This window comes from Phacochoerus africanus, chromosome 1 (genome assembly GCF_016906955.1).
Source record: "Phacochoerus africanus isolate WHEZ1 chromosome 1, ROS_Pafr_v1, whole genome shotgun sequence".
In the NCBI taxonomy this organism is placed as follows: domain Eukaryota; kingdom Metazoa; phylum Chordata; class Mammalia; order Artiodactyla; family Suidae; genus Phacochoerus; species Phacochoerus africanus.
This window is the reverse complement of record NC_062544.1, coordinates 227,898,516-227,959,463: the sequence shown is the minus strand read 5'-3', so window position 1 is coordinate 227,959,463 and position 60,948 is coordinate 227,898,516. Positions and strand designations below refer to the sequence as shown.

Below are 60,948 nucleotides of genomic sequence, written 5' to 3'. Positions count from 1 at the left end.
TGCAGCAAGACCAACTAAAACTGGGCAAATTTGAGGGCATCATGAGGGTACCACTTTTCATAATATCCGAGTCAAATACTCAGGTTATGGTGATAACTACCGAATAATCTCTCTAGTCATGCTTTTCCAATAAGTAAATTTCCCCATACATTAGTTTCCTCTCTCTATGTATCTTTCCACCCTTCCAGTTTTGCCTTCAGGTCTTTTGCTGCACCTTTTCTATCTCCTGCGATTTTCAGGGAATTAGTGCTGCCTACCATCTTCTTTCTTAAGGGTCCACCAGTAAAAAGAGAATATGGATTTATATGTCTACTTCCTTCCTAAACTACAATCATGAGTTGTTCTTCACCTTCATCCTGCTCCTCTATAAAAATAAATAAAACACATAGCCATCAATTATGACATTAACCGGGTTAGGCTGGATCTTCCAGGAACAGAGCCTAAGAAAAGAACTCTTTTTTTTTTTTTTTTTAAGAGCAGCACCCATGGCATATGGAAGTTCCCAGGCTAAGGGTTGAATCAGAACTACAGCTGCTCACCTACGCCACAGCTATAGCAGCATGGGATCTAAGCCATGTCTTTGACCTACATCACAGCTCACAGCAACATTGGATCCTTAACCCAACCAGTGAGACCAGGGATCAAACCCACATCCTCATCGATCCTAGTCGGGTTTGTTAACCACTGAGACACGAAGGGAACTACAAGAAAGGGATTCTTATCACAAGATTTATTGAGGGAGTACTCTTCAGAATGAATTTCTAAGAGGAGTGTGGAGCAGAAGAGGGAAGTAGAAAGGGGTAAACAGGACTTCAGGTGGCTGAATCTCCGGAGTTGATGGTGCACAGAACATAAACTGCACCACAGAGTTGTTCCCTTTTGAGGTAAGGGGCTATTCTATCAGACCCGGTATCAACTAGCCAGTCATTGACTGCAGGCTGTGGTGGAGGCGTTGGTAATCTCCCCAACAGGTGATAAAGCCTTGTATAAGCCCCTGCGTCCCTGTGTGCTAAAGTAAAAGACTTTTCCTTTAGCCTCCTAGGCCTCCCCTCAGTCTCAAAAGGCTGACTCAAGAGTTAATGATTAGGAAATTTTGTTACAGCTACAAAATAAAACTAGTGAAAAGAGTCTCCATTATGTTATGCCCCGCCTTGGCCCACTAACTTAACTAATATTTACTTTCTAGTTAGAGTTATATTGCACCTAGCACTTTCTTTTGTAATTGGAACACTCCCTAACACCCCTTCCTTCTAAGCAATTTTCCTTCCTGAAAAAATGTCAAGGAATAATAACCTCAAAAACCACCAGAAACCATTGCTGACATTGGACTTGGTGACTCTGAAATGATCTACACAGTGAGAATAATGTAGACACCTTATTCAATAACCCTGTCTTGGAGTTCCCTTCATGGCTCAGCACTTAATGAACCCAAATAGGATCCATGAGGATGCTGGTTCAATCCCTCAGTGGGTTAAGGAACTGGCATTGCCTTGAGCTGTGGTGTAGGTTGCAGACTCAGCTTGGATCTGGCGTTGCTATGGCTGTAGCGTAGGCCTGCAGCTGTAGCTCCAATTTGACCCCTGGCCTGGGAACTTCCATATGCCATGGGTGCAGCCCTAAAAAGTGAATAAATAAACAAATAACCCTGTCTTTCGAGCTAAACCTATAAGACCTCTTGCTATCCCTTCTCAAATCAGGACAGAGTTTTGAGGCATAGCCTGATGTGGCCTCCTTTGCCTGGCAAAGCAATAAAGAGGGTAACTCTCCAAGCAAGTGGCTGGGTGGATAGGCAGCTGTGAGCCATTAACTGTCCACACCTATAACAGCCTGTTCTGTAACTGCTGGGAAAGGCAACTTGGGTGGGGCAGCAATAGCATCTCTATTCCATCTATTTCTCAAACACATAATTGGCTTGAGAACTCTAAAAAAGCGTTAAAGAGGAAACTGAAAATAATTTATAAATATTGTTGATGAAGTGACGAGTGTATAATATGGGAGAAGTTGGATTCACACAGATTTAGTAAGGGCAAGTGTGGGAGCTCACCAGTTAAAGCAGAATTTTTAAAGTTCTGGCAGCAAAACAAGAGTTCCCATTGTGGTGCAGCAGAAAGGAATCTGACTTGGAACCATGAGTTTGCAGGTTTGATCCCTGGTCTCACTCAGTGGGTTAAGGATCTGGCATTTCTGTGATCTGTGGTATAGGTCACAGATGTGGCTCGGATCCCACATTGCTATGGCTGTGGTGTAGGCCAGCAGCTGTAGCTGTGATTCGACCCCTGGCCTGGAAACCTCCATATGCCATGGATGCAGCCCTAAAAAGCAAAAAAAAAAAAAAAAAAAAAAGTTCTGGTGGAAAAAAAAAAAGTCACAAGAAACTTGTATTGTTTGAATGTTTTAGCAGCCATTCCTTTTGAACAATTGTTCCAAAGCCCTAATCAGAGATAACCTTGGAATAAAACCTTTGGCGGCATTTCTTTATTTCCACATTAAGATGAAAGAATTCATCTCCAATAAATACATTTGTTATATATTATGAGTGCTTCCATCACTCTACCTCTAGCACTATAATGCTAATTTGTCACCATATCTCTCCTCCTCTCTCGGAATCTAACCTCCTTAAAACTAGGTGGCCCATCTTAACATCGTCCAAGTTTAAAGTCAGTATTATTTTGTTGCATAAATGAAGAGATGAATAGTGTACTGTGGAGATGTTTGAAGGATCCTAGTTCCATTGGCAAAGAGTCATCATTACTTTGGGGATGTGTGGGATCCCAGGACATGCTTAGTTTTCTCAGAGAGTGATTGCTTCTCTTCCAGAAACTATCCATCATAATTCATGGAGGCAGTTTCTGTTTTCAAGTTTGTTTGGCTTATGTCATTTCCACTCCCTCAAGATTATCAGAGCAAGGTTGAGTTCTAACTATAGCTTAATTCTCAAATGAAAAGGGAAATATGTAAAGCCAGGAAATAAGTCAATAGGACTTAGCCCAGGCAAAAATAAATTCTTTGGACATATAAAAATATTTAATTTTTTCCTTCATGCAAAAAAATAGGAAATGAAAATGAGATTATTTATATAATTATGATAGACTAGCATTATAGTTGAATAGGCCTAAAAAATCAAGGATTTTAAACTTCCAGCTTAAGATATTAAAAAGCAATATTGAGTGGGGTTTGCTTTTTGGTCTTTTTTTTTTCTTTTCTTTTTTTAGGGCTGCACCAGAGGCATATGGAGGTTCCCAGGCTAGGGGTCAAATCAGAGTTACAGCTGCTGGCCTACGCCGCAGTCACAGCAACTTGGGATCCGAGCTGCATCTACAACCTACAGCACAGCTCAGAGCAATGCCAGATCCTTAATCCAATGAGCAAGGCCAGGGATCAAACCCAAAACATCATGGTTCCTAGTCTGATTTGTTTCTGCTGCGCCATGACAGCAACTCTTTGTTGTTGTTGTTGTTTTAAAACAACCAACTATATTTTTCCTCAAGTGAAGCAGAAACTTAATTAAAGGGGAAAAGTAATTTATTTTTGGAAATTTGCCTGTATTAGTCAGGGATCTCTAGAGAAACAGACCAATATGAGGAATACATAGATATATATCTCCTATTGGTTCTGTTAGAGAGAGACACACACACACACGGAATTGGCTCACACAGTTGGGGAGGCTGACAAGTCCAAAATCTCCAGGGTGAGCTGCCAAGCTGGAGACCTAGGGAAGAGTTGGCATTGCAGTTTTGTCCAAAGCCATCTGGTATTGGAATCCGTCTTCTGGGGAAGTCAGTCTTTTTTATTAGGGTCTTCAACTGAATGAATAAGGCCCACTCTCACATTATGGAGGGCAATCTAATTAACTCAAAGTCTACTGATTAAATATTAATCTTATCTAGAAAAGACCTTCACAGAAACTTTTTTTTTCTTTTTATGGCTGTACCTGAGGCATATGGAAGTTCCCTGGCCAGGGGTCAAATCAGAGCTATAGCTGCTGGCCTATGCCACAACAACAGCAATGCCAAATCCAAGCTGCATCTTTGACCTACATTGCAGCATGTGGCAATGCCAAATCCTTAAGGCACTGAGGCCAGGGTTTCAACCTCCATCCTCACAGAGACAACATTTTGTCCTTAACCTGCTGAGCCACAACAGGAACTCTAGAAAGTTTTAAATTAATATTTGATCAAACACCTGAGTATCATTGCCTAGACAAATTGATATATGAGATTAAAAGTAATCATTATATTGCCCCAATCCTTTACAAACCTGTCACTTATGGGTTGTTTTTTTTTTTTTTTGCATTTTATATTTCACTGTATAATTTCTTCTAATTTGAGTCACTCTCCTGGCATCTAGACTTACTAATTCTCAGGTTCTTTTTGTCTCAGTGCAAAGGAATTCAGTAGGAGGAAAAGTGATAGGCAAGAAATAGATTTTCTAAGATAGGACACTAGTGGCTAAGGGGGGAGGAAAGGGGAAATATCAAGATATAAGTCATGGAGTTCCCGTCTTGGCGCAGTGGTTAATGAATCCAACTAGGAACCATGAGGTTGCGGGTTTGATCCCTGGCCTCACTTAGTGGGTTAAGGATCCAGCATTGCCATGAGCTGTGGTGTACTTTGCAGAAGTGGCTCGGTTCCCGCATTGCTGCGGCTGTGGTGTAGGCTGGTGACTACAGCTCTGATTAGACCCCTAGCCTGGGAATCTCCATATGCCATAAGAGCAGCCCTAGAATGAGTTTAATTAGAGAAGTGAGAAAATGCAAAAGCAAAGAAAAACAGTCAACAAGAAAAAATAATAATAGTTTTGAAACTGAGCAGGACCCTGTAGGACTCCTGGCCACAAGGCTTTCGGTGTCTCCCATTTCTTGTTTTTAGTGAATAAACTTCAGCCTCCAGGACCTTCCCTGAGTTCCAAAGGGCAGGTTCAAAAAGTTGAGGGGAGATGCAGAGATCAGGGAGGAACAGACAAGAAGCAATAGTGCAGCCTTGGCGCAGGGTCAAGTTTCCTCTTCGAGGAATATTTAACAATATCTTTGAGTTTTTCTGCAAAACTAAAACTCCCAACAAATGAAAACCAGAGAGGGGGACCACTAGAACCACTCCTGGGGCCACTAAACTCCAAATTTGAAGAATGAAAGCTTACATCTACCCTGATCCTTACCTGTGGCCCTATTTTCTACTCCAAACCTGTAAAACCATTTCCTATTCTCTCCTGAAGGAAGGGCACAGTCTTTAGGGCATTAGCTTGCTGTGGCCTCCTTTGCCTGACAAAGCAATAAAGCTATTTTTTTTCTTTCCCTCCAAACTCTTTCTTCACATATCTATTCAGCACTGGTGGACAGAGGCCAAGTTTTGACAACAAATTTGGCCATTAAACAAAGTCAAGACTTTCAATTCCCCCTCAAGACCTATAGATAATATTCTGAACTATAGATAATATCTTTTGTGTTCTGTGCATGCAGGTGAGAAAAAGACTTTCCCACCATAACAAGGTGAAGAGAAAGAAAAATTTATTGAGATGAGATGCTGCTAGTACAGCAGGATGACTTCATGATGATCAGGGAGAGCTGGCCCAGGGCAGAGAGAGGAGTTTAAGATGAGAGATACTGATGGCACAGCAGATAACTTCCTGATGATCTAGGAGAGCCAACCCAGGTGCATGGTTGTGTCTGTTTTTTTAGCCCAGGGAGAAGAGGCACCTTGATACACCTGCTGACCTGTTGATTGGTTGGGGAAGAGGAATCTTACTGTTTTGTTGGAAGCATATAAGGCCCCTCTAGGTGCAGGGTGAGGAGTGGGACACATACCTTTCCTAGTAGGGGTGGGAAGGAGTAGGATAGCTTACTCAAGGTGGGAGAGGGAACTTTACACAGGAGATGGGTGGGGTGATGATAAGGGTCTGGTAATTCTTGTCATGGCCAGAGGCTTTGAGTTCTATCTCCTCAAAGAGACCTTGAAGTCCCACAATATCCTTGAGCTGTTTTTATGATACCGAAACCCCTATAGGTGGAATAAGTTAACTTAGATCCCAGACCAGTTAGAACCAGGCAGTTGATGATGTTAACTCCTGATGACCTCATCGCCAACCAATCAGAAGAATGTCCACATACTCTCATAACCATCTCCATCACCCTGTCGATAAAATCCTTTCCTGAAAGCCATATGAGAGTTCAGGCCTTTTCAACATTGACCACTCATGCTTCTTGCTTGGCCTTGTAATAAACACTGAACTTTCCTTCACTGCAACCAGTGTCAGTAGATAGGTTTTATTGCATGTGGGTTGAGAGGACCTAAGTTTGGTTTGGTAATAAATCCACATTAAATTCATACTATAAAGATGATGCTCTTAAAGATAAATAAAGCCAGACACTAGTTAAAGTGGTGAAGATAGATTTTATTCGATAACTACTGTGATAGAGAAGAGGATTCAGCATGAACTAAACTTCACTGAAACAAAAGGCTGGAGACAAGTTTAAGATATGAGGAAAGGCTCTGAAGGATATTAAGGGAGGTTGGTCCTTGCGACCCGGCCCTCTGGGTCTGTTAATTGGTGCCTACACAAAGGAGAAACAAACTTCTATCTTTGAGACAAGAGGCAGAGGTTAAAGGAAGGGCCAGGTCACCATCAAAATCAGACACTAGACAGGGACTGAGAATAAGAGTGAGTTCTCTACTTGAATGTTTGCATTTCAAATAGATGGTTCTTAGGTCTTTGACAAAAATAGTTTTAAAGATAAATTAACATATATAAAGGTCAGAGGAAGAATTTAGAATTTCAGGTTTTCTAAAGCAATTGCTCTGAGAAGAGTTTCAGAGGCATATCTACTTACCACCAAGGTTAGCATGGCACACAGAGTAAATTCTGGCAGCATTGAGCTTTCTCAGGGTGGCTGGTGTGAGGCTAAGGACATGGCCTTAAGATGTAGGAGCCATGCTACAGTTTGACCAATCTCTTAGATCAGAGGCTTGGGCAGAGTTACTATATGCCCAAAGTTCTGCAGTTCTCAGTTAAGACAAAAGGAAGAGTCAAAATTATGTTCGTAGTGAGAGCAGCTTCTCAGAAAGATATTTTGCTCTATGATGTAACTGTCCACTAAAGCTGTTTTTATTACTGTAACTAGTAAGATTACTCTTCTTTCCATGTATGCATGATTCAAAGTATAAAAGTTTATCCAACAATTTAACAATGACAAACAGCCAAAATACAGTGATGTCTTGTGAGTGTGATCAGTCAGCTGTTTTTAATGCCTGGGAAAATAAAGTTGGGGTTACTGATAACAATACCTTCCCCCAACTTTACTGAGGCATAATTGACAAACAAATTTTTTTCTTTTTCTTTTTAGGGCTGCACCTGTGGCATATGGAGGGTCCCAGGCTAGGGGTCGAATTGGAGCTGTAGCTTCCAACCTACACCACAGCCATAGCAACGCCAGATCCAAGCTGCATCTGCAATCTTCACCACAGCTCACAGCAATGCCGGATCCTTAACCCACTGAGCAAGATCAGGGATCGAACCTGCATCCTCATAGATGCTAGACAGATTTTTTTCCACTGAGCCATGATACGAACTCCTGAAAAACAAAATTGTATGAATTTAAGGGATATAATGTGTTATTTTGGTATATGTATAATTTATGAAAGAATTATCACAATCAAGTTAATTAAAACAACCGTTATCTTGTGTGGTTACTGTGTGCGTGTGTGATCAGAACACTTGGAATTTATTCTCTCAGCAAATTTCAAGTATACAATGCAGTATTATTAACTCTAGTTATAAAACTAAACAGGGCCCTGTGGTGCTCCTGGGCACAACAATACTTTCTCTGTCCCCCATTTCTTGTTTTTAGCAAATAGGTCTCATTCAGCGTCCTTGACCTTCCCTGAGTTCCAAAGGGCAAGTTCAAACAGCTGCTCATCAGGTAAAGGAGGGGATGCAGAGACAAGTGAAGAAAAGTCCAGAAACAGTAGTGCAGCCTTAGGGCAGAGTCCTGGTTCCTCCTCAAGAGATACACATAGCAACATCTCTGACCCCCAACAAATGAAAGATGTTAACTACTTGATAAAGCATTCTTTATTCCAGAAAGGAAGACCACCAGAACCAGTTCCAGGGCCACTCAACACCAACTCTGAGGAAGAATGAAAACTTGCATCTACTCTGATCCTTATCTGTGACCCCATTTTCCACTTCAAAGCTGTAAGATCACCTCCTATTCTCTCAAAGGATGGCACAGTCTATAGGGCATTAGCTTGATGCAGCCTCCTTTGCCTGGCAAAGCAATAAAGCTTTTTTTCCCCTTTCATCCAGAACTGTCTCTGCTTTTCTATTTGGCACTGTGGACAGAGGCTGAGTTTCGGCAACAGTCACCATTCTGTACCTCAGAGTCCCAGAACTTATTCATCTTATAAGTGAAATTTTGTATCCTTTCATCAATAGCTCTCCAGGTCCCCCCCCCCCTCACCCTTTGCCCCTAGCAACCACCATGCTACTCTCTGTTTCTAAGAGTTCTACTTTTTAGATTCCACATAAAAGTGATTTCACACTGTACTTGTCTTTCTCTATCTGGCTTCTTTCACTTAGCATAATGCCTTCTAGGCTCACTCATGTTGTCTGATATATTTTATACATATAATGTTTTCTTTATCTATTCACCTATTTATGCACACTTAAATTGTTTCTATCTCTTGGTTATTATGGATAATACTGTAGTGAATGTGGGAGTGCAGTTATCTATTTGAGACACTGACTTTGTTTCCTTCAATTATGTACCCAGAAGTGGACTTACTGAATCATTATCTCTCTTTGATTGCACCTGGACAAATATTTGAAAGTTAGTAGACATATTACAATGAGGATAATGATCAAAATGCACCCTTATAATACTGCCCAAAAGAGTCCTCTTATTTTTTTTTTTCCTTGTCTGTACCCAAGGCACATGGAAATTCTCAAGCCAGGGATTGAATCCTGGCCTCAGCTGCTACCTGTGCGATGGCTGTGGCAATCCCACCAATCTAGGGATTGAACCCACACCTCTGCAGCAATCCAAGCCACTGCAGTTGATCCTTTGATCAACTGCACCACAGCAGGAACTCCAAGTCCTCCTATTTTAGATAGCAACCAGGAAAATAAGTTTGGGAGTGTACATAATCCAGTAACAAAATAGCCTTTTGAATTATTCCGTATTTTGATTTTAACTCTTCCAGAAATATTAATAACAAGAGCTATACATATGCCTTCTCTCCGTCTCTCCATCTGTCTCTCTGTCTCTCTCTCTGTTAAAATTTTATTTAAAGTAATTTATCTCTCTTTCTTTTTTAGGTCTACATCTGCAGCATATGGAAATTCCCAGGCTAGGGGTTGAGAATCAGAGCTGCAGCTGCCAGCCTATGCCACAGCCACAGCAATGTCAATCAGAGCCTCATCTGTGACTGCAGCTGCGGCCACACTGGATCCTTAAACCACTGAGCAAGGTCGGGGATCTAACTCGCATCCTCATGGACACAGGGTTTCTCAACCCTCTGATCCACAGCAGGAAGTCCTAAAGTAATTTTATTGTCTAGTATTTGAGCCAAAGAATCTAGTGCCTTCTTCTTGGAGGCTATAGTGTGAGCTGTCTCATCTGCAGCTACTATTCCTAAAGTCAGAAAAGATTTCATATTTACAAGAGGAAAACTTGAAGCCATAAGGTTGTAGTTGGCAGCTGCTATCAGATACTGTTTGGGAATGGCTGTTGATGTCATTAAGTCTGATATGGATTAGAAAATCCAAGATTTTAGTAATACAAAAATATATCTAAAACAATGTTTACAATGGCCACTAGCTCTATTTTAGATATTTGAACAATAGTTACTCCATTCTATTTTTAAATGTATTTTTTTCATTTAATGGTTAGAGCAGCTGTACAATGCATGTTTAATGGGCCAAAAATAGGCTGCTTTAGTTAGCCTAAAGTATAAGCCAGAATGATTTCCCCATACTTCAATATGTGAAAATTTCCTACATTGTTTTCTCCTTTTGATTACAAATCTTTGATTGCATAAAGCATAATCAATATATTTGCCATCATTGCTAAATTCAGACTAACTTGTTTCCAAAATAAGCCTGGTTAATTGACCACATAGGCTCTTTTAACTCGGCTGTGCTGGAACTTTTCAAAGGACTCTCAGACTGAACTTTTAGAAGGCCTCTCAAGACCAGGAAAGTCATGCCAAGCACATGTCACAGATTCCATATGCAACATCTATAGATTTGGGTGAATTCCTCTCTTCTCGAGGTCCCCCAAATAACTTGAGATTCTTGCATCGATCAGGAGGGGACCTTCTTTATTTACCTGAAAATACTGCTGAAAACATAAGAGTTTTCATTTTTTGGAGGGGTCAGAGAGAAAAGATAAATATTTCAATTCTACTTACAAAAGTATAATTTACCAAGTTGTTATAAATCATAATCAGCTTAAGGGGAAAGGTTTCTTTATATCTGGAAAATACAGATTTAAAACCAGTACTATGTTATGGAAAGTGCATAAAATTATAACCATATTTATCATTTCACTCAGTCCCGTGTAATCTTTTTTGTTAACAGTTTTATGAAACCATCAGTGTTTCCACTGGAATTTTTAAATTTCTTACCCAGTTCAGCAGTCTGATCTGAAAGTTATCGGAAACCTGTACTTGTTGAAAAGTCCTTTTTATGCCTCTTCTTGAAGATGAAGCCTTTGTTGCAAAAGCATCAGAGCGAAACGCTAACAGTCTCTGAATGACGGAACACTTCTAAAGGCACAGCTACAGATATGATTACAACGTATGTCATAAATGAACTTAACCAGGTTACTGTGACAAATAACATTTCAAGATAATAACTAGAAATATAACTAATTACATAGTACCAGGAAATATTCAAGTTTCAGGAACCTATGTAATTTTTAGAACATTTATACTAATGGTATTTACCTATAGAGTATAACCTAAGAATGTTTACAATTATTATTTGATAATACTTTCTATGTAATTTAACCTACCAAATAATCCTAGTTAGTTGAACATTTTTTCTGAAATGCCCTAGGGGCTCTCTGAAACATCCTAAATTTAGCTGGATGTCAAAAGAATTTTAATTAGAATTTGATAACTGGGAAGCTAGTCAAAAATATCAAAAAGTGGTCACAGTGAAACAACACTTATTCACTTAACCAAAGTGATAAAAGATTTCAAAAACAAATACAGATTACTTAAAGGCAAAGAAACTCACACAACCTGTTGTCAGAAGCATCATCCCAAGAAAACTTTATTCTCTTAACAGAGAGAGAAAACCAAACTCGGTCTTGTACCAGATTATGGTTAGTAAAAAAATTCACTTAATTAAATTCAATCTAATCTTAGTCAATCTTGCCCAAACACAAAATTCTTTTCTTAAATTTCCTTTTCTACAAATCATCCATCACTTTCTGAATCCATCTTAGTTTGTCCCATTTATTTCCTCATCCAGAAACAACCCACTCTAGGACAAAATTACTCTCTTTCTTTTCCCCTTAAGCAAATATATTTCCATTCTTTATACTTTCTATCATTGACAACATATATCCTACTTTCTTTACACACTGAAATGCTTTCCTTATTATTTTCATAGCTTTAAGTATATATATTATAATTTTTAACCCTTAAAAATCTTAATCTACAGCATAAGAACCAAGTAATTGATGGTTTGTTATACCAGTATTTCCTGATTAATAAACTTAATAACATATTCCATAACTTCTAAAAACATACATTTTCTCAGAGCATAATTTCTCTTTTTAATGTGGTACAGGACTTGTGTCTAATAAACCCAAACATTTTTAATTTTTGTCTCATAAGAAGACAAAAGAAAGCAGACTTGTCTAGCAGCAAATGTTTTAGCATTTTATTTTAAAAATGATTCAGACATACATGAATTCTTATCATTTATCCTAATTTAAACTCTAAATTTTCAAGTTACCAAAATCTGGAAAAAGCTATCTTTAAGTCAATATTTCTAAAACATAATTATTCCTAAAAAGTTCATTCAAAAGGTTTTATCCCATTTATCTTGTGAACTGAAGATTGGCACTTGCCATCAGCCTCTACGTGGAGTAAACCATGAGCCGCCCCTGCTACGGACCCCACAGCACCCCCTGAGTGGAGCTCAGGGTGGAGACCAGGAGAGAGGCACTCTGTGCTCTGGGAAAACTGGAAGAACAGGTCTTCAGATAGTCAGATACTTTTAGAAGAATATTTTATGAGCCCATTTCTTGCATCTCCTCATATCTAGAAAAACACTAAAATCTGTCAATGTTGACTAATGTCTGTGACTAGTGGTGACCTTCATGAGACCAGCAGCAAACCTCTGAAAAATATGTGCATGGCTGCAGACACATCCCCCTTCATCTTTATGACTTTTTTTTTTTTTTTGGTCTTTTTATCTTTTTAGGGCTGCACCAGTATCATATGGAGGTTCCCAGGCTGGGGATCCAATCAAAGCTGTAGCCACCAGTCTAAGCAGGAGCCACAGCAATGTGGGATCTGAGCCTCATCTGTGACCTACACCATAGCTCACTGCAATGCCTGATCCTTAACCCACTGATAGAGGCCAGGGATTGAACCCCGACCTCAGAGATGCTAGTTAGGTTCACTAACCACTGAGCCACGATGGGAACTTCTATGACTTATATCTTGGTATTCCCTCTTTCCTCCCCTCTTAGTTCTGAAATACTGCCTCCTGGGCTGTAGTTAATGGGCAAGACGACTTTGAGAACAGCCAATCTCAAGAGCTGGGCCAGTGAGCCCTCAGGGAAGTTAGGGAAGAAACAAAGAAAACCGGCCCACAGCTGGGGTGCATATAAAAGGAATAATTCCAGTAAGCCCAGACCTTTACTTCTTCCCATAGAAACAGGCTTTCTGTAAAACCTATTATCTGTAAATCTTTTGTTCCTAGTACCTTCCCTTTGTTGCAAAAACTCATATATCCTAGCATCCTCCCTTGCCCCCTCAGAGGGGTTTCTCAGGGCTACCTGAGGTGCTGTCTCCCAGGTTTAAGTCCTAATTTCACCCTGAATAAAACTTAACGCTCAACTTTCAGGTTGTATTTTTTTAATTAATTAATTTATTTATTTTATATCTTTTTAGGGCATATGGAGTTTTCCAGGCCAGGGGTCAAATCAGAGCTATGGTCATTGTTCTACACTACAGCCACAACACCACCAAATCTGAGCAGCATCTGCAACCTACACCACAGCTCACAGCCAACACCAGATCCTTAACCCACTGAGCAAGGCCAGGGATTGAACCCTCAACTTCATGGTTCCTAGTTGGATTCGTTTCTGCTGCACCACTACGGGAATTCCATCTCTCTTTTCAATTAGAAACAACATGCAAATGGAAAGATAGAGAATCTTTACTAGTCCTGGCAATTTACCCAGCAAATGCAAAACCAAAAATAACAGTTGGAATAAGTTAAATTTACTTATTTCACTTAAGTTAAAAAAAAAAAAAAAAAGCTTCTCCCCCCTTTTTTACTTTTGGTTTAAAGTTCTGCTAATTAACTGAAGGTCATGGTCTCAGGCAATGTCGGCTGTGTTTGCATTTCAAGGACATGATAGGAGTTCCCATTGTGGCACAGCGGAAATGAACCTGACTAGTATCTAAGAGGATGCGGTTCCATCCTTGGCCTCCCACAGTGGGTCAGGGATCCAGAGTTGCCCATGAGCTGTGGCATAGGCTGACAGCTGTAGCTCTGATTAGACTCCAGGCTGGAAACTTCCACATGCTGGGGGTGCAGCCCTAAAAAAAGCAAAATAAATAAATACATTTTTTTTTAAAGGGACATGGTAAAGAGTTGTAACTTCCAATTTTTTTTCTAGGAATATTTTTGTTGTCTCAGGGTCAGAATTCTGAAAAAAAAAATATTAAGCCAGCTGTCTCTAACTGCATATGCAAAAAAAAAAAAAAAAATTGGAATTTCAAGAGTTTCATCTGAGCCAATTTACTCTGGGGTCTAAAGAATATTGTGGCCACACAGTGCTAAAAAAATAATTTTTTGGAATTTCTGCTGTGGCACAGTGGGTTAAGAATCTGGCTGCAGCACCCTGGGTTGCTGCAGAGGTGTGATTTTGACACCCAGCCCAGCACAGTAGGCTAAAGTATCTGGTGTAGGTCACAGATCTGGCTTGGACTCAATCTCTGGCCCAGGAACTTGCACATGCCACAGGTGCAGCCATTAAAAAAACAAACAAACAAAAAAAAAAAAAAACAAAACTTTTTTAAATCTTTTTTTTTTCCTCAGTCATAGGCTCATAGCTGTAATGAGAACATTTTTTCAGAATGTGCCCCAGAGGGCATGTTTCCTATCCTTTTAAAACAAAAAGGACAAAATACAAATGGCACCCCCAAAAGTGAATGCTAGCATCCTAGAAACAAAGAACTTGTTAATAAATAGGATAAAAACCCAACAACTATTCCTGTCTCCAACAGGGTACCCCACACCAATACAAAACAAATGGGCTTATTCTGGGGAGGAAAAGCCGAGGGTGGAGAGAGTCTTTTGTCGTTCATACCAAAGCAATTTACCTTCCTCCACTGAGACTGTCAACTCCCAAATGTCTGTTGTGTTGATGAGCAGAGACAGACAAAAACCAGAGCCTTGTTTCCTTCACAGAATTGAAAGCACCATGGTCCAGCTACATCTGGTCAGTGGCCAGTACTCTGGGCTGTCCCTGAGGCATAGGTGCCCAGGCAGCTGCTGTATTGGATCCAAGAGCCACCACTGGCCCGAAGCTGGTATGTCATCCTATTTGGAGTGACAAAATCATTACTGAACTAAACTTGGGTCTGCTCCCTGTGTGCAGCAAAGCCAATCTGCTGACAACAGGTTGTGGTGGAGGAAAGTACAGCATTTACTGCAGGACACCAAGCAAGGACTTCAAGCAGCTAGTGCTTAAAAGACCTAACAGCTTTCAGGGAAAGGTTTTTTTGTTTGGTTGGTTGATTTTTTTTTTTTTTTTTCCCTCACCCAGGGCATATGGAAGTTCCCGGTCCAGTGATTTAATCCAAACCTATGCCAAACAGCTGCAACCTATGCCAGATCCTTAACCTACTGTGCTGGGCCAGGGATTGAACCTGTGAGCAGTTTGTACAAAATTCTTGGATTGGTTGGCATCAAGGTGAAATTTCAAGAATCACCAATCATCTGGTTTCAATTGATCTGGGGTCTACATGATTGCAGCCAGCAGTTTTCATCTTGTGGGGGTCTACTTCCTATAAAAGCAACTTAGGAATGTGTAAAAGGCTTTATCTATAACTTTCAGGTAACTGGGAGTTCAGTGAGTCTGTTATGTATCGTGTTTATAGTCTAAATTGTCACCAGTTTCTCACCCTGTTAGCTATTCTTTGTTTCTACATCTTCACATTTCCTTCACCTTCACATTTGAGCCAGACTTTTTAAGTCTCAGGGGAGGCCTGGGAGACCAGAGGACTGGGTCATCATGCTATACAGTAGAAAACTGACAGAACACTATAAACCAGCTATAATGGAAAAAAGTAAAAATCATTATATATATTTAAAAAAGAAAGAAAAATTTGGATCTATGCTATTTGAAATTCAGAATTTCAAGGACACCAAAATAATTTCTGCAATTATCTACTGAAGAAAAAAAAAAAAAACAAATACACAAGTTACCCAAAATGAAAGAAAATCGTATTTAAACAGATTTGTTTCTGTAATGCTCAATATCAGAATAAAATTTAAAAAGTAGCTATATGCTCACTTTGGCAGCACATGTACTAAAAAAGCAGCTATGCCACTTTGAAAAAAATATCAAGAATTTTGTATTCAGTGAAGTTATATGTAACGATAGGATAAATACACTCTCAGTTACGGATGGACTAAAAAATATATGAACTTACCTTACTGGAATAAAATACTTAAAGAAATATTCCAGATGCCTAAGAAATAAAATTAAATCAACATCCATGAACAGGGAGACATCATGTAGAAGAGAAAACAGCTCTTAACTTTAAACATATACCCAGAAATTAAAAGTTAAGAGTTAAGTTTTATTTGGGGCAAAATGAGGATTTAAGCTGGGGCGGCAGCATCTCAAGTAACCTTGAGAAAAATGCTCCAAGGATGTGATGGGAGAGCTAGGATATATTGTTGTTTACCAACAAAATGCAGTTAGTGGGAATAAAATATTAGCATTAATAACAGAAAACTAGGTATCTCAAGTTAAGGAAGTTGATGCTTTTCTATTTCTGATTCCCTTACTGGAATCATTTCTGATAAGCACCCCAGCTATTTGGGGCCAGTATCCTGTGTTTTCACATTCTGAGTTTCCTATGGGTGCAGCTTGGGGAGTGGCTGCTGTCTGATGGCTGCTAGATGGCAGGTATTCTTTGTTTCCTTCCTGAGTTCCCTCAGGGCTCACTGGCTTAGAGATGGCTGCAATGCTGATAACGGTGACATCCTTAGTTTACAGATATGGCAGGCAATATTTTGTTTCTCACAACAAGCCACTAAAACAGCATCGAGTATTTTACTTTTAATATGGTTATGAATCACTCAGAGATGGTAACATTAGGCATGGAACAATATAGTATTTTCTCTGACAGAATTTCTGCGTGCTAGGCTTTCAAATAAACCTTTAGTAGCATAAACTGTAGATTATGCTACACATTCAGAGTGAGAAATCTACTAGATTGAGAATGAATCTTTGCTACTGTTGGAGTTGTGAGCCAGGAATAGACATAAGACCCTGGTACCACCTCTTGCCTGACTGCTCCGCAGTCTCTAGCTTATCTGGAAGCAAACCACATATCATGTAAACAGTGGGGTCCTTGCAGGAACCTCCAGACTGACAGGAAACCACACATTTTGCAGTAAGTGCCCTGGAAGTAAAGAAAGGTGGAAAAGGGCATGAATCTCCAGCCTCTGAATTTAACCTGTTGCTCATTATGCCCTTATTACAATAAAATTAGCCATGCAGATGAGAAGTACCCATCATGCATGGAGGCCATGACACTTCCAATCAAAGTTAAATAATGACAAAAATCCCTCCTCCCTTTGGAAATGTGGAGCTGAAATGAAAATCAGGGAATAGGAGAACCGAATCTCTCCTTCCCAGTGAATATTCCACCACCTCATTTGAATGCCCCTCATAATAGGCCTGCCAAAGAAATAGGGCAGCTGCTCGCCTCTCTGCCCACTTCTCTTTAAGAGGTATATTTCTCACTTACATAAATCTTCACTTTACTTTCTCAATTTCCATCTCGTTTCTGCATTCGTTCTGCGAGGAGACAAGAACATTCCCTTCAGGAATATTCCCAACCAAAGTGCATGTTCCTTCAAGGCAGAAATCACAAATTACCCATCTTTTATGTCCTTTCTCAGGCTTGTTATAGAATCAAAGACTTGGAATGCAAGCATTAGGAGAAAAGTAAATGAACATCCAGCCCTGCTATGGCATATGGCTTTTGTCTTGATGACAAACTCTTATCAACAGAACTGGCTTCTTAGAATGTCACATAGATTACAAATGATTGTCATGGGCACAATAAGAAGGGTAGCTCTATAAATCATTTTTTGTATATCTTGATATTCATTTTTCATCTGAAAAGTTGGTACTCAGAAAGGTTAAGGTAAATGCCTTGTTCACAAAACATCAATGGTTTCCCTAATGTCTATTAAATATATTCCAAACTGGTAGCATGGCAGTTAAGACCCACCATAGCTTTTATAGTGCTAGAGATATAGGAGGTCCAATAATACCTTAGTTTTTATTTTTAGCAGTAAGGATTTCATTTATTCTCTTAATTTTTTTTTCCAGAGTCCTTTCTAGGCACCTCATTACTCTGTCAGCCAGAGGCATAGCCCTAACATGTTGAATCAGCTTTTTCCCAACACATACCTAGATGGATAGGTTAACCTGGAGATAGGTTTGTAGGGATATAAGTCTGGAGTGTGAAACAGGACTAAGACATTAGGGAAGACAAGACTTAGGACAGAGAGTTCCCTTCGTGGCTCAGCGGTTAATGAACCCGACTAGCATCCACGAGGATTCGGATTTGATCCCTGGCCTTCCTCAGTGGGTTAAGAATCCAGCACTGCCGTGAGCTGTAGTGTAGGTTGCAGACATGGCTTGGATCTGATGTTGCTGTGGCTGTGGCGTAGGCTGGCAGCTACAGCTCTGATTCTGATTCAGCCCCTAGCCTGGGAACCTTCATATGCCAAGGGTACAGCCCTAAAAAGACAAAAAAAAAAAAAAAGAGAGAGAGAGAAAGAGAGAGCTCGCTGAAAAGCCCAATGATCTGAGAGAAACATGAAGGTTTAATGAAAAACTTTGATAAAATAGATTCCTATACATAACAACATTTATTTAGCGAGAACATCTATTAAGAACCTAGAAGAACCTATTTACCAACTAGGGCAGAGAAGACAGCCATGGCAAAGTTACTGAGAATCTTCAGTCAAATCCAGATCATTACAAAACAAACACCTCTTGTCTAGCTAGATATATTTACCCATACAGTGTGCTATGTGGGCAAGAAGAGTAGAGCTGTGGCTTTGGATATGCAAATCAGAGAGACTGAAGCTATCAGGCAGGGCAAGATAAAATAGCCATCTCCTTAACCAAGGACAAATGACAGAGCCAATGGGATTCTAAAACCCAACTGAAAGTAGGAAAAACTCTCCCATTCTGATTGCTGTTCATGGGCAGTGTGTGAATTTATCAGAGTGAGATAGTGAGATCTCAATGGAATTTTTTTTTTTTTTGTCCTTTTGCGGCCATACCCACAGCATATGGATTTTCCCACACTAGGGGTCTAATCGGAGCTTTAGCCGCCGGTCTACACCACAGCCACAGCAACGCCAGATCCAAGCCACATCTGCTACCTATACCACAGCTCATGGCCAATGCCAGATCCTTAACCCACTGAGCAAGGCCAGGGATCGAACCCTCAACCTCATCGTTCCTAGTTAGATTCGTTTCCACTGCGCCACTACAGGAACCCTGATCTCATTGGAAATGTCCGTCTGAACTGAAAGCCATTGTCCTCAGATATCATTTAAATTGGAGAATAGAACCTAATGGCGAGGAGTCTAAAAATCTACAAATTTCTGGGACTTCAGTATAAATCTTCTGGAGATACACATCTTTACTATGTCCTCAAAATTCAGTTTCCCTCAAGGCTTCTCTCATCTTTTGCTTCAAATATGCAAATGTGTACTCATTCTAATTCAGTTTTTCTCCACTTCCATTGGCAAACAGAAGGTTCAAGTTTTGGTGAAATTTATCTATTCTAATTTTATGATTAGTGCTATCTGTGTCCAATCTAAGATATCTTTGCCTACCAAAGGTCATAAAGAAGTTTTATTTTATAACCTTTTTAGTTTTATCTTTTACTTCTAGGTTTTGACCCATCTTGAATTCCTTCTTTTATGTGGGGTGGAGTAAGAATTGAGATTTATTTTATTCGTTATGCACATCCACTTTTCTAGCACCATTTATTAAAAAAATATATTCTTTTCTCCATTGAATAGCTTTGGCATCTTTGTAAAACATTTATTTTCATAAATGTATGTTTTACGTATGGGCTCTCTCCTGTTCCATTGATCGATTATCTATATTCCAAAGTTTCTCAACTGGGGTTTAAATTGTGGCTTTGTCTAATTACTCCCCATATGTATTTATCAGTTTTTCTTTCATGTATTTTGAAGCACTTTTATTAATCCATTCACATTTAGAATTGTCATTTTTTTCTTTAGTGCTTGACTCTCATATTACTAAGAAATATCCTTTAACTCTGATAAACTCCTTGAGTTCTACCCTCAATGATACTAATATACTTCTTCAGCTTTTTTTTTTTTAACTGGCACAGATGGCATAATTCAAGCTGACATTTTTTATTTAAGAGACTCTGAAATACCACACTCTAGCTTTGATTCAAACAGCACAGGAATGACAATGGTTTGAGTTTTACAAAACTACATTCAGCAGCAGTATTGTGTTCCAGAAGTTGTTTCATAAAATTAAAGACTGGGGCTTGGATGAATAAGAAAAACCCACCTAGAAAACAAAAGATGGCCCAGACTACAGTCATCAGTTGTTACTCTCTGAGAATTGTGCTTTCTGGTTTTTGAAGACCTTGCTACTCTACTAACAATTGAGGGTTGCAAAGTCCTGGCTTAAAAATACGGTGGGGAGGGAAGCTGTAAATGTGCCTAAAAAGTACTTACTCCCTGGGAACAGGAAGCTCAGAGCCAGGCCTTGTTGAAACTGTGAGCCTCAACTGGCTTGGAAGAACTCTCATTTTTGGGGAACTATGAGAATCACTGGTCTTTGATGAGCAGTCGCCACAATGAGGACTATGGTGGCAGAGGAATCCCATCTTTCAGTTTCCATCAGTGCAGAGCCCAGGGGGAGAAGCAAGAAGCCCCACATCTCGAGGAGGATGTCAGAAAGGCCCAAGGCCCTGATTTTGTAGGTTGACCAGTAATTTTCAGGGTCAACACCACAGGGGTGGCCAATGACACAACTCTCATCAGCCACAATGTGTGTTTGGAAGATTAACTTGAGCCAGTTCCTGAAGTGCCCTGGAATGCTTATTCCAGAGTAGAGACCAGTGTTTACTGAGTGGGGTGGAAACTGGGGGCAGAAGCCATGGTGACCCCAGAGAAGCAGAGATGACTACTCGTTGGAGTGTGTATGGAGTTGGCAAGTTTCTATTGAAATGGATGACAAAGGGGATTCCCTCAGACTTTGGTGATGATAGGCATCAGTAACCAAGTTTTGTTTTGTTTCGGCCATGCCCATGGCATGTGGAGTTCCTGGGGCTAGGGATGAAACTGTGCCACAACGGTGATCCTTCGGCTTCTGACACAGCTCCCCCTGAGGGGGACAATAACACCTGGAAGTCCAGATTTGGTCCTTGACTAAGATTACCTCCAAAGCCTCTGATGGGCATCAGCCCCACGAACTCCAGGTTGGGGCACTTGACTTTTACGTGTTCCACCATGGCCATTGTCTCTGAAGGGAGCAGGCCACCTTTGCTTTCTGCTCCACTGGTGTTACCTGGACCGTGACTTCTAACCTTTCAGGAGAACCTCTTTTCTGCCACCAGCTGTTCACTTTATCAGCCAGCTTCTTAGGACCAACCGTTTCCAGCATGAAAAGATTGAGGACAACTATCAATTTGTTGACATTTTGTTTCTGTAGGTGGCCAATGAAGTGCCATTTGATCTCAGGACACGAAGACAGAATTTTAGGGTTTGAGGCTTTTTTGAGCAGTTCCTGAAAGTAGTTCTCCCTGTAAGTGCGCTGGCCATGACTGTGGACCTCCATCACCATGTCTGCAGGCTTGGTCCCGCTGACCGCTACGAGCCCGGGCTGGATGGCCAGGAGTTCCGCAACCGCTGCTCCACCGCCTGCTGCACTGGCTCATTCACTGACCGCAGGTCACATCTGATTCCCGGCCAGCTCCGTAGACATGCTGCCAGCCCTCCACAGTCCACACGATTCTCTTCAGCTTTCTTATGGTTGATGTTTGTGTGATTTATCATTCTCTACCCTTTTACTTTTAATCTATCTGTGTACTTATGTTTAAACAACATAAGAGTCTTGAGTCTTGCTTTTGTTCTTCAACCTGACGATTTCTAGGAATTGAAATTTATAGTTCATTTGTTTTTAATGAAATTACTTATATGATCGAGCTTAAGATAACTTTAATATTTTTAATTTGGCTTATGGGTTTTCCATCCTATTTTCCCTCTTTCCTGATTTCTACTGTGTGTTTATTTTAACATTCCATTTTTATCTTTTTATTGGCTCTTTAGCTATAATCCTTTTAAATAAAAATTTAGTATTTGCTCCAGGGATTTCAATTTGCATCCTTAACTTACACAGTCTACCACACTTTTGTTTACTATTCTCCCATTCTCTGGGATATTATTGCCATGTATTTTACTTCTGCATATTCCTTTTTTTTTTTTTTTTTGTCTTTTTGCCTTATCTAGGGCCGCTCCTGCAGCATATGGAGGTTCCCAGGCAAGGGGTCGAATTGGAGCTGAAGCCACCGGCCTACGCCAGAACCACAGCAATGCAGGATCTGAGCCGCGTCTGCAACCTACACCACAGCTCACAGCAATGCCAGATCCTTAACCCACTGAGCACGGCCAGGGATCAAACTCGAAACCTCATGGTTCCTAGTTGGATTTGTTAACCACTGAGCCACGACGGGAACTCCTACATATTCTATAAAGTCCTTAATACATTATTATTTTTTTTCTGTAAACAGTCAATTATCTTTTAAAGAAATTAAAACTAGGATTTTAAATGTGTTTTATATTTATCCACATATTTTCTATTTTTGACACTTTTCATTCCATTGTGAGAAATCAAGTTTCCATCTGGTATCATTTTCCTTTAGTCTGAATGTTTTCTAACATTTCAGTGATGCCTTTCCTTTGGTGACAAGTTCTTTTAGCTCTTGCTTATCTGAATCTTTTTTTTTTTTTTTGTCTTTTGTCTTTTTAGGGCCACACCTGAGGCATACGCAGGTTCCCAGGATAGCGGTCTAATCGGAGCTGTTGCTGCCGGCCCACGCCAGAGCCACAGAAATGCCAAATCCAAGCTTTGTCTGCGACCTACAGCACAGCTCACTGAAACACCGATCCTTAACCCACTGATCGAGGTCAGGGATCGAACCCACAACCTCATGGTTCCTAGCTGGATTCGTTTCTGCTGTGCCACAATGGGAACTCCTAAATATAGAACTGTGAGTTGAGTTTTTTTTTCTTCCAGTACTTCAAAAACTACATTCCATCATTTTTGGTCAATAGTCAGTGGTCATTTTATTGACTCCTTGATTATAACATGACTTTTTTTTTTTTTTGCCTCTGCACAGCACATGGGGTTCCTCAACCAGGGATCAGATCCAAGTCACAGCTGCAACCTATGCCACAGCTTTGGCAACACCAGATCCTTTAACCCATCTGGCTGTGCCAAACCTGTGTCCTCGCACTGCAGAGATGCCACAGATCTTGTTTTGCTACAGCAGGATCACCTAACATGGCTTTTTTTTCCTGACTGCTTCCAGCTCACATGATTTTTACCTTTATATTTGGTTTTCAGCAATTTGGCCATGATGTGCCTAAGTGTAGTTTTTTGTTTATTTGTTTGTCTTGCTTGGGGTTTGAGAGATTATTAGACACAAGTGTTAATATATTTCATCAAATTTAGAAAAAACTGATGATTATTCAAATATATCTTTTCTGTCTCAGTCTCACTGAGACTATAAATGGAGACTAAATTCTCCATTTACTCACTGTAAGTGCTCATTTTTTTCCCTTAAATCCTCAAGTATATTATAATATAACCTCTATCTCTCTCTCACACACACATATACACAGAGAGAGAGAGAGAGAGTTTTAAAGACCTTAGCAGCTAAATCCAGCTAAAGAGAGCTCTGTATCTCTTTCTACTGTGACTTTTTTTCCCCTTTTGGTTGTTGTTCCCATTTTCTTGCTTCTTTACATGTTAGTAATTATTTATCATATGTATAATGTTGTCAATATTACATTGTTGAGTTTCAAATTTGTTTTGGCTTCCTTGAAAGAATGTTTAAGTTTGTTCTTAGCAGGGAGTTAGTTTACTGGCTGATCAGTTCGACACTTTGGGGCTGGCTTTAAAGTGTCATTGGTGTGGAACTAGGATAGCCCTTACTCTAGGTTTAAATTTTTGGCAGGATCTCAACTGAATTCTGGGGCTATTCAGCAAGCTATTTCTATTTGGTGGGTCAGAATTATTTTGTTTCAAAAATGCATGATTTCCACTCAGAACTCTCCAGGATTTGTCCTTGGCATGACCTTATGGAGCCTCATACTTAATATTCAGCCACAGAGCTGAGGAAAACTTTTTTGGATTTCTGGAGCTTGTTTTCTACACAACTCTTTCCTCTTCCAAACCTTGCCTCACAATTCCCAGCCTCTACAGATGTCCCAAATATCAATCTCTGCTGCCTTAAATCAGTGAAACCACCATGCTCAGATTGGGTTACACCACCCTGTGTTACAGACTGAAAACTACCTTAAGGTCAGAAAATCATAAGGCTCAATTATTGCTTTTTCTGTCTTTTGGGATTCATAGCTTTTTATTCTATTGACCAATATCTGCTCAGTTATAATTTTTTACTATGTAAGAGCTAGTCTAGTACAGGTTTCTCTATTGGTGCTCAAGGCAGAGGTCCTTAGAATTTTTAAGGTTGTTTGTTTTTTTGTGGAGTTTTTTTATTCTTGCTACATATTTCTTAATACATATGTGCCTAAGGCACGTTACTTATATATTAAATACTAAAAGGTGGATCTGTATTACTTTTTTTTCCCCCCCTTTTAGGACCGCACCAGTGGCATATGGAGGTTCCCAGGCTAAGGGTCAAATTGGAGCTGTAGCCACCAGCCTACATCACAGCCACAGCAACGCAGGATCCAAGCTGAGTCTGTGACCTACACCACAGCTCAGTGCAATGCTGGATCCTTGACCCACTGAGCAAGGCCAGGGATTGAACCCGCATCCTCACGGATACTAGTCAGGTTCATTAACCACTGAGCCATGACAGGAACTCCTAGGCCCTGGCTTTAAAGAATAGTTCCCCTGGAGTTCCCATCATGGTTAATGAATCCAACTAGGAACCATGAGGTTGCGGGTTTGATCCCTGGCTTTGCTCTGTGGATTAAGGATCCGGCATTGCCGTGAGCTGTGGTGTAGGTTGCAGATGCGGCTCGGATCCTGCATTGCTGTGGCTCTGGCATAGGCTAGTGGCTACAGCTCTGATTCAACCCTGAGCCTGGGAACCTCCATATGCCACAGGAGCAGCCCAAGAAATGGCAAAAAGACAATAAATAAATAAATAAATAAATAAATAAATAAATAAATAAATAAAAATACATACATAAAGAAAGAAAGAACAGTTTCCCAAACTTGCTTTTGAACCTATAACGATTTTTAGGCACAGAATTTTTTAGTTCCTGTGCTCTCAAGTTCATCACAAATGTATTAGGGTAGAGTTTTCTTTCTCACTTGCTATTTTTAATTTCTGAGCTGGGTGGAGATGTCCTTTCTGTTTAGATCTGAAAGAGAATTTTTCAAATAAGAGTCTATCTTATGAATGTGACTTGACTTCTTGCTATTCTTGGCTGCTGGTAGGGAGATGTGGGTTCATAAAAGCTAAGTGATCACAAGCTTCATAAACCACCTGAGTGATTTTGCAAAAACGCAGATTCTTATTTAGTAGGTTAAGCTTGAGATTCTTCATTTCTAATGACTCCCAGGAGGTGCCTATCTTGCTGACTTGAAGGCTATCTTTTGAATAGCAAAGGAATAGCTGACACTTCAAAGACACAATCATTCATTCCTTAAACATTCTACCGTGTACCAGACACTCAGCTAAGAAACTAAAAAAGAATGAGGCATAATTCTCATCCATAAGACAGCAAACATATTAACATATAAATGCTATAAATGATATGACCTTTAACAGAATGAGAAGGCAATCCACAGACTGGGAGAAAATATTTGCAAAAGCCATATTTGTTAAGAAATTGTTATCCAAGCTAAACAAAAAACTCTTAAAACTCAGCAATAAGAAATGAGACATATCAATTAAAAAATGGGCCAAAGACCTTAGAAGATACATTACCTAGGAAGACACACAGATAGAAAATGAGCAGGTGAAAAGATGATCAACATCATGTCGTCAGGAAACTGCAAATTAAGACAATGAGATGCCACTGCTGACGTATTAGAATGGAGAAAATCCAGAACACTGAAGACACCAAATGCTGGCAAGGATGTAGAGCAATAGGAATTCCCATTCACTGCTGATGGGAAAACAGCCATCTTCAAAGACAGTTAGGCAGTTTCTTATAAAACTAAACATAGTCTTACAGTACAATCCAGTAATCACATTCTTTGGTATTTGCTCAACAGAGTTGAAAACTGATTTCTGCACAGAAACCTGCACACAGAGGACTAGAGCAACCTTATTCATAATCGCCAACATTTGGAAATATCCAAGAAGTCCTCCAATAGGTGACTAGGTAAACAAACTGTGGCACATCTAGATAACACAATGTTATTCAGTGCTAAAAGGAAATGAGCTATCAAGACACACACACACACACACACACACACACACACACAAAACTTTAAATGCTTGTTATTAGGAGTATCCATTGTGGCTCAGTGGTAACAAACCTGACTAGTAACATGAGGATGTGGGTTCAATCCTGAGCCTCAATGAGTGGGTTAAGGATTCGACATCACTGTGAGCTGTGGTATAAGCTGGTGGCTACAGCTCCAATTTGACCCCTAGTCTGGGAACTTCCACATGCCTCGGGTGTGGCCCTAAAAAGCAAAAAAAAAAAAAAAAAAAAAAGCTTGTTAAGTGAAAGAATCTGGTCTGAAAAGGCTACACGCACTCTGTGCTTCCAACTATATGACATTCTGGAAAAAGCAAAATTATGGAAACAGTGACAGTGTCAGCAGTTGCCAGGAATTTGGGGGGAGAGAAGGACAAAGAGGAAGAACACAGGAGATTTTTAGGACAGTGAAACTATTTTGTATATTATAGTAAATGATACATGTCACTATACCTTTGTCAGACACATAGAATTATGACACCAAGAACAGAACCTAAAGTAACTGTAAATTTTGGTTGTATAAAAGTTAGTTTGTTTATAACAAACACACTGCTCTGGTGCAGGATGTTGATGTGGGAGGCTCTGCCTGCGTGGGGCAGCGGGGATATGGGAGTTTTCTGCACTTTCCTCTCAACTTTGCTGAACCTAAAACTACTCTTTTTAAAAGATTATGTATAAGCTTATACATACATATTTTAAACAGAGAATCAGGCCAGAGAATCAATTCTGGGGCCTAGAAAGTCTTTATTGGTGGGAAAAACTGATCAAATTAACTACATATAACAAACTAGCTTCTGCACTGGGAAACTCACATCAAAATTACCTGGAGTACTTTTTAATGGTGAAGATTATAGAACCATAACCTGGATCTCCTGAATCAGAACTTTTCTTTTCTTTCTCTCTCTCTCTCTCTCTCTCTCTCTCTCTCTCTCTCTCTCTCTCTCTCTTTTTTTTGTCTTTTTTTAGGGCCCTACCCACCACATACAGAGGTTTCAGACTAGGGGTCGAATCGGAGCTGTAGCCTCCCGCCTACACCACATTCACAGCAATGCGGGATCCCAGCCACATCTGCAAACTACACCACAGCTCACAGAAACGCCAGATCTTTAACCCACTGAGCAAGGCTAGGGATTGAACCCGTGCCCTCATGGATGCTAGTCAGGTTCGTTAACCGCTGAGCCATGATGGGAACTCCCTGCATCAGAATTTCTTAGTGCTGGTAGTTAGTAATTTGCAGTTTAGAAAGTTCAAGTTATTTTTATATTCCATAAGATTTGAGAAATATCTCTTCTGTTTCCTGTCCATACATTTTTGGTACAAAAGCCAATACTAAATGGTTTCCAAATTAATTTTAATAACTTTGTAATAGGGGCAGGGTGGGTGCATAGCTGTGGGTGTATGGGTGGCGGTTAGTGCAAGATCATTAGCACATTATAGTGACTGCATTAGTGTGGTACTTTTAGAGGTCACACTTGGCCAACAGTGGGTCAGGCAGTGTCCTTGTGGCAGAGTGCAGTGAGAAGCAGGGAGCCTCCCCACCCTCTAGCCTCAGGTCAGTAGGTGAGGTAGGGGGCCCAGGAACAGGTTGAGGTCGGTGTCCTGCTGAGCTCAAGAGCACTGGCCACAGCCACCCACTGGCTGGGCCCAGGCTGCACCTCTGTGCCCTAATGGCAGTGGCAGTCTCCCTGCATCCCAGTCCATGAGACCCAGCTGTGGTTTGCTTGGCCTAAGGAGCCTAAGAGCTGGCAGGGTCCTGGCACCTTGCTCCCTCGGTGATGACATCTGGGTAGGGTCTGGGGACCTGGCCTAGAGAGCACCCCTCGTTGAGATATCTCTTCGGCTGGGCCTGGGAATTGGTGGGAGGACCCAGACTAGGTGCTGGATGATCACTCCTGGGCAGGGCAACCAGCTCGCACCTCTTAGCCAGGGCCTAGCACTTGGAGGGTGAAAGTTGATGCTTGGACCTTGGACAAGTAAGATGAAGGGTTAATGATACTGCTTGCCTCAGAACAGAGAATAACATTTGTTGTGAAGGAGTTTTATAGGAACCTTTTGACCTGACTATGACTTGACCTACATGGACACCTGAAAGAAAAAAGCATCCTACGCCAAGAAGTTTGCAACAGCTAGGGCCCCTCCCTCACCTTTTATATAAAAGGGCCTTGCTGAAAGCCTTTGAAGAGTTGGGGGTTTTAAGGCATGAATCACATGTCTTCTTGAATGGTGCTGTAACAACGCCTATCCTTGCTCCAAACTCCAACATTTTGGTATTGTTTGGCCTCACTGTGCATCAGGCACATGGACTTGCAATCTGTAACAACTTTACCTTTTATTAGGAATAATCAACGAGCTTAATAGTTGTGGAAAATTATTATTTACATTTTTTCCATATTTTATGAATGAAATAAGCCATGTGGATAATACTGAAATAGATTCATTTGATATATACATATATTACACTCCTTTCATTAAGGTGGAATAAAAACATAAGTGATTTGTGACATTGGCAGCACAGTGCAAATACAGTATAAATAATTTACACAGTTGAAGTCATTATCTTTACTGTAAGACATGCCAAAAATATTCTCAACAGTTTATTTTGCTTAAATTCCAGAAAACCATGAAGTAACTGTTCGGCTTTGTGTGTTCATTTGATAAGACAACTAAATGTATCCTCCCCCTACTTCCTGTTTCTTTAAAAATAGCACAGTGGTGGAGAAGATGTGGAAAAAAGGGAACCATCCTACATTATCAGTGGGCATGTAAATTCGTAGGTGGAGTTTTCTCAGAAAACTAAATATAGAATGACCATATGCCCCAGCAATCCCACTCCTGGGCATACATCCAGACAAAACTATAATTCAAAAAGATACATGCACCCCTGTGTTCATTACAGCAATATTCACAATAGCCAAGACATGGAAACAACATAAATGTCCATCTTCAGAGGAATGGATAAAGAAGATGTGGTACAAATTTACCATGGAATACTACTCAGCCATAAAAAAGACAATCTAATGCCATTTTCAGCAACATGAATGGAATTAGAGATTCTCATACTAAGTGAAGTAAGCCAGAAAGAAAAATACAAATACCATATGATATCATTTATCTATGGAATCTAAAATATGGCACAGGCGATCCTATCTACAAAACAGAAACAAAGAGGAGGAGTGGGATGGACTGGGAGTTTGGGGTCAGTAGATACAAACTTTACATTTAGAATGGATAAGTAATGAGGTCCTATTGTATAGCAACAGGGAACTATATCCAATCTCTTGTGATAGACATGGTGGAAAGGGTTCCCAGTGTGGCTCGGCAGGTTAAGAAGAGCACAGCAGTGAGTTCCCATGTGGTGCAGCAGGTTAAGGATCTGGCATTGTCAGTACAGTAGCTCCGGTCACTGCTGTGGCTCAGGTTCCGTCCCTGGCCTGGGAATTTCTGCATGCTGCAGGGAAGGCCAAAGAAAAAAAAAAGAGAGAGAAAAAATAGAACAGCTATTCTAATATATTTTTTGTATGTTAGTTGCCCATAAATTCATCTTGGCTGAAAGAGCCTAACTAGAATTGCTGCAATCTCATTATTTTAAAATAAATTATCAAACTGCACTACTAAACTATGTATTATTTATTTCCCTGCTCTCTAGAAGAAGAGCAAGCTACAGATGCAGTGAATGAAAGGTATGTTGACCCATACTGGCCAGCTAAATATTCTGGAATTTCCTCCATTCATTGTGCTTTTAATTTGTCATGTCAACAATGAATCAGTTTAAGCCATTAATCTGCATTTGCTTGATGATACCTATTGTCATTGATTTTTACATTTATTCAGACGCCTACGGGTATATTACTGCAGGAGCATTATGTCACATTCATATGTGTTAGTCTATGTTGCCCAAACACTGTTGCCACTTTGTTTATAAATGTACCATACATTAATTGCTCTATTACTTACTACCTCTATTTGCTTATCAGTGTAACAGAGTAGATATAAGCATTTGTTTGTCAGTCCTGGAGAACACTGATCTTTTATCCAGTTGGTATATTCCACATACTTTTTGCATGATTTATTCTTTCCATTCTTTTCTTATATCATCAAGTATAAAATTATTTCTCCTTTACATTTAAGAAGCTCCAATATTATATTGATAAAGGCAAATTTCTTATTATCAAGATTATTTGGAAATAAACACACTACCATTACTGTATTTATGGTTCATTAGTTGAATGAGACATTATTTTTCAAAAGTATGTAGTTAATTGATTGGATAATCCAAACCCCTCTTCCTTATGTGTCTGAGAGCCGCAGAGAAAATACTGAGTTTGTGTATTAGAAAAAAATGTAGCTGAGTCTAAATGTTTTACAGTTTTGCTATTCATGACATCATTTGGTTTTGGAGAGAAGATTTTGTTGTTCAAGGATATAATATAAAATATTCCAAATGGAGTTCTCCCTGTGGCATAGTGGGTTAAAGATCCAGCGTTGTCATAGCTGTGCTGTAGGTCACAGGTGTAGCCTCAATTCAATCCCTGGCCCAGGAACTTTCAGATGCCTATACTGAGGGTATAGCAATTAAAAATAAATAAATAAATAAAAAGCTCCTGAAGAAGTTTTTGAGAGGAATTTTAGTCATTTGTCCTTTGGACCCTAAAGACCCAATTATTAACCAGACCCTCCTTGAAGTGAAACTTCTCAGGTCAAGGAATAGTGTGTGACATTTTGTTAGGCTCAGATAATGGTGCTGATTGGCGGATGATTCATTGATCACTGGTGGGAGATCAGGACCGGATTTAACTCTTCAAGCACATAACTGCATACTCCAAAGGTGCTTCTTACACATTTCTTTCCTGTCTTGGGTTCATTGCAATGATGGAATGGCTCAAGGAAGCATAAACAATGCCCTGTTTTTGTCCAGACATGGGTTAGAATAAACCCATGGAACCCAGGGTTTTTCTGGACCCTAAACCAGGGGCTATTATCATATTCCAGTTTCTGATGGCAGTGTTTGGGAATTTTGCCTGGTAGCGACTTCAATTTGCTCACTCCTAAAAGGCTGTGGAACATCAACCGTAAAGAGAAAAAAAGATTGCTTTAATTACCACTTAAGGATAATAAGGATAAATAAGGATAATAAGGATTTAATTAGCACTTAAGGATAGTGCATATCCATTTGCAAGCTACGACTTAGACTAAATTGACTCATTATACTTGGAGAAAAACATACGCTATTTACATCTACTTCAGTTTTTTAAGCCGATTCACACTTCCTTAAAAAGTGAAAGACTCTTTAATAAAGACCATTTTATTTGGGACAGCTATGTCCTTCCCAAAGGGTTACCTTGTGCTTTATTATTGGTCATTTTTGAGGTTAAAGGACACTTTGTGATCCCTGTTCAAGATGAAAACCTCAGCCCAAATTAATGACAAAAAGCATAAAATATCCCTTGGAGTTTCTTTTGTGACTTACCGGTAATGAAACCGATTAGTATCCATGAGGATGTGGGTTCAATCTCAGTAGGTTAAGAATCCAGCATTGCTATGAGCTGTGGTGTAGGTCGCAGACATGGCTCAGATCTGGCATTGCTGTGGCTGCGGCATAGGCTGGCAGCTGTAGCTCCAGTTTGACCCCTAGCCTGGGAACTTCCATATGCTGCTGCAGGTGTGGCCCTAAAAGGCAAAAAAAAAAAAAAAAATCATGAAATATCCCATAAGAACTTCAGGAGACATGTCATGTAATGGATAGCATTAACACAGTTTAGAAAAAAGCAATTAAATATAAAGCAGAACAGAAACCCTCCAAAGGAACAGAAAGAATAAATATTATGAATTATCCAGCATATATTATCATTGATACCAAGCCCAAGTTTTCTCTTCTCACCACAAGACAGGCCAATAAAGGAGGAGATGACTTGTTGGGGCAAGAAATAGTGACTTAACTGGAAAGCTAGCAGACCAAGAAGATGGCAGACTAGTGTCTCAAAGAACCATCTTGCCTCAGTCTGAATTGAGGCTCCTTTTATACAGAGGAAGGGAAGTCGGTTTATACAGAGGAAGGGGAGTCGGAGGGGCCAGTGGTCCCTCACTAATTGTCACTTACTTGGGGGAAGGGTCCACTGCAATGCTGACCAGTGGCTGAGCAGGACCACTAAAGAGTGGTCCCTTACTGAAACCTGAAACTTCCCTTACTTGAAACCTGGAACAGGAAATTGCTGTCAGTTTGATGTGTGTGGGCAAAGCTTAGAAAAAGTTCTAAGAATATTCTGGTTATTATTTCTGTCATAAGAAAATATTTACACTTTCAGACAGAGTCAAATATCTTAAAGCTTCTGAGAAAGAGGTCAATTTATAGAAAACAAAAGTAATGGGTCTTGATGTTTCTCACTCTTAAGTTATTTTGTTAGCTATTCCTAGCTATACAAGGGACAAGGTAAAGAATGAAGATACTGTGTTAATGCTGAGGGCTGTTATTTCAATTTTTTAAATCCTAATTTTGCCATGCAATTTATGTTCTGGAAGTTTGGCATAATTTCTTTGAGGTATCAGGTCCACAGGCTTTGGCAGCCCTCATGCCTACCCTGGTCCTGTGTCACCCTCACTGTGATATGAGTAGAGTTCCATTACGCAAGCATGCCAGCCCTGTCCTGACAAGCTAAGTGTTAACTGACAAGTACACTGCCTCTGTCTGATGAAGTAGCTGCCCAGGCAATAATGCCAAGGCTGAATGATTAAAAGAGGCAAAGATTGCTTTAACCTTCCCCATCTCTTGGCTCAGATGGAAAGTGCCTCAAAGGAGCTTGGTTAAAGTCTCCAGAGGAACACTGGAGGAGGAGGTGGTCGTGTGACCCAATTAAGAGCCAGGTCTTTAAGAGATCAACAAGGTCCCTGCTGTACTTTTCAATCTATGTAGTCTGTCAACTCAGTTACCTGTGTCCCTTCCCCAGAGGCACCTGGTTTCCATGGAAAACTTTGTTAGAGAAAAGTGGGTAAAAGAAAACATGGGGGCCTGTGGCTGGACCTATTCTGTGGCATCTTATCAAAGTGGATGGGTGCCACAAGGCTGCTGTGCCATGGTGTGGTGGGGAGAGATGACAGACACTGAAATAGCTGTCCTACCCCACATAAAATGTAATGGTACTTTACACTTTACAACACCCTTTTTTAAAAAATATGCAATTCACTCATTTAGAGCATACAAGCACTCTTATACCCTCAAAGGACATTCTGGAATAGGATTAGAATTTTGGCTTTTATGCGTACCTGCCATATTTTCCACCAGTTCCTTTCTCTACTTTGGATTTCTCGTCCACTAGTTCACATACAAGTTCCTTCTTAAGACATCTTCGGGCTCAAAGGTCTAATACGGCATCTCTTTGATTATTTCCTGAAATGTTTGACAACTCAAATGGGACAAAACTGTGAACTCCTGTGACAGACAGGAGCACCATAAAACAAAATTCCCAAACAACAGCAACACAGAAAACCCTTTCTTCAATTCAACTTCAAATCGCAAATAATTCATCCACCTTACGCAAGAAGAAATATGACTATATTTTAACCAACCTGGGCTTCACTTGTCCAGTAAATTATTTAGATTATTGTTTTCAATGTGTCATAGCTCTTAGGCCTGATTGTAACAGCATGTAGCTTGTTGTTGTTGTTCACTATAGGAAGAAAGGAAATCGTATTTAAGAAAATTTCCCTAAATTGAAGAAACAAAACCTTAGTACCCAATACAATGATGACTACTAGTGCTTACTAAAAATTTAATATAAGTTTATCGAGTTGAATATATTCGGTTTGATTTAAAATTAGGCAACCTGGGAGTTCCCTTCATGGCTCAGTGGTTAAAGAATCTGACTAGCATCCATGAGGACGCAGGTTCAACACCTCTCTCACTCAGTGGGTTAAGGATCCGGCATTGACATGAGCTATGGTGTAGACTGCAGACGTGGCTGGGATCTGAGGTCACTGTGGCTGTGGCATAGGCCAGCGGCTACAGCTCCAATTCAATTCCTAGCCTGGGAACCTTCATATGCTGCCGGTGCAGCCCTAAAAAGCAAAAAATAAATAAGTTAATAAATAAAATTAGGCAACCTGGTAGAGAATGTTGAGTGCCATTAATATTGCATGTGGAACTATTGGCTATTTCTGCCTCCGGCATTTCTGGAAGTTTCAAGAAGTTTACTACATCTTTATTTCTACTCTTCTGAATGGAAGAACATAGACACAAGTTCTTTTGCAATACCTTATTGATGACTATTTTTTTGGCCAGGCCTATGGCATGTAGAAGTTCCTGGGCCAGGGATCGAACCTGTGCCATAGGAGTGACAAGGCCAGATCCTTAACCTACTGCACCACAAAAGAACTCCTATGATTATTTGCTTTTAATCGGAGCTTCCTAAAAATTTTATCTGAGAAATATATCGCCTCAGCTTGCACTCTGCTTTGAGTTCCAATATTTGTAGAACAATGAACCCAAAGAAAGGCCTAGGTTTGTATTCTAAGAACTTCTGTAAAAGCTTTGCACTGCCTCCAAAATACCTCTGCTTTGTCCGAGAGGTCTCTTCCTTGATGAGCCCACACACATTATGAAGGACTTTTGCATAGTAAGTAGACCGGTGCTCATGCTTCTTTATCTGCTGGTCCGATTTATGAAGAAATCACACTCATTTTATGATGTTTATTTATGATTCATTCTTCTATTTTTTTTTATTTTATTTTTTTCCTTTTTAGGGCCATACCTGCGGCATATGGAGGTTCCCAGGCTAGGGGTCTAATCGGAGCTACAGCTGCTGGCCTACGCCAGAGCCACAGTAACACCAGATCCGAGCCACATCTCTGACCTACAACCACAGCTTATGGCAATGCCAGATCCTTAACCCACAGAGCGAGGCCAGGGATCGAACCCTCAACCTCATGGTTCCTAGTCGGATTTGTTTCCACTGCGCCATGACAGAACTCCTGATTAATTCTTTTATTAACTCCCAACTCTCTTCTGGACAGACTTTAAGGCATTTTTGTGAGAATAGGTGAATAGCTTGAAGTCACATACCAGGCCAAGAACAGAGCCAAGGTTATACAGTTCAGCCTCTCACTTTTCTGCTTAGGCTCTGCACTGCCATCCATGCCCTTCCAAAGAACTACTTATTATGTGATTTGTTAATCCTGAAGACTCGTTACTTCAGATCAAGATAAAGGTTAGAAAAAAAAAACCCACATTTTAAAAGTAAGTCAATACATACAGCGTTTAGAACAGTGCAGGGCACATGGTAAGTGTTACATAGACTCATTAAATTTTTAAAAATACATGAATATTGGAGTTCCCATCATGGCTCAGTGGAAATGAATCTGACTAGCATCTGTGAGGATGGATTAATGATCCTCAGTGGGTTAATGATACAGCATTGCCTGGAGCTGGGGTATAGGTCACAGATGGGGCTCAGATCTAAGGTTGCTGTGGCTATGGTGTAGGCCAGTGGGTACATCTCCAATTTGACCCCTAGCCTGGGAACCTCCATATGCCAAGGTACGGCCCTAAAAAGACAAAAACAAAACAAAACAAAAAAAACACATGAATATTAGCAAGTTGTAACATAGATTGCATTAGTTTTAACAGGTACATTGAACATACCAGGTAAATTTCACTTCCTGTTGTATCAGAAGGCTTCAGTTGTTCCCCTGGAATTCAAAAAGAAAAATAAGAATCTAAAAAGTGTAAAGGACAGCACAAAATAGAATTCTTCATCAGTCCCCTGTAAGTTAGTGCTCTGTAAGAATAGGGGCTCTGAAATCAGATTGTTAGGTTGAAATTCAGTCACTAGAGCAGAGGTGGGATGCCTCCCTACTCATACTCACCTACTTGCATGCCATTGACAGAGTTATTGTCTGGGCTTATGTATTTGCTGTGATTAGCATGGTACACACAGTTGTATTTATGGAAATTAGAGACGCCAATTTTGTTCATTGTTTTTTCACATCTCACTCCAGAAAGGCCACCAAGAGGCCTATCCAAGAGGAAGGAGCAGGAGCTAGTACATCACTTAAAAAGCCTGGATATCCTTGTTCTGGGGACATTCTATACCTAATGCCACACACACTGCTGTCTCATCACCTGCATAAGCAAGATCTCCTACTGCCTAGATCACTTGGGATGTGGTAAATCAAAGGATTTATCCTTACCTTTTTTTTTGTGAAGTTCCAGCTGCCTCAAGAAAAGTGGTGAAAACAGGAGGGCGACCGTGGAAAGAGACTTGGAGTTACATAGGCTTCTCTCAGTATCCTGGGAAGGTTCTGGAATCTAGAAGTCCTCACCACAAAACACTGGAAGCACTTTTGCTTGGACAAACTTCTCCTTAGGGTAGAAATAAGGATTGCTCTGTCCAGCTTAGTTTCTATAGCTACACTGGCTATTATTGTGGGAAAGGGGATTAGATGAGATGGCAGAAGGGTAAAAGGAAAGAGAATTGAGATGGTTTGGGATCAAGCTAGACCAGAATTCACCCTACATCTCTCTCTTACCATGTTTAAGTGTTCACTAGTGACATCAAGCAATTTCTTACAAAAGCAGAAAGAAATTGTTCTGAAAATATCACGCCTCTCCCCTATAGCCAAAGCCATATTTTTCAAATGCATTATTATTGGCAAGGGTTCAGTTCAAGCATGTATTTATCATGATGACAGAAAGTATATACATATGAATTTCCTCTGAGGATATTTCATGTTCATTTAGACAGGGGTATGGCTGACTGGCCAATGTGAAATGACTATGAAAAACAGAACAAGACGAATCAAATCAGACATGTTGATTCAAGGGATGATTTCAACCTCCCTTTCAAAACGCTTAAAGTTTAGAAGTGATCTTCCTAAGTTTGACACAAGTCCTAGCAACACGCCTTCCTCATCACAACCCTTGGCTGGAGCACTGTGCTGTAGTGAAAATGACTCAACACAATAACAGATAAATCCATGTGGTTTTCGGTGGAAAGATGAGTTGTCCCCTAGGAAATCACTCCATAGGTTATCATTTATCTTTTGAAAGAGTGTTTTATTCTCCTAGGGTTAATCCCCTGTGAAGCAGTATCCATAACAGTTCTCAGAAAGCACTTCACACAAGCCCTTTCATTGATATTGCCTCCTTTAACTTTCATATTCATCACTTGAGAAAAGTAAGGAATATTTTTTATCTAGTACCAATCCCTTGAGAAGCATAATTATCCCAAGACTTGTCCAAGTTCAGATAGCTAGTGAGTAGACGTCGGGACTCAAGCCAATATCTTTCTGAAACTGAACTGAAGTTCCTCTAACACAATGTTTTTTGTCGTCCCTTAGTAACCCTGATATCTCTACATACTAAATATCTTTAGTATCTCCAGATATTTTTCTCTGGGCATTCGGCTGGTGCTCATTATTACTGATCAATGTTGATGTGTACCAAGGCCCTAATTGTTCATGGTAGGTTGCAACTTACTAGTGAGTTATGAAACAGTTTAATAGATAACAAACAGCATCCAAAAAATGAACCGTAACAGAATAGAAAATATTAGAACTCGTCACATTTCTTTTAATTGTGTATTTGTGTTAAATTTTTTGTGCAGGAAAGCTTTATTTCTAAATATAATAACCTGGTTACATATTCCTTCCCCGTATACTTGGGTTTTGGACAAAAGGTAGTCAGGAGCTGCTGGAACTGGGCATAAAGTGGTTTGGTAATTCAGAGTCATAACAAATGCTGTATTGTTCATGATGCAGCTGCTGTCTAAGTTGGGCGACCAGCCAAGTCATTGCTAAGAGTGATAGACTCAGCCGTCTGGGGGAGGGGATCAGGGATGAAGGTTCCCACAACAGATGACCTAATACGAACAAATCCACTCAGTTAAGAAGGTGCAACGTGTATTATTTCTCCAACCACCTAACAATCCAGTTTCCTTAATTTTACTTGACAAGCTTGATACTTACTTACAAGAGGGTGCTCTGAATTATTTTGAGTCCGGTCTGAAATAGAAAAACAAGATAAAGAATCAAAATTGGTTGTGAAAATAGTGAGGGTTATACTCAGGTATGTCCACAATCGAGCTGGTCTCTGAGAGGACTCCTGCATTTACATACCAACAGAAAATCTAATAATCCAGCTCAAAAACACTTTTGGAAATTTGTAGATCATCACCTAAAGATCATAGACACAAAATAAATCCCTGGGTTTATTCTGAGTCCCAAAGAAAGACTGCATAAATACAACAAAACCTTCCTCTGTCTACTTTTATGCCCTCCTCCCCATTCCTTAGGTATAAGGGCACAGTTCAGTCTGTGTGACATGCTTTGAAACTTGTAATAACAAGCTGCACATTCAACAGGTGCTCCAAGTGAGTGTGGAAGGCCGTAAGGCCATCACACTTTGATGACACGGTGAGAACTGATTCGGAAACATAGATTGTGCTTCTCACTTCCTGCCTCCTCGTAAACCCCCACTTTCCTGCTGGAATGCTCACTATCAGCCTTTGCAAAGCTCCTACTCAAGGACTGACCAAAGGCAGCTTGGAGAGGACAGAGTTACAGAACAGTATGTTTCAGTGACAGTTCTATCGACTTTCTCCTGGGACTTTGCTCTGCAAAGTATGTTTCTTCCTTCTGAGAGGTCATTGCTTTCCCACTCTGTCACATCCTTGTTTTCACACTGCCCAATTCTTTTTTCTTTTTCTTTTTTCTTTCTTTCTTTTTTTGTTTTTTGTTTTTTTGTTTTGTTTTGTTTTGTTTTTTGCCTCTTTGGGCCGCACCAGCAGCATATGGAGGTTCCCAGGCTAGGGGTGGAATCGGAGTTGTAGCTGCTGGTCTACACCACAGCTGCAGCAACGAGGGTTTCAAGCCATGTCTGCAACCTACACCACAGCTCACGGCAATGCCGGATCCTTAACCCAGTGAGCAAGGCCAGGGATGGAAACTGTATCCCCATGAATGCTAGTCAGATTCATTTCTGCTGAGCCATGATGGGAATTTCCACATTGCCCAATTCTTAATTTGACTGTAAAAAGCAAAGTCAAGTCAGATACAAAACCAAAAAACAACAACGACAGACATGAAAATCCCCACAACCCCCTAAGAAAGATATTTCAAGGGGAGAAAATGAGTGATTTTCTATCATACCTCCAAAATTTATTTACCAAAAGTATGGTTCTTAAATATAACTTCAGAGTATTTTTTCTCCTCACCACATACTCAGCTCATTGAGTACTCCCCAGTACAGACATGACACTTGCTATGTTATGTTTGTTTCCCTCACTTCACAAAAGGAAAATCCACACCCTGTTCAAAGGCAATTTCTAAATAATTCATTTGACTATTGAGAAGGAAGCAGGGATGATCCAAAGGAATATGACATACTTCCTGCTTACCAGGATATCACTATTGTTTATGAGATACATGAAATTTCTCCACATTTCTATAGTAAAAGAAATTTGTGCTAAGTGAGAGGCAAAGACCTTTCAATTACTAGAAAAGAGTGATCATGTCCTCTAGGGGAAAAATAGAAAGCTTCATTAAGAATTAGGAAATGAGCTGGGCTTGACAAGAGACACTGAATTTTGGTAGGTGAAGGCAGATGAATGGATGCCCAAAGGACCATGGTGAAGACATGGCAATGGCAAAGAGGGCTGGGAGGCGGGGAGGTGAGAGGTTCTGTGTGGATTCCAGAAACAATCCAGAAAGGTATATAGGGATGCTCTGTGGAAAGCTTTGCATGCTGGTCAACAAATGTGAGCCCAATAGTGTAAGCAGTGGGGATGCTCTGTAGGGGGCTCGATAAAAAGTGGCATTATGACAGAAGTTTATTAGGCAAATTAAGTATATTAGGAAGATTTGGGACCAAAATGAACCAAAAGTGGGGAAACATTAAATACAAGGAGTCCATACAATTAACTGGAATATTTACAAGGAAGATAATGAGGATCCAAGATGATCATGTAGCTCTAGTAGGCAACCAATCGCAATATGGAAAGCTGTTGACAGACAAGAATAGAAGGCAAAGCAAAGTCCTAGGGCACTCCTAATGGGATCAGGAGCATTAATAAAAATGTGATAAGAAAGGGGTGATAAGACTGTGGGAGAATAGGAAATCAAGTAGAAATCCTCAGAAACAACTTAAAATACCTTTAGGTCTTCATTTCCTTTTTTTTTTTTTAAGTCTTTGGTCTTTTTATGGATGCACGCATGGCATGTGGAAGTTCCCAGGCCAGGGGGCCAATTGGAGTTGTAGCCACTACTGCTCGCCTATGCCACAGTCACAGCAACTTGGGATCCAAGCCTTGTCTGTGACCTACACCACAGCTATGGCAATGCTGGATCCTTAACCCACTGAGCAAAGCCAGGGATCAAACCTGCATCTTCATGATTGTTAGTCAGATTTGTTTCTGCTGAGCCACAAAGGGAATTCCCAGACATTCAAGTCTTCTACACCACTCTTAGACTTCCCCTCTCATTAGTTCATTCTTCACACTCTTTGTTCCAGTCTAATTCTAATAAGCACACCCCCTCAGGTGCAGAGTTTAGGAGGGAACACTGCCTCCCTTCCCTCTGACGTTAGGTCCTCTCTTCCTCAAGGAGGAAGATTGTAGATCCTAATTTCAACTCCAACTTGAGTTAAGACTTATCTTTCTCAAACTATTCCAAAACATTGCAGAAAAAGGAAAGGTTTTGGTGAAAGAAACTGAAGATGATACAAACAGACAGAAAGTTATACTATGCTCTTGGATTGGAAGAATTATTCTTATTAAAATGAACATACTACCCAAGGCAGTCTACAGATTCAAAGCAATCCCTAACAAAATACCAAAGGCATTTTTCACAGAACTAGAACAAATAATTTTAAAACTTGTGTGGAAACACAAAAGACCCTGAGTAGCCAAAACAATCTTAAGAAAGTAGAACAGAGCTGGATAATCATGCTCCCCAGCTTCAAACTATACCACAAAGCTACAGTAATCAAAATAGCATGATGGTGGCATAAAAACAGACATAGATCAATGAAACAGAATAGACAGCCCAGAAGTAAACTCATGAATTTATGATCCATTAATCAATGACAAAGAAGGTAAAATAATACAGTGGATAGTCTCTTCAATAAGTGATGCTGGGAAAACTGGGCATCTATATGTAAAAAAATGAAATTAGAACATTCCCTAACACCATATACAAAAATAAATTCAAAATGGATTAAAGATCTAAATGCGAAACCAGAAACCATAAAGCTCCTAGAGGAAAACATAGTCAGAGTGCTCTTTGACATAATCATAGCAATATTTTTTTTTTTGGATCTGTCTCCTAAGGCAGAGAAAACAAAAGCAAAAATAAACAAATGGAAATTAATGAAACTTCAAATCTTTTGCACAGCAAAGGAAACCACTGGCAAAATGAAAACACCTACTGAATGGGAGAAAATATTTGTAAATGATATGACTGATAAGGGGTTAATATCCAAAATATATAAATAGCTCATGCAACTCAACATCAAAAACCCCAAACAGTCCAATTTAAAAATGGGCAGAAGACCTGAATAGACATTTTCCCAAAGAAAACAAAAAAGATGGCCAAAAGGCACATGAAAAGATATTCAATGTTGCTAATCACTGGGGATATTAAAATCAAAACCATAATGAGTTAACACCTCATATCTATCTGAATGGCTGTCATCAATGAGACCATAGTAACAAATGTTTGAGAAGATGTGAAAACAGGAGAACCTTTGTACATTGTGGGAATGTAAATTTGTACAGATACTATGGAAACTAGCATGTAGGTTCCTCAAAAATGTAAAAAGAGAACTGTGGCTGTGGCATAGGCTGGCAGCTGTAGCTCTGATTTGACCCCCTAGCCTGGGAACCTCCATATGCTGTGGGTGTGGCCCTAAAAAGCAAATAAATAAATAAATAAATAAATAAATAAATAATAAATAAATAAATAAATAACTACCATATGCTCCAGCAATTCCACCTCTGGGTACATATCAGAAGAAAATTAAAACACCAATTTGTAAAGTTACATGCATCCCAATGTCCATAGCAGTATTATTTTACAATAGACAAGATATGGACACAACCTAGTGTTCATCAAGAGATGAATGCATATACACAGAATACTACTCAGCTATTAAAAAAATGAAATTTTGCTATTTGCAGCAACATGGATATTATATTTAGTGAAATAAGTCATACAGAGACAAATACTGTATGTTATCACTTAAACGTGGAATCGAAAAAATAAAGCAAATGAGTGAATATAACAAAACAGTATTAGATGCATAGATAATAGAAAACAAACTGGTAGTTACCAGTGAGAATGGGGAAGGGGTGAGGGGAAAATAAGATAGGAGAGTAAGAGATACAAAATACTACATATGAAATAAATAAGCTACAAGGATATATTGTACATCACAGATAATATAGCCAACATTTTGTAACTATAAATGCTGTAAATTTTGAATCACTCTGTTGAACTCCTGAGACCAATATTATAAATCAACTATACCTTAGTTTAAAATTACAACCATCACCACTATGTAGTTTCAGAATATTTTTATCACCGCAAAAGGAAACCCCATACCCATTAGGTAATCACTCTCCATTCTCCCTTTTCCTCAGCTCCTGTCAACCATTAATCACTTTCTGTCTCTATGTATGTTTATATTCTGAGTATTTTCTATAAACAGAATCATACATTTGTGTCTGGCTTCTTTTACTTAACATAATGTTTTTGAGGTTCATTATGTTGTGCCCTGTACTAGTATTCATTCCTTTTTATGGATGAATAATATTCCATTTTATGGATATACCACATTTCCTTTGTCTATTTTTTAGTTAATAGACATTTTGGTTGTTTCTCCTTTTAGGCTGCTGTGATTAGTGCTGCTATAAACATTCATGTACACGTTTTTGTGTGGATATATATTTTCACTCCTTTGCCAATTTTCTCATTGGGTTGCTTATTTGTTTTTGAACAGCAATAATTCTTCATATATGCTGGATATTAGTTCCCTATCAGATATTTTATTTTCAAATATTTTTTCACATTCTGTGAATTGTGTCTCTTCACTTTATGACAGTATCCTTTTTTTTTTTTTTTTTTGCTTTTTAGGGCACATGGAGGTTCCCAAGCTAGGGGTCAAATCAGAGATACAGCTGCCAGCCTACACCATAGCCACAGCAATGCGGGATCCAAGCCACATCTGCAACCTACATCACAGCTCACAGGCAACGCCAGATTCTTAACCCACTGAGCAAGGTCAGGGATCGAACCCACAACCTCATGGTTACTAGTAGGATTCATTTCCGCTGCACCACAGCAGGAACTCCTATGATAATATCCGTTCGTGCACAAAAGTTTTTAATTTTTATGAAGTACAACTCATCTATTTATTCTTTTGTTGCTTACGCTTTTTGATTTGTACCAAAAAAAATCTATTGACCGATCAAGATCATGAAGATTCACTTCTATGTTTTCTTGTAGTTTTACATAAACATAGATTTTATTATTTTAGTTTTATATTTAAATATCTGATCTACTGTAACTTATTTTGTGTATATTATGTGAGGTAGAGTTCCAAATTCATTCTTTTCCATGCAGATATCCAATTATTCCAGCTCCATTTATCAAAGAAAGAATACTTTTCCCATTGAATGGTCTTGGCACTCTTGTTAAAAATCAATAGGATTCATGCACCTCAATGTTCATTGCAGCAGTATTTAAAATAGCCAAGACATGGAAGCAACCTAAATGTCCATTAACAGAGGAATGAATAAATAAGATGTGGTACATATACACAATGGAGTATTAGCCATAAAAAAAGAACAAAATAATGCCATTTGCAGCAACATGGGTGGACCTAGAGATTATCATGCTAAGTGAAGCAAGTCAAACAGAGAGAAACAAATATCACATGATATAACTTGTATATGGTATCTAATAAAAATGATACAAAAGAACTTATTTACAAAACAGAAATAGACTCAAAGATTTTGAAATTAAACACTGACCAAAAGGGAAAGGTGGGGGAAGGAGGATAAATTTGGAGTTTGGGATTAACATATACACACTACTATATGTGAAATAGATAATCAGCAAGGACCTACTGTATAACACAGGGAAATTACTCAGTATTCTGTAATAACCTAAATGAGAAAATAATCTGAAAAAGAATGGAACAATAATTTTTATTATATTTTTATCTACTCGTCTCTGCCTCATTCACCACAAAACACACATGTATGTGACTACACATGACAATCTGTGAGGTATGGCAGCTTTCTGATGTTTTACATGAGTCCAATGTCTAACATAATCACTTGAGAATCTGAGTCCTCTTTTTCTTAAAATATGAAAAAAAAAAAAAATTAGGTAGTCTTGGTGTCTAGAACTCACCTGTCGCATTAACAGTAACTGAGGGGCTTTCCATGAGTCCAGACAAAGAATTCATAGAACAGTGTATGACCCGTTGTCACCAACAAGCACTTGATTAAAATGCAGAAGAAGAACTGAAATACTCTCTTTTCTGCCCAACACTTGACCTTAAAGTCTATCCCCAAGATTTAAACAGCTGTTTTTTTCAAGCTTGCACCAGGTCACAATAGGTCTGTTAGCATAGTATTTCACAGGGCCTTCCAGTTCAAATAGATCCTCTGCTGACACAGCATATATGGACTGTCTCTTAATGTATGAATCACATGATTTGTTCCCTGGAAGATAAAAGTAAAATTAAAATCATATCTATTTTGGAAGGACCAGATATTTGCCACTTCAGCAGTTTCTGCCAAATATTTCCCCAGGATGATTCTATAATTTTCCCAAATAATATTTTCCAGTATATTAACCCTGACTAGCAGAGTGTCTGCTAGTGACATATAGCTGGCACATAGTAAATATTTGTTGAAAATTTTGAGTAAATAAATTCCTCAATTTTAGAATAATTTCCTCAATTTCTGAAATGTTAACCACTCAGGTTTATCTGAGCTAAAAGAAAGTCTCAGGGGAAATTGTATGCTCATTATTATGGAGAATTGGAATAAACAAGGCAAGGTACCTCCCTTGAAGAGGCTTGCCTTCTAATGGGAAATAGAGAGGCTTGACAAATAGGAGAATGAAATAACACTCTAGGGTGCAGACCTTGCTTGGGTGTGCAGACGATTGACTTGAACTGGGACTATAGGGCCAAGGCTGAATGGAAATTTATATTTGAGCTGTACCTTGGTGAGTGAGTAGCTCTTTGATAATCAGAGCAATGAATGGGACAGGGGAGGTATTTCAATACTGGGGAAATTGAAAGGCAAAGGCAATGTACATGTTTGTATGTTTGTCTTGCAACACACAAGTACATGTTTGTATGTTTGTCTTGACTGACACTATAAAAACCACTTCTAAGTCTCTCTTTGTATTACAATATGTTACCTTTCCATTTAGCCACTGGGCTGTCACCCAGTGCTACTGAATATTCCTGCCAATTCCAGTTTTCCGGGACTATATGCTTGGGAGGCCTTCACAAAGTGGATTAGGAGTAGAGACCACATCACTGTTAGTCCTGACCACATCACTGACTTGCAGTGGGATAATAGCAACATCACTATGGTTCTTGCATTTTCTTTTCAGCAGGATGAGGATCATTGGCTGTTACACTGACTAACATAGGCTAGGGGTCAAATCGGAGTTACAGCTATCGGCCTACACCACAACTCAGAGCAACGCCAGATCCTCAACTCACTGAGTGAGGCCAGGGATCAAACCCGCAACCTCATGGTTCCTAGTTGGATTCGTTTCCACTGCACCACGATGGGAAATCCTAGGAATTTTTCTCGAATGGAGCAAAGAGCAGATGGAAGCTTGCCGACAGGCATTAAAAAGTCATCAAGAGTACTCCCTCCTTTGTACAAAGAAAGCATTAACACTACCTATCTCCCGGACACTAAAACTGATGTTTGCAGTGCAGGAATGGGGCACTGAGTTCTGCTTTCTACCTGACAAGCGTGTTGACACTTTTGCTGCACTCCTGAATTATGTATCATCATCTTAGGACACCCGGGACAATCAGAGCTCTCCCCAGGGAGTTTGTTTTGTCAAGCTAACATTTTCTGAAGAGCAATGAAGGTCATAGTTTAGGGATTTATCAGTCAACATTTGTTACTGCTGTTCCCATTTTACCCAGACATTTATATCTAATGGTAGAGAATTTTCAATGCTTAAAATAATTAAATACATGCAGTGAAAGATGAACCCTCTACTATCCTCAAGCTCTCATATGATGAAATATCTCTTTTTAAGTCACTAGAAGTTTAGGAAGCCTCTCCTTTAAAAAATTCTTAACCATTACTGCATAATTACCATATGTATATTCCATGACTAGGGTATACCTAGTATAGTTGATGCCCAAAGTGCATCTATTTTTAACAACTCTTTTAACAACTCCTTTTTTTTTTTTTGCCCCTGCACTCCTTCCCTTCCCATCTGCCACCACATATAGAAGATCCGAGGCCAGGGATCAAACTCTTGCCACAGCTGCAATCCAAGCCAAAGCAGTGACAATGCCAGATCCTTAACCCACTGCACCACCAAGGGAATGTCCAACAACTCTTTTCTATATGGAAAAATATCCATAAATAATTATTAAATGAAATAAAATAGCCAGAAAAGAATCATAGCCGGTGAATATTTTCTTTCATTAAACTTCATATATAAAATGATGCAAGTTAAAAATACTTGAAAATTAATAATAGAATATAAAATAGGAAAAATACATAGCAGCTATTTATGTAATAATTTTATATCTTCCTAAACAGTGAGAACTTTTATCTTTTTTTTTTTTTAATCTTTTGTCTTTTTAGAGCACACTCATGGCATATGGAGGTTTCCAGGCTAGGGACCAAATCAGAGCTGTAGCTGCTGGCCTGCGCCATAGCCACAGCAACAGCAACACCAGATCCGTGCTGTGTCTGTAACCTATACCACAGCTCACAGCAACACTGGATCCTCAACCCACTGAGCAAGGCCAGGGATCGAACCTATGTTGTCATGGATACTAGTCAGATTCATTAACCACTGAGCATGATGGGAACTCCAGAACTTTGACCTTTAGTTACAGCCTGATATCATAGTTTACATAATTTTCCAGTAATTAAAAATTGAAATTAAAAACTGAAATTCTATAAAAGATACAATTTAGACAATTACTAAATTTTACCAATAATGTAAAGTTTTATTTTCTTGATTCATTCTTTAATTTTATTTATTTATTTTATTTATTTTTGCTTTTAAGGGCCACACCCACGGCATATGGAAGTTCCCAGGCTAGGGGTCTAATTGGAACTACAGCCACTGGCCTATGCCACAGCCACAGCAACGGGAGTTCTGAGCCAAGTCTGAAACTTAAACCATAGCTCACAGTAATGCTGGATCCTTAATCCAATGAACAAGGCCAGGGATCAAACCCTCAATCTCATGGATTTTAGTCAGGTTCGTTAACTGCTGAGCCACAAAGGGAACTTGCTATTTTTTAATTTTAAAACAATATTTTAAAAAGAAAATACTTTTCAGTTGTAAATGTATTAATCAATAAAACATTTCTGGTATAAATTTAGTTCATATGTGAAAAAAAAAATTGCACCCCAAAGTTTGTACTCTGTTTTATTGTTTCAAATTTTAAACAAATAAATATTCAAATGGTTGCAGAGAAAGAAAGAAATGAAAAATCTTATACTGTTTCTTTATCTCTCTAATCACTGTCATTGTTGTTTGTTTAAAATCTGCCTAAACACAGGAATATGTATACCACGAGGGCTGGAGACACAAACTATGCCTGGAGAAAACTCAAGTGATTTTGAATATTATGAATTTACTCTTTTTGTTTTTGGCTGAGCCTGTGGCATGCAAAATTTCCTGGGCCAGAGATTGAACCAGAGCCACAACAATACCCCAGATCCTTAACCACTAGACCACCAGGAAAGTCCATAGATTTACCCTTAAAGTGAACATATGTAGCTGAATTTGTATGCCTCCAGAAGCAACTCTCTCCCTGGGAAATTCTCTGAGCTAACTTTCATGTGGACGCAATGTTATCACAGGGGAAGTACTGAAAATGTGCTAATTTGAAACTTATGTGTTATTAAAATTCAGGAGTAATTGAAGTAATTATTTAGAACTTACACCAAAATATTTGCAAGTGGGGAGGATATTTTATCACCTACATTGTTCAGAAGTGCTGGTACCTGGCAGTCATTAAAAGTACATCAACTTCAGAGTTCCCATTGTGGCTCAGCCATAAGGAACCCAACTAGTGTCCACGAGGGTATGGGTTAGATCTCCCGCCTTGCTCAGTGGGTTAAGGATCCGGAGTTTCCGTGAGCTATGGTGGAGGTTACAGATGTGATTCCAATTCCATGTTGCTGTGGCTGTGGTGTAGGCCAGCAGCTACAGCTCTGATTCGACCCCTAACCTGGGAACCTCCATGTGACTTGGTTGCTGCCCTAAAAAGCAAAAAAAAAAAAAAAAAAAAAAAAAGATATACCAAAGTGGAATTCCCATTGTGGCACAGCAGAAAGGAGCCTGACTAGTAACCATGAGGATGCGGTTTCAATCCTTGGCCTTGCTCAGTAGATCCAGGATCTGGCATTGCTGTGAGCTGTGGTGTAGGTTGTAGACACGGCTCAGATCCCAAGTTGCTATGACTGTGGCATAGGCCACAGCTGCAGCTCTGATTTGTCTCCTAGTCTGGGAACTTCCATATGCCTCAGGTGTGGGCCTAAAAATTAAAAACAAAAACAAAAAAACAAAAAAAGTAGACCAACTTTTGTTTTAAAACTCTGTACAATGTACCCCTTATCGCCCACACTCAGGGTGTGGACATCCCACTCTTCACGACTATTTATTAATGGGACAGTTTCTAGTGCGAAGGGCATGCAGAAAGACTCACTTGGCTCTGCAATTTCCCAAAGGATTTTTTTTTTTTTTATCTTGAACAAGATGCAATCTCTCAGAGTTAACAAATCTCCAAGAGGGAGAGGGTCCTTCTGGCTAGGTAATCAGGAAAGGCTTCAGTGAGAAGGTTGAATCCCCTCCTGGCCAATTACCCCCCCAACCAGGTCAAATCTGATCCTCCTCCCATTACCCCAGTATAGTATCATCATCTACCTAAACACATGGGCCAGAGTCTGGATACCGTTTTTGTCTCTTACCCCATTCCATCAGTCACCAGGTTAATTCAGAATCCAAAATATCTTTCAAATTTGTTTTCATGCTGCTGCCTTAATTTGGGTCTCATTCTGCTTCACGAGGATTATTGTCACAGCTTACCAATTAGACTTCTGTGTTCCAAAGTTAGCCTTTTTCCTCTCCCAACCCCCCAATTCACTCTCCACAAACTGTCACAGTTCACTTTTTCTTTTTTTTAATCCCCCAAGCTCATGACATATAGAAGTACCCAAGCCAGGGATTGAATCCAAGTCACAGCTGCAACCTATGCCACATCTGTAGCAATGCCAGATAGTTAAGCCACTGCTCCAGGCCTATAATGAAATCCACGCCTCTGTAGCGACCTGAGCTGCTGCAGAGACCACACCACATCCTTAACCTGCTACGCCACAGTAGGAACTCCACAGTTTACATTCTTAAAACAAAAATCCAATTGCGAGTATTTTTGCCTAAAATCCTTTAGTCTTCAATGCCTGCAGGAAAATGTCCAGACTTCATCAAATGACATTTAGCCTCTGACTCTTTATGCAAAACTTACCCCCTCCATACACTCCAACAACCCACATCCAATTGATGTTTCCCCCCCGCAAATGTCCTATTGTTATTTTGTGTGACATGCATCACTCTCTTATAATTAAATATGTGTTTATGCATCTGTCTTCCTATCTGGTCTACAACCTTCTTGATAGCATGGCAAAAGGAGAGAGCCTTAGAAAATGTATGAACGTGAAAGGCATGATGACTGAGCAGAGAGAGCTTCAGGAAGTAAAAAAAATCTCTTATTAAACTCTAATACTCCCTGTGCACCAAGGACACAGAGCAGACATAGCCGAGCCCTTAGAGAGGTGAACTAAAGGCACTGAGGTAAAGGGTGTATGCCTCTCAACTTATCCTTTAGTGGTTAAGTTGTAACCACAAAAGAAAAACCAAACCTTACAAGTAAGCAGTGTGGAAAGGCCTGGTTTATGTCCATTTGGGGGTGATATACAAGATATTTAAAAAGTAACACTCCATGGTCATCCAGATACCCAGATCAGCCAATCACAAAGGCTTGCCAGCCACAAAATAACTGCCTTGTCCAGTATCTTCCAGCTGAGCAAGTGTAGCTGCTGGTTAAATACCATCAAAGAGGGTGAGTGATTTGTGAAACTTACTAGCTACTTTTAAAGAGAAGAAGAAGAAGGAGAAGGAGGAGAAGGAGGAGAAGGAGAAGGAGAAGAAGGAGAAAAGAAGAAAAGAAGAAGAAGAAGTTCATGGTTGTGAATCTTAAGCGAAACACAATTATTTCTTATTTTCAAAGACCACATGCCTTGATTATAATTATTGCCATGAGGTAAACCCCAACTGAGTTTTCGCTCTTCAGTGAAAAATTCTTACCTATATAGGAAAAGTTCAAAATAGTTACATTCACTGAAAGAAACGAATGGTTCTAATAAATGTGCATTGCTTTAATTTGACCTAAGACAGGATTAGAGTTAAACATGAATATGTTAAAAATAATTTTTGAGAAACTAAAGTGATTATGAAAGGCATAATATACAAATAATTTTCTGTGACTTGTATCAGGATTTTAGCTTCTATCAGAAGACACTATGATAGACAAACCACACACAAAAACTTCAGGCACATGATGGGAGAACTCTGAAGGAGATAAGTCTTCTGACTCAGGAGGAAAGAGGCCTTCAGAGGATGCTGGCAGCTTTAGAGTGCTGGAGGGGTAGAGGGCAGGGAAGCAATAAGTGCTCACAAGGAAAGGAAACAGGTACATTTTCTCTTTCAAGACTGGTGTTGTTGCGGAAACCGAAAAAACTGTGGCAACGGAAGGAGACAAACAGCACTCAGAGATATGGAAAAGCAAGGTTTATTCAGCACTGGTGCAGGCTCAGAGGAGTCACCTCCAGAGTCTGAGCACCAGGTCTTTGTTCTCAGTAACTTTTATACACTACAAGGTCTTGATTTTCCCATGTAAGCATCCCAGACCTCCCCCATCCCCAAGCAGGCAGTGTTCCTCCCTAAGAAACTGAGCAAGCAAGGTTACAGAAGCAGAACTGATAAGCAAGGCTGAGTACCTAATTAGCAGGGCTGCTAGCTTGGACAGAGAGCACACAGTTGTTACATTATTACAAGAAGGGTGGCATAGTGATTAGCACAGATGGAAAGGCTTGTAGCTGCCTTCTTAGCCAAGGGGGGGTTGTTCTTTAGCTAAAACTCCATTTCAGTGTGGTTTAGGAGTCTCATGAGGTAGTAGCTTGAACGTAGGCAAGGCCAATCCACACAGAGTAATAGCATCCATCTAATTACACATCAAAGATCTTGGAAGGACACCTGACAGCCTTAGAGAGTCTCATGTACAGCATCAGAAAGCCCACGTGGCATACTTCTCATCACAAGCTAGCTGGCATAGACTCAAAGTCATAATGTGGTGACGTGAGATAAGGCTGGGGGAATTCCGTTGCATACAAAGACCACTAATTCGATGTTGTATTAGGTAACGTGGATTAAATTTATTTTAACTCTGCAGTAAATTCAGTAAGTCAAATATTCTCAGAAATGCTAGGAATATATGGGGAAATTTGAATAAGAATGATGCACACATATGTTGTTTATGATCAGAAATTTTTTTTTTTTTTTTTGCTTTAGTCTTTTTAGGGCTGTATCTGCGGCATATGGAGGTTCCCATGCTAGGGGTTGAATTGCATCTGTAGCTGCCAACCTACACCACAGCCACAGCAATGCAGAATCCAAGCTGCATCTGAAACCTACACTACAGCTCATGGGCCAGATCCTTAACTCACTGAGTGAGGCCAAGGATCAAACCTGAGTCCTCATGGATATTAGTCGGGTTCCTTAAGCCATGATGGGAACTCCCAGAACTTCTATTTTAAAGGATGACCTTTATTAAAGAAAAACCCTGTGGGAGTTCCCGTTGTGGCACAGCAGAAATGAGTCTGACTAGGAACCATGAGATTGCAGGTTCAATCTCTGGCCTCGCTCAGTGGGTTAAGGATCTGGCATTGCCATGAGCTGTGGTGTAGTTTGCAGATGCAGCTCAGATCTGGTGCTGCTGTGGCTCTGGCATAGGCTGGCAGCTACAGCTCCGATTAGACCCTTAGCGTGGGAACCTCCATGTGCCATGGGTGCGGCCCTAAAAAGAAAAAAGAAAAACCCTGTAGCTTTATTTCAGGTACACAATGAAAACTGACTGTAATTCAGTCCTTATTGTGAGATAAAAAGTTCACATGCTTCTTTGTGACAAACAAGATGTAATATAATGTAGATCACAGACACGGAAATATTAAGAAATAATGGCTTAAGGTTTTTTTTTCCCCTTCTCTGTGGATATTGTCTGACACTAGTCTTTGGACAGAGATAGGCAACTCCTCTTTGTCTAAACACACACCACAAACACACATAAACACACACAACATGGGCTGGGGGAGAGAGATAATACAAACTTCTTTTAGCAAAAATGGAACTGGAAAGAATGAACCTCACACCAAAAAAATATATATTTATGGTATGAATCCATATTTACTCCCTTTACTTAAAAAACAAAGACCACGAAATGAATAGAAAAAATTTTCACAGTCATCTTCTACTACTATTTTCCCTTTCAAATCTTCTAAAAATGGTATGCGAAGGCTTTCTTTAAGCTTTTTTCATATACACTTATATAGCATATTTGGAAAATTTTCTTCTAGAAATTCTAGGGCTAGAGTGTCTCGTGGTAGGATATGATTATTTTAGGGGAAAGTTTGAAGATTATCCCATCAATCCATTAATATTGAGCAGTCTAAGACCTTATCTCTTGGTTTTACCTAGTTTGGGATAATCCTGAAATTAATTTGTCATGAAATAGTCATTCTGATATTTTCCATAGCTATGTCTAACAGTAAAGCCTCCAAAGTACCTGTGCCATTTCCTTTCCTTGAGATATCAAAGAACAAGCCAAGCAGAGAGCATCACTGATCATTGGGTCAGAGAGTTGGTCACATATGGAAGACCACCTCCAGAATCACTGCTTCATATTCATTGCTCCTTTCCCACAGTTGTGTCATATCTCACATTATCAAAGTACCATAGACCCATCCTAGGTGCTCCTGACAGGAAGAAAATTGAGATCTGACTAATAGTTTTTGAGTTCTTATTACGTGCTATGCACTTTTGCCTATCATACCTATATTGTTTCATCTGATCCTCCCAGCAATTTTACGGGGTAGTTACTATTATTTATCTTTAAGTAGGAGAAACCAATATCAGAGAAGCTAAGACACTTACTCAGGATCACCAGCTGGCAGGAGGCAGACCAGAACCAGGCCTGGCTAACTCCAAAGCACAAGCTCTGATCCAATAGGGTAGTTGTGAAAGGGTATGAGAACATGTAGGAAGAGCTGTCAGCACTGTGCTTGGTTCACAATAAATAATAATAAATGCTAGGTATGACTATTTTTTGGATGCGATGAATTCAGGGAGTTGGCACAGCAGTTCAGTAATCGCAGTAATCGTCCAAGGCCACAAGGCCTTTGGATGGCGGAGACAAGACGGAAACACAGAAGGTCTGCCCCACTGCCGCTGCTCTGCAGTTACTTCCAACTGCTTTCAGAAATCAGCAGTGACACATAATGACTGATATATTCACCAGAAAAATGAATACAGTACATATAGAAAAGCTGTTATGTCCCATAGGAAAATGTCCTTTCCTATGAAACATGAAGTTCTTTAGAATTATACTAACCAGGAAGACCGCCCAGGGTCAAAACTGGGAAGTAAAAAGCCTTTATCTCTGGGTACTTTCTCAAGCTTTCACTCAGTATTTCTTCATTGCATTTCTACAGAGTGCCAAAGTCTGCCTGTGGTTCTACACTACTGGTCCTGCCTTTGTCTCCCCAGGCCAGAGGATTCACTCCAGTCCTTGAGTTCTGCCTGTCCTGTGAAACAAAGAAGAATAATTGGTGGAGAGTTCATTGGCCAATGTGTAATTATTTCTCTGGAATAGCAAAAGTTTTTAGCCAGTTCAATAGACCCTAAAGAAAAAGGACACATGTTGACAATTTAGAGAATAATTCTGGGCAGGGAAGACTGGCAGAGGTCGGCCTGTCCTTCAGAGATGCTGGGCCCTCCACCTGATCAGGAAAAGCCTAGATTATACCTTAGAAACTATGGATAGCAGCATTCAAGAGGGCCTTTGACATTTTATGAGAAACCAACATGAACATTTCTAAATATCACCTTCAGTGAGAGAGCGCTTGCGCACGATGCTCAGAGTAACCATGGGCTGTGTGCCTTTGGAAGGACACAGGGAAAGTCCATCTCTACTTCTCTCCCAGATAATTCCTCTCGTCCCTAATATGTTCTATTACAGAGATCACACTGAGATTCACTGGCACTTTCAAAGCCCTAGAAGATACCTAACATTATCTATGTGGGCAGAAACAGCCAACTGTCCCCCAATATGAATTCTCCTCTTCTAATAGCACAGAAGAAAAAGAAATGGGGCCAAAACCACCCAGCCAGAAACGAAATGTCCCAGACTTCGTTACAGCACTGCTAGACAGTGGATTGTTTGTGATATATGCAAGTTCCAGGTTCTGTTCCTAAGATAAATGTAACTATTAGGAAGGAGAACAAGAGGGGTTCGAGAGCTCCAACAGCTAAACTTAATGTTTCCGCATGATTGTCTAGGTGGTCCCACTATCACTCTCCTGGACTGTGTTCAAAGTGAACCTTAAATCGTACATATTCCGATCCTGAGCATACTAACATGATACCCGTGCAGACATGTGCACACAAGTAATTTCTTCCACAGAGATACGCATGAAAATCAGAGTCTGTAACCATGACACGTTATCAGAAAGGTGGAAAATATTGAGCTTGTTTCAGGTAAGGGAATGAAGAAAATTAGAAAAGCTTCTGATTACAACAATTAACTGACACAGTGGAACCCAAGTTTCATGACTCCCAGACTGTATTCTCATTTCTTGGGGATGAGGGATGATAGGAAATAATGACATCAAGAATTATTCACAGTGGAGTTCCTGTTGTGGCTCAACAGTAACAAACCCGACCAGTATCTTTGAGGACACAGGTCCGATCCCTGGCCTCGCTCGTTGGGTTGAGGATCCTGTGTTGCTGTGAACTGCTCTAGGACATGTCTCGGATGTGGCGTTGCTGTGGCTGTGGTGTAGGCCGACAGCTGTGGCTGTAATTTGACCCTAGCCTGGCAACTTCCATATGCCTCGGGTGTGGCCCTAAAAGACAAATAATAATAATTGTTTATTTTATAGACAACTTTTGTCAACCAATGAGATGATCTCCCAATACTACTTTAAGGAAATTCTCAAGCTAATTAAATTTTGGAGTGAAAGGAAAAAAAAAATTATTAGCTAATCTTACACAGCACTTATGATGCGTCTGTTCTAAGAATTTTCCAGCATTACTTCACTTAATACTCAGAACAACTCTATAAGGTCAATATCACTATTGTCCCCATGGTTTAGATGAGAAAAAAGAACCAGAGAGGTTATAGCCACAGAACCAGTAAATGACAGAGATGGGGGCATAGTCTAGTAATGGAGAGTCCCTTATCTTACCCACCCCACCACCGCCTCTCCAAGGAACTTCATTTTTAGGCCTGACTACAAATGCCTGTACATGTTTTTTCTTTCAATAGTTCTGAACTCTAAGTAAAGGTGAATCTCACGAATAATGGAAATTAAATAGGAAAGTCCCAGTGAAGCAAGATAAACTGTTTGACTTCAACATTACAATAGAGGAAATTTTAATAGCAAGACAGAGGAAGCAATAGTTACTTAAATAGCTAAGTGTTAGGAAAGTCAGTTCGAGTTTATGATTAACATGGAGGTTAATCTTCGTAATTTAATCCAGGAAATCCTGTAGCTGCAGAACGTATTCTAGGCATTTATGTGGAAGGTAGTCATAGATAATGGCAGGCATTTTTGTAATAACAATACCCAGGTACTTGGCAGAAGGTAGGGCTCTATCTCTGGCATACAATGTGCATATTCCAATAGAAACAAGTAAGTAGATACAGAGAAATGAGCCTGATAAAGACACTGTGTTACAAAACCACAACAAGTGAGAGACAGATTGAGAGCACATTTGCACCAATGTTTGTGCTCTGACCCAAGGATATATGACCTATTCATGGCAGAGAAACACAATCTGGGAGGAATGTAGCATATGGATCCACAGACCACACTGAACTGTCGCAATAAAGGAGAAAGAGTACACAGGCAAGACCCAAATGGACACTTGGCTCCAACCACTGTGTCCTCAAAGAACCAAACTATAAGTGTCCTCTGGTACTAGACCAGATTAGGATGATTTTTATGTATTTATTTATTATGTTTTTTATTTATTTTTTGTCTTTTTGCAGGGAGCTGAGAAGATACAAGAAGCCAAGGAAGAGGGCTTGCCTGAACGGAACAATTCTGAGGGCAGTCTCCTAATCAGAAAAAGAGGCCTGCCTGAACAGTGCAGTTCTGAGGACAAGCTCCTAATCAGGAAAAGGGGCCTGTCTGAACAGTACAATTCCGAGGGCAGGTTCCTAAACAAGTGGATGCCTGCCTGTACGGCACAATTCCGAGGACAGGCCCAAAAGAAAATAAGGCTCACCTGCTGACATATGTGGAAAACTAAAATTTCCAGGAAATCATTTCCATTTTGTGTTGCTGAGTGGGGATTGTTCCATGGATAACTTAGTCTTTTCTGTTATTCACTTGCTATTCAGTTTTCCTCAGTCTTTCCTGATTATTTACTTATTATTCTTATTTCCCATTCTTATTTTCCTGTGGTGATTTGTGATTTAACAAAATTACAACAATAATATAATAAGAATTTCATCCTGAAGGACTTTCCCCTATTTAAATCCAACTTAGTTAAAACATCGTGTTTATCTATTAATTAGTTATACAGTAAACTTTAGAGTTAGTACTTTAATGAGGTTTATAGAAGTTAGACCTATATTATTCTTGACCAAAAGACACCTAGCTATGAGTTATAGAAGCTTTTAAGTGATATCTAGTTAAGTCAGTTTATATTTTCTTACACTGTCTCCCTGCCATAACGCTTTAAAGATAAGCACAAGTCTAAAAACAAGATTTGTGAATGCCAAATTCTTGTGTCTGTGAACTCTTACAATTGTAAAGACTGGCTGGCTATGGGATGATTTGTACTGTCTCCTCCTTTCCATGATGTGTTGCCCCTAAATTGTACCCACTAAGTTTAGTTAAAGATCTTAAAACATGATGTATAGCTGCTATACCATGTAATAGTTGACCAGTGTACTTTTAACACTGTGATGTAATCTGTAGCAAAAAGCTGTCTATATAATCAACCACTTATGCCAATAAAATTTGAGCAGTCCAGCACCCTGAAAGAAGGGACAAAGAGGCTGTCTCCGTAATTGTACATTCGCCGACATGCGTCCCTCTCCGATCGGGATATATACTCCCTGGCTGCCAGAGCTGGCCTCCGGCATCTTTTGTCCTTTTAGGGCCACACCAGCAGCATATGGAGGTTCCCAGGCTAGGGGTCTAATCGGAGCTGTTGCTGCAGGCCTACGCCAGAGCCACAGCAATGCCAGATCTGAGCCACATCTGAGACCTACACCACAGCTCACAGCAACGCCAGATCCTTAAGCACTGAGCAAGGCCAGGTATAGAACCCGAAACCTCATGGTTCCTAGTCAGATTGATTTCCACTGCACCACGACGGAAACTCCCAGGATGATTTTTATTTTTATTTAATTAATTAATTTGTTTATTTTTTGTCTTTTTGCTTTTTTCTAGGGCCGCTCCCATGGCATATGGAGGTTCCCAGGCTAGGGGTATAATCAGAGCTGTAGTCACCGGCCTACACCACAGCCACAGTAATGCCAGATTCGAGCCTCGTCTGCGACCTACACCATGGCTCATGGCAACGCCAGATCCTTAACCCACTGAGGGAGGCCAGGGATCGAACCCACAACCTCACGGTACCTAGTCGGATTCGTTAACCACTGAGCCATGATGGGAACTCCTGATTTTTAAGTTACAATATTTAGCGATCCATCAAAGATTTTCTCCTGCCTTTGTTCAGGATCGTATATAGTCCAAACTGTAGCCAGACATTAAATACAGTGCCCCTGGCTGCTTGAAGGTGGAATCCTTGCTTGATGCTCAACTGAACAAGTGGCCCAGGGCCTCACAGCTGGAGCCACTCACTGGTGATGGGGCAGGTGATTGACAGGAGCATCTCCACCTGCAGCCTAGCTCGTGGTAGCATAATCTATCCATCTGTCCAGGTTTAAGTGCTGACACATTTATTACTTTCATCCAGGCAGAAACCACATGCTAGATACAAAGGGACAGAGTACCTCCCAATTTTTTTTTTTTTTTGAGAAACTCAAAAAGCAAACAAGGATGATTTCATTATAAAGAAGGACCTTAGACAGGAAGTCTACAGAGAACATTACCTTTTTGTCACCTTATTATTGAGGCAACCTCATTCCCGGGAAGAGATATACAGACCTCACACTGCTTTGAAGTGGACAGGAAAATCTTGAAAAATTATGTTTAAATACTTTGAAACTGTGCCAGTGTAAAGAATTCAGTAATTAAGTAAATCATAGGAAATCCCTAATATATAAATGTGAAAATTAATGACGTTTTAAGGAATAGAGCCATCAGCTCTGTCTGGGAGTACAAACCTCACCAAATATTCTTTATCTCAAACTGCATCCTTAATTTAATTCAAGTGATGCTGCCATCCATTAAGTGCTGTATGAGAAACCTGGCCACTACTTTGTCCAAGCCCTTCCACTTCATTTCTCAAATAATTTTTTTTTTTTTTTTTGCTGTTTTGAGCCACACCTGTGGCATAAGGAGTTTCCCAGACTAGGGGTAGAATCAGAGCTGTAGCTGCTGGTCTATGCCACAGCCACAGCAACACAGAATTGGAGCTGCCTCTGTGACTTACACCACAGCCCACAGCAACACCAGATCCTTAACACACTGAGCAAGGCCAGGGATTGAACCAGCATTCTCATGGATACTAGTCAGATTCCTTAACCACTGAACCATGAGGGGAACTCCTTCCCAAACAATTTGAGTCACTATATTTTAGCTCAAAATATCATACAATATATTTCATCTATTCATTTTATTTTAGCTTCAAAAACTCAACTATTTAAATGACAATGTCAAAACTTGCTTCACATTTTTAAAAATTTTTTATTATAGTTGATTTACAATGTTCTGTCAATTTCTGCTGAACAGCAAAGTGACCCAGTGATACATATATATACATTCTTTTTCTCATATTATTTTCTATCATGTTCTATCACAAATGACTGGATATAGTTCACTGAGCCATACAGCAGGACCCCATTGCTTATCCATTCCATGGTTTTTTTTTTGCTTTTTTTTTTTAAGGACTGCATCCGAGGCTATGGAGGTTCCCAAACTAAGGATCAAATGGGAGCTACAGCTGCCGGCCTATGCCACAGCCACAGCCATGCTAGATCCAAGCTGCCTCTGTGACCTACACACAGCTCATGGCAACACTGGATCCTTAACCCACTGAGTAAGGCCAGGGATTGAACCCTCAACCTCATTGTTCCTAGTTGGATTCATTTCTCTGCACCACAATGGGAACTCCTGCTTATCCATTCCAAATGTAATAGTTTGCATCTACTAACCCCCAACTCCCAGTCCATACCATTCCCCCCCACTCTTGGCAACCACAAGTCTGTTCTCCATGTCTGTGAATCTCTCTCTGTTCTGCAGAAAGGTTCATTGTGTCATATATTAGATTCCATATATGTGATATCATATGGTATTTGTCTTTCTCTTTCTGACTTACTTCTTTTAGTATGAGAATCTCTAGTTGTTTCCATGTTGTGGCAAATGGCATTGTTTTGTTCTTTTTATGACTGAGTAGTATTCCACTGTGTATATGTACCACATCTTTTTTTTTTTGTCTTTTTTGTCTTTTGAGGGCCGCACCCATGGCACATGAAGGTTCCCAGGCTCCCTAGTTGGAGCTGTTGCTGCCGGCCTACACCAGAGCCACAGCAACACAGGATCTGAGCCTCGTCTGCAACCTACACCACAGCTCATGGCAAGCCAGATCCCTAACCCACTGAGTGAGGCCAGGGATCGAACTCGCAACCTCATGGTTCCCAGTCAGCTTTGTTTCCACTGCGCCATGATGGGAACTCTTATATGTACCACATCTTAATCCATTCATCTGTCAATGGACATTTAGGTTGCTTTCATGTCTTGGCTATTGTGAATAGTGCTGCAATGAACATAGGGGTTGAATTTTGTGGGGAGTGCTTGATGTAAAGAATATTAGCAAAGATACCATTAGAAAAGGGAGACCTCCTACATTGTCAGTGGGCATGCAAATTGGTACAATCACTATGGTGAACAATATGAAGCTTCCTTAAAAAACTTAAAAATAGAACTACTATATTCAATTCCTAGACATTTAACTAAAGAAAACAATAATTCAAAAAAATATACACATCCCGATATTCAT

General features: G+C 39.9%; 1 protein-coding gene and 1 pseudogene across 1 annotated transcript; both read right to left on the bottom strand.

The window, feature by feature from the left end:
* Positions 1-20,302: 20,302 nt before the first annotated feature.
* On the bottom strand, positions 20,303-25,741 carry LOC125111086 (pyridoxal phosphate homeostasis protein-like; annotated as a pseudogene).
* Positions 25,742-30,860: 5,119 nt separating this feature from the next.
* BTLA (B and T lymphocyte associated) lies at positions 30,861-57,904 on the bottom strand. The gene is given in 8 exon segments (XM_053743460.1): positions 30,861-31,093; positions 31,096-31,243; positions 35,822-35,868; positions 38,146-38,181; positions 44,593-44,655; positions 44,658-44,906; positions 54,634-54,757; positions 57,836-57,904. Coding segments are annotated over 8 exon segments (849 nt in total). The 3' UTR covers positions 30,861-30,980.
* Positions 57,905-60,948: the final 3,044 nt, after the last annotated feature.